Genomic DNA, 72,089 nt, shown 5'->3' with positions numbered 1-72,089 from the left:
TAAGCCTCCTTATAACTATGCTTAAGAATCATACCCCAGATAAAAGCAGCACAGCAGGGCAAGATGGTGGATTGGTGAGGTGTATGTTTTAGTTATTCCTCCAGGGAAGTAGGTAGAAAGCCAGGAACTGCATGGACTGGACACCGCAGAGCAATCTGACTTTGGGCATACTTCATACAACACTCATGAAAACGTGGAACTGCTGAGATCAGCAAAATCTGTAAGTTTTTGTGGCCAGGGGACCCACGCCCCTCCCTGCCAGGCTCAGTCCCGTGGGAGGAGGGGCTGTCAGCTCCGGGAAGGAGAAGGGAGAACTGCAGTGGCAGCTCTTATTGGAAACTCATTCTACTGATCCAAATTCCAACCATAGACAGACTGAGACCAGACACCAGAGAATCTGAGAGCAGCCAGCCCAGCAGAGAGGAGATAGGCATAGCAAAAAAAGAGCAAGACAAACTCAGAAATAAAAGCGGATGCTTTTTGGAGTTCTGGTGAACATAGAAAGGGGAAGGGCAGAGCTCAGGCCCTGCAGGCTCATTTGCAAAACCCAAAGAAAAACTGATCTCTCTGCCCCCTGGATCTTTCCTTAATAGCCCTAATTGCTTTGTCTCTTAGCATTTCAATAACACATTAGATCTGCCAGGAGGGCCCTTTATTTTTTTTCCTTTTTTTTTTTTTTTAATCTTTTTTTCATTTTCTAAAACAATAACTCTAAGAAGCCCAATACAGAAAGCCTCAAAGACTTGCAATTTGGGCAAGTCAAGACAAGAGCAGAACTGAGAGCTCTGAGACAAAAGGCAACAATCCAGGGGCTGAGAAAATTCACTAAACACCACAACTTCCCAAGAAAAAGGGGGCATCCTCTCACAGCCATCATCCTGGTGGAAGGAAACAGTCCTGCCTGTCACCTGCCCCATAGCCCAGAGCTGCCCCAGACAACCCAGTGTGATGGAAGTGCTTCAAATAACACGCATACACCACAAAATTGGGTGTGGACATTAGCCTTCCCTGCACCCTCAGCTGGTTGTCCCAGACTTGGGAAGGTGGAGCAGTGGGAATTAACAAGCCCCATTCAGACATCATTTCAGCAGACTGGGAGTCTCCCTACACAGACCGGCAGCCAAGAACCACCCTGGGGGGATGGCACTCACCTGGGACATAGCACAGTCATCCCTCAACAGAGGACCAGGGGGTGCAAGGCCTGGAAGAGGGACCCACCTGCAAGTCTCAGGGGCCACATGCCAATACCAAGGACTTGTGGGTCAGTGGCAGAGACAAACTGTGGCAGGACTGCACTGAAGGGTTAGACTATCACAGAAGCTTTAAAACTCCAGGAACACCAGGGAGATTTGGTTGTTACAGCCACCCCCCTCCCTGACTGCCCAGACACACGCCCCTTATACAGGGCGGGCAACACCAACTACACACGCAAGCTTGGTACACCAACTGGACCCCACAAGACTTACTCTCCCACTCACCACAGAAGCAAAGTGGGGGAGAACTGGCTTGAGGGGAACAGGTGGCTCGCGGACGCCACCTGCTGGTTAGTCACAGAAAGTGTACTCCACGAAGCTGTAGACCTGACAAATTAGAGATAAGGATTTCAATTGGTCTACAAATCCTAAAAGAACCCTATCAAGTTAAGCAAATGCCAAGAGGCCAAAAACAACAGAAAATTTTAAAGCATATGAAAAAAACAGAAGATATGGATAACCCAAGCCCAAGCACCCAAATCAAAAGGTCAGAACAAATACAGTACTTAGAGCAACTAATTAAAGAACTAAAGATGAACGATGAGACCATGGCATGGGATATAAAGGACATCAAGAAGACCATGGAACAGGATATAAAGGACATCAAGAAGACCCTAGAAGAGCATAAAGAAGACACTGCAAGACTAAATAAAAAAATAGATGATCTTATGGAAATTAAAGAAACTGTTGACCAAATTAAAAAGATTATGGATACTCATAGTACAAGACTAGAGGAAGTTGAACAATAAATCAGTGACCTGGAAGATGACAGAATGGAAAATGAAAGCATAAAAGAAAGAATGGGGAAAAAAATCGAAAAAATAAAAATGGACCTCAGGGATTTCATAAATAATATAAAACGTCCAAATATGACTCATTGGTGTTCCAGAAGGAGAAGAAAAGGGTAACGGTCTAGGAAGAGTATTCAAAGAAATTGTTGGGGAAAACTTTCCAAATCTTCTAAACACCATAAATACACAAATCATAAATGCCCAGCAAACTCCAAATAGAATAAATCCAAATAAACCCACTCGGAGACATATTCTGATCACACTGTCAAATACAGAAGAGAAGGAGCAAGTTTTGAAAGCAGCAAGAGAAAAGCAATTCACCACATACAAAGGAAACAGCATAAGACTAAGTAGTGACTACTCAGCAGCCACCATGGAGGTGGAAGGCAGTGGCACAACATATTTAAAATTCTAAGTGAGAACAATTTCCAACCAAGAATACTTTATCCAGCAAAGCTCTCCTTCAAATTTGAGGGAGAGCTTAAATTTTTCACAGACAAACAAATGCTGAGAGAATTTGCTAACAAGAGACCTGCCCTACTGGAGATACTAAAGGGAGCCCTACAGACAGAGAAAGAAAGAAGGGAGAGATTGACATGGAGAAAAGTTCGGTACTAAAGAGATTTGGTATGGGTACATTAAAGGATATTAATAGAGAGAGGGAAAAATACATACGACAAACATAAACCAAAGGATAAGATGGCTGACTCAAGAAATGCCTTCACAGTTATAGTGTTGAATGTAAATGGATTAAACTCCCCAATTAAAAGATATAGATTTGCAGAATGGATCAAAAAAAATGAACCATCAATATGTTGCATACAAGAGACTCATCTTAGACACAGGGACACAAAGAAATTGAAAGTAAAAGGATGGAAAAAATATTTCATGCCAGCTACAGCCAAAAGAAAGCAGGTGTAGCAATATTAATCTCAGATAAAATAAACTTTAAATGCAGGGATGTTTTGAGAGACAAAGAAGGCCACTACATACTAATCAAAGGGGCAATTCAACAAGAAGAAATAACAATCATAAATGTTTATGCACCCAATCAAGGTGCCACAAAATACATGAGAGAAACACTGGCAAAAGTAAAGGAAGCAATTGATGTTTCCACAATAATTGTGGGAGATTTCAACACATCACTCTCTCCTACAGATAGATCAACCAGACAGAAGACCAGTAAGGAAATTGAAAACCTAAACAATCTGATAAATGAATTGGATTTAACAGACATATATAGAACATTACATCCCAAATCACCAGGATACACATACTTCTCCAGTGCTCATGGGACTTTCTCCAGAATAGATCATATGCTGGGACATAAAACAAGCCTCAATAAATTTAAAAAGTTTGTAATTATTCAAAGCACATTCTCTGACCACAATGGAATACAATTAGAAGTCAATAACCCTAAGAGACTTAGAAAATTCACAAATACCTGGATGTTAAACAACACACTGCTAAACAATCAGTGGGTTAAAGAAGAAATAGCAAGAGAAATTGCTAAATATATAGAGACGAATGAAAATGAGAACACAACATACCAAAACCTATGGGATGCAGCAAAAGCAGTACTGTGGGGGAAATTTATAGCACTAAATGCATATATTAAAAAGGAAGAAAGAGCCAAAATCAAAGAACGAATGGATCAACTGAAAAAGCTAGAAAATGAACAGCAAACCAATCCTAAACCAAGTAGAAGAAAAGAAATAACAAGGATGAAAGCCAAAATAAATGACATAGAGAACAAAAAAACAATAGAGAGGATAAATAACACCAAAAGTTGATTCTTTGAGATCAACAAAATTGACAAACCCCTAGCTAGACTGACAAAATCAAAAAGAGAGAAGACCAATATAAACAAAATAATGAATGAGAAAGGTGACATTACTGCAGATCCCGAGGAAATTAAAAAAATTATAAAAGGGTACTATGAACAACTGTATGGCAACAAACTGGATAATGTAGAGGAAATGGATAAATTCCTGGAAACATATGAACAACCTAGACTGACCAGAGAAGAAACAGAAGGCCTCAACCAACCAATCACAATCAAAGAGATCCAATCAGTCATCAAAAATCTTCCCACAAATAAATGCCCAGGGCCAGATGGCTTCACAGGAGAATTCTACCAAACTTTCCAGAAAGAACTGACACCAATCTTACTTAAACTCTTTCAAAACATTGAAGAAAATGGAACACTACCTAACTCATTTTATGAAGCTAACATCAATCTAATACCAAAACCAGGCAAAGATGCTACAAAAAAGGAAAACTACCAGCCAATCTCCCTAATGAATATAGATGCAAAAATCCTCAACAAAATACTTGCAAATTGAATCCAAAGACACATTAAAAAAATCATACACCATGACCAAGTGGGATTCATTCCAGGCATGCAAGGATGGTTCAACATAAGAAAATCAATCAATGTATTACAACACATTAAAAACTCGAAAGGGAAAAATCAAATGAAAATCTCAATAGATGCTGAAAAAGCATTTGACAAAATCCAACATCCCCTTTTGATAAAAACACTTCAAAAGGTAGGAATTGAAGGAAACTTCCTCAATATGATAAAGAGCATTTATGAAAAACCCACAGCCAGCATAGTACTCAATGGTGAGAGACTCAAAGCCTTCCCGCTAAAATCAGGAACAAGACAAGGATGCCCGCTATCACCACTGTTATTTAACATTGTGCTAAAAGTGCTAGCCAGGGCAATGCAGCAAGACAAAGAAATAAAGGGCATCCAAATTGGAAAGGAAGAATTAAAACTGTCATTGTTTTCAGATGATATGATCTTATATCTGGAAAACCCCAAGAAATCAATGATACAGCTACTAGAGCTAATAAACAAATTTAGCAAAGTAGCGGGATACAAGATTAATGCACACAAGTCAGTAATGTTTCTATATGCTAGAAATGAACAAACTGAAGAGACACTCAAGAAAAAGATACCATTTTCAATAGCAACCAAAAAAAATCAAGTACCTAGGAATAAACTTAACCAAAGATGTAAAAGACCTATACAAAGAAAACTACATAACTCTATTAAAAGAAATAGAAGGGGACCTTAAAAGATGGAAAAATATTCCATGTTCATGGATTGGAAGGCTAAATGTCATTAAGAAGTCAATTCTACCCAAACTCATCTACAGATTCAATGCAATCCCAATCAAAATTCCATCAACCTACTTTGCAGACTTGGAAAAGCTAGTTATCAAATTTATTTGGAAAGGGAAGATGCCTCGAATTGCTAAAGACACTCTAAAAAAAAAAAACAAAGTGGGAGGACTTACACTTCCTGACTTTGTAGCTTATTATAAAGCCACAGTTGTCAAAACAGCATGGTACTGGCACAAAGATAGACATATAGATCAATGGAATCAAATTGAGAATTTGGAGATAGACCCCCAGATCTATGGCCGACTGATCTTTGATAAGGCCCCCAAAGTCACTGAACTGGGTTATAAAGTTCTTTTCAACAAATGGGGCTGGGAGAGTTGGATATGCATATCCAAAAGAATGAAAGAGGACCCCTACCTCACACCCTACACAAAAATTAACTCAAAATGGACCAAAGATCTCAATATAAAAGAAAGCACCATAAAACTCCTAGAAGATAATGCAGGAAAACATCTTCAAGACCTTGTATTAGGCAGCCACTTCCTAGACTTTACACCCAAAGCACAAGCAACAAAAGAAAAAATAGATAAATGGGAACTCCTCAAGCTTAGAAGTTTCTGTACCTCAAAGGAATTCTCAAAAAGGGAAAGAGGCAGCCAACTCAATGGGAAAAAATTTTTGGAAACCATGTATCTGACAAAAGACTGATATCTTGCATATATAAAGAAATCCTACAATTCAATGACGATAGTACAGACAGGCCAATTATAAAATGGGCAAAAGATATGAAAAGACAGTTCTCTGAAGAGGAAATACAAATGGCCAAGAAACACATGAAAAAATGTTCCACTTCACTAGCTATTAGAGAGATGCAAATTAAGACCACAATGAGATACCATTTGACGCCGATTAGAATGGCTGCCATTAAACAAACAGGAAACTACAAATGCTGGAGGGGATGTGGAGAAATTGGAACTCTTATTCATTGTTGGTGGGACTGTATAATGGTTCAGCCACTCTGGAAGTCAGTCTGGCAGTTCCTTAGAAAACTAGATATAGAGATACCCTTTGATCCAGCGATTGCACTTCTCGGTATATACCCAGAAGATCAGAGAGCAGTGACACGAACAGATATCTGCACACCAATGTTCATAGCAGCATTATTCACAATTGCCAAGAGATGGAAACAACCCAAATGTCCTTCAACAGATGAGTGGATAAATAAAATGTGGTATATACACACGATGGATTACTAGAGAGCAGTAAGAAGGAACGATGTTGTGAAACATATGACAACATGGATGAACCTTGAAGACATAATGCTGAGCGAAATAATCCAGGCACAAAAAGACAAATATTATATGCTACCACTAATGTGAACTTTGAAAAATGTAAAACGAATGGCTTATAATGTAGGGGAACTAGCGATAGAGAGCAATTAAGGGAGGGGGAACAATAATCCAAGAAGAACAGATAAGCTATCATGGGTAAATGTAATGTTCTGGAAATGCCCAGGAATGACTATGGTCTGTTAATTTTTGATGGGTATAGTAAGACCAAGTTCACAGAAATGTTGCTATATTAGGTTACTTTCTTGGGGTAGAGTAAAAAAACATTGGAAGTAAAGTAGTTATCTTAGATTAGTTGTCTTTTTCTTACTGCCTTGTTATGGTCTCTTTGAAATGTTCTTTTATTGTATTTTTTTATTTTTTTTATTTTTCATACACTTGATTTAGAAAAAAATAAAGTTTTTATAAAAAAAAACAAGGAAAAAAATATGCAGAGCCCCCTTGAGGAGCCTGTGGAGAATGCAGGGGTATTGGCCTACCCCACCTCGATGGTTGCTAACATGACCACAGACATAGGGGACTGGTGGTTTGATGGGTTGAGCCCTCTACCACAGGATTTACCTTTGGGAAGACTCTTGCTGCAAAGGAGAGGCTAGACCTCCCTATAATTGTGCCTAAGAGCCTCCTCCCGAATGCCTCTTTGTTGCTCAGATGTGGCCCTCTCTCTCTAGCGAAGCCAACTTGAAAGCTGAAATCACTGCCCTCCCCCTACGTGGGATCAGACACCCAGGGGAGTGAATCTCCCTGGCAACGTGGAATATGACTCCCGGGGAGGAATGTAGACCTGGCATTGTGGGACGGAGAACATCTTCTTGACCAAAAGGGGGATGTGAAAGGAAATGAAATAAGCTTCAGTGGCAGAGAGATTCCAAAAGGAGCCGAGAGGTCACTCTGGTGGGCACTCTTATGCACAATATAGACAACCCTTTTTAGGTTCTAATGAATTGGGGTAGCTGGTGGTGGATACCTGAAAGTATCAAACTACAACTTAGAACCCATGAATCTTGAAGACAATTGTATAAAAATGTGGCTTATGAGAGGGGACAGTGGATTTGGGGGGAGCATAGGGATCACACTCCCGTTTGTCTAGTTTGTGGATGGATGAGTGGAAAGGTGGGGGAAGGAAACAAACAGACAAGGGTGCCCAGTGTTCTTTTTTACTTTAGTTGCTCCTTTTCACTTTAATTATTATTCTGGTTATTTTTGTTTGTGTGGTAGTGAGGGTGTCGGAGACTGATTTTGGTAATGAATGTACAACTACATAATGGTACTGTGAACAATCAAATGTACGATTTGTGTTGTATGACTGTGTGGTATGTGAATATATCTCAATAAAATGAATAATAAAAAAAAAAAGAATCATACCCAAGACAACCTCTTTTGTTGCTCAGATGTGGCCTGTATGTCTAAGCCAACTCTGCAAATTAACTCATTACCCTTCCCCTTACATGTGGAACATGACTTCCAGAGATGAGCCTGGCCCTGGCATTGTGAGATTGAGAATGCCTTCCTGGTCAAAAGGGGAAAAGGAAAGGAAACAAAATAAAGCTTTGGTGGCTGAGAGCTCTCAAATAGAGTTGAGAGGTCATCTTGGAGGTCATTCTTATGCATTATATAGATATTCCTCTTTAGTTTCTAGTGTATTAGAATAGTCAGAGGGAAATGCATGAGACTGTTGAACTGTAATCCAGTAGCCTTGATTCTCAACGATGATTGCATAGCTATATAGCTTTTACTGTGTGACTGTGGGATTGTGAAAACCTTGTCATAACCTTATGGGTAGATGAATAATAAAATAAAAACAAAAAGTACATAAATGATAAGAGGGAATAAGGGGTATGGGATGCTTTGGGTGTTCTTTTTTATTTTTTTTTGAATTTTTATTTTCTTTGGGTGGGGAGTAAAGAGGATCTTCTTAGATCGATTGTGGTGTGAAGGTACAACTATGTGATGACACCGTTAGCCATTGATTGTATACTTTGGATGGATTATATGGTGTGTGAAGGTATCTCAATAAAATTGCATTTAAATAAAAAAAGAATAAAAAAAGTTTTTTAAAAAGTGTTGTCTTTCAGAGGGGATTTTAGGCATGCCTTGGAAATGAGCAATTACAGTAAATGCCCAGGACTGAAGTCTTGTCAAGGGGGAATGAAGCTGGCAGAGGCAGGATGAGCCTGGCAAGAGCTGTAGCCCAGCAGTCTCTGAAGGCAAAGCTGAGGCTAATACCCCTGGGCTGCACTTAGGAGGTCTCTCTTATTGTGATATATCAAAATTATTCTCATTAATGCTGGAACTTTGAGGAAGCAAACCACAGTCTCTGGCTTCTCAGAGATTCATCCTGGAAAAAAAAGAATGACCACATGGGAATTGGATGAAAGCTGAAAATTTGCCTCACACACCTGGCACTGCCTTTCTACCAAGGAAAAAAAAAAGTGAAATTAGAAGCTCCAAAAACCTTTCAAAGATTCTCTTTGTAGTAATTCAGATGAATATTTTAAGACACACAGTGTCATAGAAAACTTTAGAATTCTGTGATCATTTAATAAGTGTGCAATTGTTCAAATAACAGTAACACACTCAGAAACTTAATCATTTTTTAAAAAAACCCAATAGGATTTTGTGTGAGTATAGAAAGATGAAGGTAGCCAGAAGAAAATAACATGAATATTTTGTAGCTAAAATAAATTTTATTAGAACCTCTAATAGCCAAAATTCAGTTTTAATGAGAACATGGTACTGTTTATGAACAGGAACTCAGCATATTAGATGCCAAAACACTGAGGGAATGAGGTAATGTTAAGCTTGGCTAAGACTCTGGCTTTTTTTCACTTCCAAGCAGTTTAATCATTGTGCTTAAACTGGTTAAATAAGTCAGATATATTGTTTGTTTCTTCATTGTCCTGATTGGTTGTTTGATGAGACAATTCAGTGGTAGTTACTGAATTATAACTGGACTGATGGTGTCCACAAATGTAGAATAGAGAGGACAATGTGCTTTTCAGATTAGAAGACATATTATAGATGTTTTAGTCCAAGGACAAATACTATGGAACCAAATTTGCTTTAGTACGGCTAATCTATGCAACCCCATGCTGGAGGGAATTTGGAAGAACTATTGACACTTTTAGGCAAAATTTGACATCTGTTTCTTACACGGTACTGGAAAGAGCTTGGGCTTTGGAAGCAGTAGATTTGAGTCAAGTATAGTGGAGCATGTCACAATCTCTTGGTGCCTACTTCCTTATCTGTAAAATGGGGCAATAATACCTACCATGGAAGTGTGTGGAGGAGCTATGCAGTTGTTTGTGATGCTGTGTTTATTGGTGATAATCATGTGTAGCTTATGTAACTGGGTCAAACTGGGTCTTGGGGATAGGGATGAATTTCAGTTGAACCCTCAATTTCAGCATGTAAATGAATGAAGATATAAATAAATAAAGCATATATTGCCTCTCAACTCCTGGAAAAGCCCTCTTTCTGTTTCCAACTATCCAAATCCTTTCTGTTTCAAGACTTATTTAAGTCTCACCTCTTCCACTAAGGCTTTGGTGATTGCTCTCCCCACTCAGGATCTGCAGTGGTTAGCTTCTGGTATTTTTTAATGGACTTTTATTGCCCTTGGGTCCTTTTTGTCCTACCCAAATAAATTGTGAGCTGCTTGAAGACAAGAAATATTTTATTTCATTATTTCCCACTGCAACCAGCATGGTGTTATCTCCTCAAGAAGTGTTTGATAAATACGTTGTTGGAAAATTGACTGAAAACTAGCCTGACGATGGGTGCATGGCGTGGAGTCTGACAGTGAGAGAGAATATGTAAAGGAATGCAATTAGCTGCTGTGTATAATACTAATAAATGCAATAATGTTAATATTATGCATAATTAGTTTTAAAAATGCATATTAAAAACTTCTTGTTTTATGAAATTAGTTGCATGTCATTAAGATTATTTCCATTCTGATTTTCTAGTTATTTTTTCATGATATTATCAGATTTTGATCTCTACCAAATGTATTCACGAAATATTTTTTGCAGTTGAAAAACCTTTGATGAGAAATGTAAATCCCCCTAACATTGTGGGATATATTGAGTTTAAAGCCTGCTGGAAGGCCTGATCTTCGTTCAAAGTTTATTTCCTTTGCAACACTTTGCATATTTTTCCTGCTGGCTCACTACTAAGTAATCTATTGTTAGATACTATTAATTCAACACCCATTATTGAGCACTTTCCATGGGTCAGAAACTATGCTAGCTATCTGGGATTTGGAGATAAATAAGACACAAGTCCTTGAGGAATTTACTCTCTGGTGATGGGAACATAATTTTAAACAGCTATCATAAAACACTGTGGCAAAGTAGTGATGGTGCTGTGCACAATGCATTATAGGATCACCCAGGAAAGCCCCCCACCCCAGCCTGGGAGTGCTCAACAAAGACAGGGGATGGGGGGGCAAGAGGCAGAGGACATTACTCCATGGAGGACATTGCTACCTTGTTAAGAAGTTTAATCTACACCCATGCCCTGTGAGGAGCATGGAAAGTACAAGCTGTAGAGTTAAAGATTTCTGTGTTAGAATGACCACTCTGGGTAGTTCTTTGTAAGTGGGATTTGAGGGAGGCAGGCAAAAACGGGAACAGTGAGATGACTTAGAAAGCTGTTGCAAAGAGCGCTACTTGTAGTTAATTTTTATGGAGCTAAAGACTCTCAGGTGTTTAGCAGTCCCTGCTTTCATCCTTTAAATATGTAAATAGTTAATAGCTAATGAATGCCAACTGTATGCTGGGCACTCAGCACAAGGGGCAAAGGGAACATTTAGTCTTTCAAAACTGGAAAAAGTGTGACAAGTGCTACGATGCAGGTGTAAGCAGGTGTTATGGCAGCGACAGGAAGGAACTTTAACCCATCCTGGGAACCAGGGAATTCAGTCCTAGGAGTTAGAGAAAGAAGTGCAGACACAGAGGCATCGGGCATGGATATAGAAAGTGGAAAGGCACATAAAGGGATGCAGCCTACTCAGGGAAATGTAACTGATTTCACATGGTTGGAGGGAGCATGGGCCCCGTGGAGACAGTGTGAAGAGTACTGTATCACTCAAAGGAGTGTGTGTTTTGCTTGGAAGGTGGGTAGGAATCACAAAAGTGTCTTGAGCAGAGAAGCAGCATAATTGGATATGTGTTTTGGAAAATTCTTCCCCCAGCAGATGGATGGGTTTCTTCAGGAAAAGCCTGGAACCAAGGAAATTGGGAAGCAAGAATAAGGATCTGAATAAGGAATAGATAAAAGAGTCCAAGGTCAAGAATTATTTAGGAGGTGAAAATTACAGCCATTGATTCCACAGTACTCAGAACACATGTTAATGCATAGCCCTCATTCAAGAGGATAGCCAGAGCTCAGTTAAGGTGAGTAGGTGAGACATGTGTCTATGAAAAGACAGAAGATGTATGGTTACTTTTCTTTCCTCATTTTTTTTTTTTTTTTTTTGAACCATGGAATAGAAGTTCTAAAAGCACAGTATAAATGTTTGGGGACAAAAGGATGAGAGCAGCAGTGAAAAAATATTGAAAGAATATGAATGAAGATTCTGGGAGAGATAAACAAAGGGTTTGCCACTTAGAACATTAGCCAAGAATAATCAACCAAGTTAAGTCATTCATTCACTCAACAAATATTTATTGAGCACCAACAATGTATAAGGTACTCCACTAGCTTTTGCGGATAGATGTGTACCAGAGAAGCATTAGCTGGTCTCAAGGTTTCAAATGAGCTTTGACATGAGGTTTATTTGATGCTGGTGCTGGATGAGGCATCAGATGGTGAGATAGCAAATGACATTAGCAGTGCAAGCTAATTGCAGTGTAGCACCGTCTACACTGGAACACTCAGGCTCTGGGCTCAGTCAGGTCTGAGTTTGAATTCTGCTCTAATGTGTAGTGAGTGTGGTCTTGAGAAAGTAGCAGCCTCTTTGAGCCTCAGTTTTCTCATCTGTAAAACGAGGATAGTAATAGCCATCTTGTAAGGCTCCCGTAAGTATTCAAATAAGGTCCAAATGTAGAGCTGGCTAAAGTGCTTGGCTTGGAGTATACACAAAAATAATTTTCATTATCATCATCATCATTATTTGGTACACACATTTCAGGCTACTGTTTAAACAAAGACATGGCCACTTTAGGTGATGGAGACCTTCTCTGTATTCACTGAGGCCATTGTGGGCTGACAACGCACATGATGTTGGAAGATTCTTACCTTCATAACCATAGAAATTGACTTCACGTGGAATGATCTCATGGCTTGCAATTACTGTAACCATCCTACTTTTAATAATTGGGAATTTTACAATGTCTAAGAGAAAGTTGAACTGCCTTCTACTTCCTTGGATTGTGTCCAAACTCCTTTACTGGGAATTAAAGCTGATGGAAAATAATGAATGTGTCTATTATAGCTGTTATAAATTGCAAATTCCAGTGACCAATTTGGTTTATGATGCAGGTAATCTGCACGCTCTGAGATAACATTGGAAAATGGCCTCATGAGATGGGGTGGGCCAGCGCTTTGATATCAGCCTAACATTTCTGCTAATGGACCAAGTATCCTGGGGTTTAATCAACTGAGAACAGTTGTGTTTATTGAACTTGCTCATTCACTAGACAAAAAGATTCCCGGAGCACACACAGAAGAGATAAACAGAGCTAGGAGTCTGTATGGAGAGCTGAAACAATTATGGAGACTGAAGGACCAAGCAAAGGCAGTTACTGTCCCAGTTGTCAGATAATTCTGCTTGCTTGGGTTAGATCGAGTTTATGGAATTGAAAGTTTGTTATTTAGCAATCATTTTAGAAGACAGACAAGGAGAGTTATTGTAACTGCAGGAAAAGTTGGAACTGTGCCTGATTTATGATGATGGGTGAGGTCTAAGTTATTACGAAAAAGTAGAGTAGCAACATTATCATTTCCGGACCACTCAACTGGCTTTTAAGGCCTCCTGCAAATTCTTCAGCTTATCTTACAGTGTAATCTCTTTCTCCAAGGGCAATATTTAAAAGATTGGAAGAAATCTGAGAATCATTTCTTCATATTGTATGATACTGAGATATGGAACTATAAAAGCAGGGTGTGGAAATGTTCTCTCTCGTTACTCCCAATGGTAGCACTTGACTCTAGCAGTAGCAGAGAGAACCTGGGCTTCCCAGGCTTGGGTCCAAATATCACCTTCTCTAGCTGCATGACATTGGGCAGGTTACTTACCTTTCAGAAACTTTTGAACTCAACTCTAAAAGGGCAGTAAGTATGCCTATTTGGAGCAGTTGCAAGTATTAAATGGAAAGGCCTGTTGACACAGAGTGCAAGGGTCCACAATACATGGACTCTTCCTCTTACTTTACCTCACTAAATCCCTGGATGGTGTCCTGGCAGACTGTAGGACCAGCTCAGATCCTTGAGTCTTGACTTCTAGGTCTGGTTCTGCTGCTTACAGGGTGTCCTTGAGCATGTCATTTACATGTGGGCTCCAGCCTCCTTGCCATTGGTGAGATGTGAAAATTGGACCCATGAGCTCCAAGATTTCCCTTGGCTCCCTGGGGCATCCTCACCTCCATATGTTTTGCTCATGCAGTCTCCGTTACTGGCATGAATTTTCTCCTCCCTTCTACCTGTGCTAATCTCTTCTATTTTGCCAGCCCACAATGATCCTCTCACCTCTGCAACAGCAGCAAATTTACTGTGTGTATCACTCACTGTGTGCTTAATTGCAAGCAGCCTTCTTTTATTCATTCACCTTTCAGGTTTTTAGTTTTTGTCTCCTTCCCTAAATCAAAAATCTCCCCAGGGAAAGGAGTGTATTTTCTGCTTCTTGGCCTCATTTGATTTGTGCCAGGATCAAAGTGGTTACTTAATAATACCTTGTTGAAGGAGTAGTCAACATTAATGTGAGATCCGTGTGAGATCATGGATTTAGAATGAGTGATGCTGCTACTCTGGGAGGAGCTGGTCTCCCTGCCCTACACCATCCATATGACCACCTCTTTCCATTCTTTCTACCCCTCTCCAGAGATCCGCAAATTTTCTTGAGGCTTATATAGAACTTATACATGGAGACTACTAAAAACCAGGCTTTACTCAGTGTGAATTTTGGCGAAATGAGCTGAGCTGTCCTCATGCTTTGAGAGATTTTCAATTCCTTTCTCCTGGAAGCTTATGGGCAGAACCAATCTGCATGACATTGTACTGTCATGGCAGGGCCGGCAGCTGTGACTCAGAGCATGTTGGATTTCCCAGAGCATCTTTCCACAAGGTAGTGGCTAATGACTTTACCTTTGAGTCTGCCAAAAAGAGAGGCCCATGGAGACACCCAGGTCAGCTGAAATCCACCAGCCAGAGAGGGGGGATGCTGGACACCTGTGAATGCCTGCCAGCCAACCATACAAACAGCTTCAGTCCAGCTAGTCAGCAAGAAAAAATACACTCTCAGTGGAAGTAGCAAGAAAAGCCAGGGTTACAAAGACTGTCTTCATGAAACCACAATCTCTGTTAGCATTTGTCTTGGACTCTACTTTTATTTATTCATCAAATATTTATCGGACACCTACTAGGTGCCCTAGGTGCAAGGGGTATATCAGCCAAAGAGCCCTGCCTACTGGAACTCATATGGCAGTCTAAGGTATATAAATAGTATCTGAATTTGTACAAGTTTACACCCTTTTTATCAACCTGAGTCCCTTTGCCTCTTAGCAGTTAGTCAACAAGGGTTTATCTCCTGCCCACCAAAGGCCTAATTTTGTGCTAGCTGCTCAGATATTGATTTCAATACAGATTAATAGATATCAACACCAAAATTGGCATTCAGTAACCTAGCATGGTGGCATACACTTTCTTAACATGCAAGTGACAGTTGGCTGAATGTTGTTGGCTTTCCAACTCACCCATCATTGGGTGAGTGGCTCTTAAAAGGCTGGAGTCAATGATTAACTAATGATACTGGAAAAAGAGAGCAAGAGATGGCATGAAACCCCATCAAAGCTACAGCAGCATCAGAATACCATGACTCTTAATAGAAGTCCATAATTTCCAGAGCTTTTACGCATATTTACACAAAAATATTTACACATAATTTCAATTATTGATTGCTTAGAGTGTCAATGAGGCTTCCCAATAAAAAGTGAAAACCAAACAAAGGACCAGATTAATTTAAAAGCACATGTCTTAGATGCCCAATCTGTAAAACACCTTGCTAGGCACTGGGAATCTACCAAGGAGCAAGAGAGATAGGCTCCCTGCTCTCAGGGGAATAAAAATGCAGACAGAGCTTTGAAGGAGAAAGAGGAGGACCCCGAACCAGCTTTGGGAGGCTCAGGAAAGTTCTCCAGTGAAACCGAGTTTATTCTTGGACCTGAAACGCAAGTAGGACTTCTCCGGTGAGTGGCGGAGGTGGGGAGGTAGATTTCCATTGACCGTGTTAAATGTTAGTTTCTCATTGGCCATATGACAGTCTGAACATCTGTTCCATTGTCTCTGGGGATGGTGAGAGACATTGAAAAGAGCAGGTAATTCTACATATTAAATTATAACCCATCAGGTGGCCATTTAGATGAAAGGGTCTGGCTTTCCAATCTCTTTCTCCCCATGAAGTTGCCATATGCTCACCCTTCAGCTGGAGCATGGTACCAGGGCTGAGCTGCTTTGCAGCCAGTGACTATTTTGTTCCATATGATTAAAATTACTTTTTTAAAAAAAAAATTATAAACATAATTGATGGTAATTATTGCTGAAAGTTGGGGAAGGCAAAAAAAGTGTAGAGAATAAAGACATAATTAGTAATGCTACAAGGCAGAGTGAACCATATTTGCATTTTAGAACATTTCTATTCAGCATTTTCTACTAATATATGCACATATACATTCACATTGATAATGGGGCTCCTTCTGGGTGCAGAGTACTGCATTAAGACGAGGAGATGAAAGAGGTCATATACTGGTAGATTTCCAGTACCTAGTAAAGTGGTTTATACCAACTTTACTAGTGTCTAATAAACATGCTTGAAAATTAATATGCAGTTTTGGTTGTTTTTTAGTTTTTATGCAATAATGGGTGTTAAGTTCTGTGAAAAGCTGTAGGCCCCATGAAAATTGGAGCTATGTGTGAACATGTTATTATCCCTTACAACACCTTTTGCAGTATGTGTGTTTTCTTATCCTTGCTTTACAGAGGAATAAACTGAGTAAAAGAGATCCAACGTGTTCATGGGTAAGAGGTAACACACCCATATAGGTCCAGGCACCATTTCTTAAAGGGTCCTTCTCATCTGTTGTGCTGGTTTGGAAATATTATATTATGCCCCCCACAAAAGTCGTGATCTTTTAACCCAATCTTGTTGGGTGGAACCTCTTGATTGAGTGTTTCCATGGAGGTATGACCCACCCAATTGTGGGTGATACCTTTGAATAAATTATTTCCATAAAGGTGTGGACCCCGCCCACAAAGGGTGGGTCTTGATTGGGTCACTGTGTTACTTAAGAGAAACTAAGAGCCCATACAGATGTTTCCTGATACTTGGAGACTCTAGGAGATGCAGACAGAAGGATGTTTGGAGATGCTAAGCTAAGCTATGAAGCCCAGAGTTTGCCCTGGAGAAGCTAAGAGAGGACTCCCAGATGCTTAGAGAGAAATGCCCAGGAGAACCAAGTAGAGAGCTGAGAGAGACAGAAGGCCAGAGACATTTTTGAGAAAGCCATTTTGAAACAGAACCAGGGAACAAAGGACCAGCAGGTGCCAGCCACATGCCTTCCCAGCTGACAGAGGTGTTCTGGATGCCATTGGCCTTTTCAGTGAAGGTATCCTCTTGTTGATGGCTTAGTTGGGACATTTTCATGGCCTTCTAACTGTAAATTTGTAATCTAATAAACCCCCATCATAAAAACCAATCCATTTCTGGTATTTTGCATAATGGCAGCTCTAGCAAACCGGAACATCTGTCCTCACCAACTCTGGATGTGGGATGGTAACCTGGTTCAGGTGTCATTCCTTAGTAGCCCCAGGAGTGGTTTAGTTAAAACTGATCACGGCTTTATAAGGAAAGTGGATGTTGTTCATTATAGGCCTGATTTATTGGCCACCCTGAGGTACATGAAAGTTTGAGAGTGATCTCCATTGAGCTGCCTTGTCCATCATTAATAGGAGAAGAAAAACCTGGGAGAGATTGAAGAGAGCCAAGGAGGCTGGGCCACATGGGGAACAGCCAGAGAGAGGGAAACCCCTTATTACAAGGGGCCCCAGAAAATCTTGGAAGAATGGAAATGTCTACTATAGAGTTTTCAGTTTTTTTTTTTCTGAGTCTGTGCATTCACTAATGATTGCATGAGAATGGATTCTTCTGAAGGAACTCAAAAAAGTGTTGGATTTCGTGTCTAAGACAAAGCAGTTGAACAAAAAGGCTATATGTGTGAATAAAGAGCCAGGGTGGAGAGAGGGTTTCCCAAGGCCACGGAATGAATGGTGGGTGGGGGAATTGATGCCTTCCTCCCTGGATTTCTAGGGCCAGAAGCCCCAGTTGAAATCTGATTTCCATATAGATACAATAAATCAATAGGTAACAATATGCACAAATGGTGGGTTGTCCTCTGGTGCCAGCATGAACTACCGATCCATACGCAGGGTCTTATGACTGCACGCCAGGCCTCTCAGATCCCTTGGTGAGGCCAGTGTTCCCTGGGAATCTTCTCTAAGCCCATACATCCTTTTATGCCCTTTTATGCACATTGTTTTCATTGTCTGGAATGCCAGTATCCCCTTCCCCACCCTAACCCCTCACCATATTCTATTGACACACCACTGGTCCTTTATTTATCCAGCAGTACTGGATAAATGGGTTGTTGGTTTGCTTGACTAACTCCCTTACTTTATTATCTCTTGGAATGAAGTAACTATGCCTAATGCAGTGGTTGGCATATAATAAGAACTTAAATTTTTGATTGTCACATAATAAGCACTTAATAACTTATCGATTTAATGACTGATCAAATGACTTCCTGAATTAGTGAGAGTCAAACTTAAGTTCTACCTCTTTCCCCTGTTATTGACCTGTGTTATAATATCCATTTTAGCTAATGAACTTCATTTCTAAAATATACTAATGATACTTCCATTCCCCTTATTACGTGCAAGTCAGCATGCAATGCTCATTTGATCCTCACCACAACCCCATGATGTGGGTACTATTATTATCTTTATAGGTGAAGAAATGGGATATCAGGGAAGGTAGGAAACTTGGCCAAGGTCATGCAGCTAAGTGGCAGAGGCAGGATTTGTGCCCAGGCAGTCTGAATCCACAGCCCACGGTCTTTTCCACTTACTGGAAAAGTCCTACTTATACTGCAGGGCAAAGCCTGGGATCAGCTCCCTCAGGAAACTTTCCTGCACCTCCCAAGACAGGTTCAGAGCCCTCCCCTGCTCCTGGAGCATGTCCCTCGGTGCTCTATTTATTGATTATCTATTTTCTCATCTCTCCCCATTAGACTGTAGGGTCTGTGAGGCATGACAAGTCCTGTTTCCCATCTTCCCATCACCTCATTTTACGTGGCTACTATCTTTGAAGTTGGGAAAGGCATCCCTGTCTGTACTGGGCAAATAAGGAAACGGTGGCTTGGGGATTTGCCTACTATTTCACAGCCACTCCCCATCAGAGCCAGGGGTGAGAACAAGGCCTTCAAATCCAGCCCCAGGCTTTATCCCCTGGAACATACTGCCTTTAGCAAAGCTCTTTACAAGTAATTAGGGGCAGATGTTAGTGTTCATAGAATTCTAGAATTACAAGAAACCACAATGATGACTCAGATCAATGTTCTTATTTTAGGGATTAGGCCCAGAAAGGGGCTTCTAGGTTGTGGAAGAAGTTAGTAGGAAGACAGATGGAAGTAATGAAGTCACAGAAGAGTGCAAGCAAGCAGTTAGAAGACCTGGGGTTTAATCCCCACTCTGACACTTAGTTCTAATTGATTGACCTATAAAATAAACTATTCTGATTCAAGCCAAGTTGATAATGTCCTTATTGTCATTGCACTTGGCCTATATGCAAGGAATAACTTTTATTATTATTATTATTATTTGGTATAAAGTTCTACATTTATTCCACTTGGCACAGGCTCCTCTTTTTAGATTGCTTTATTTTTTCTCCTGACTTGCATTCGCTTGTGATCTCCTCTTCTGCTCCTCACAGCTGCAAGCCTCTCCATCCCCAACCACCCTTCCCCTTTCCCCACTCTTGCGTTCCCACACCCTGTCAGCTACCTTTAGTTTTCCTCACAGCTGCCAGGGCAGCCAATCAGCACTGCTTGTCTCCATTCCAGCTGTGCCACACACAACCAACCAAGGGCATTTCCTGGCTGCCATTGTGAAATACCACTTCAATTGATGAAATATTAATGGCTCCCTTGGTGAAGAAAGACAAAAACAAAGCACAGTGAGGCTTCTTTTTGTAAATTAAAATTGCCAGAGAGACAGGAACAGTGAAATGGAGGAAATAAAAGCAAAACCATATTTTGAAAACATGTTTCAGAGGTAAAACAGAGGATACCCTTAGCTTTGCTTTTCTCATCAGCACCTTGGGATCTTGTGGTGGGAAATACGGTCACCACTGGCTGAGATTCACCATCTTGACCACCTAGATGAGGTGGATCACAAGGAGCATGGCTCCCATTGGGAGAGAGGAGGAGGAAAAGGCACCATAGATCAGAAACAAAGGTATACCATATGAACAAAGGACATAGGGGCTTCCTGTGGTTAAAAATGCATATGGCATGCTCGTGGGAGGGGGGTTGAGGGATGTTGAGGAAAAATCAGGGTAGACTCAAATGCAAAGAAATGTTGTCCCATCATTTGCCCAACCCTTACCCTTAATTAAAGCACTTGCAATTTATACTTTAATTATCTTACTCTCCAACCATATTCAGTCATTGTCTCCATTGTACCTCTGGTGCCTGGCATGATGCTTGGCACGGATCACAATGTTCAGCTATATTTTCTGAATGAATGGATTAGTAATTGGAAAGGGGAGGAGTAGAGAACAGAAACTGATGCTTCACATTTGCAGGATAGTGAATGGTAATATTTTATTCCTTTCATGATGATGGGAGTACAAAGGGATGGGGACATCGCAGGAGGAAAGACAGTGCTAGGTTTTTGCCAAAAACACCTTTAAACTACACATGGAAGAGGAATGGATCCCCCAGGGCAGCCTTTTCCACCCAGCAAGTCAGGACCAATCCAGGTGCAGTTTGCCAATCGTTCCCTGTGACTGCAGGGCATGTGCTGGCTTTCCCAGGAATCCTGGAGCATCCTGGCCACTCTCACCCCAAAGTTCCCAAACTAAGCCTCCTTCTCTATGTTCTTTCTTTTCCTTTTTATTTTGGCTCTTGAACTCATTTTCACTACCCAGTAATGCTAAGATTCTTCTTCCAATTCAGGGAACTTTTCTGATCCTGAGTCTTTCAGCTCTGCCTCCTTCTACTGGCCCTTTTCACTTTCCAATCCCCTCACTCCTGGTACACAGAGCTGTCTGTACCTGCACTTTTGAGCATGCTTTGCTCATTTGGAAATGGGGCAAGGGTGGGGGGTAGATGGGTGTGGGATGGAGCACGTCCCTCACTTTGGTGAGGGCTCTGGGTTTTATTCAATACACGTAGCTGCACAGACTTGCACCCCTGCCCTCCACTCCACTGAACCTCTTCACAGATACTGCTCAGCAGCAGGCCTACTTGCAGCTCATTGTGTAGTAAAAGCGGTGGCAAGGCTGTGATAGGTGCTGCCTGGAGCCTGGCTTTTGTCCTGGCTATGAGCATGCACGCTGTGGCTGTGACGTGCAAGGAAGCCATTGTCAGTCATACAAAACGGTTGCTATGGAATGTGTTGAAAGTGAAAAACATAGTTTAATTGTGGATTTTATTGTAAGTGTGATACTAGTCAGAAAGGCCCAGGAAGCTGACATTACAGCTACCAGCTCAGGGAGAGGAAAGGAGAGCAGCAGAAGCAGTTCTTGGCATTTCATAGGTGGACACCTTCAGGTCTCCTGTCCCCCCTTTCCCTTCACTCAGGTTCGTTACGTGGCAAATCTAAACATTTGCGAATTCACAGTCATAGTCAGTCATCCGGCACATTATGAATTTCCACTGCCGATCCCTGTGAGGAGAGAGTCAGAAAGCCAGTATCAGTGAGAAAAGTTGCCATGGGAGGAACCACTTTGATTGTCTCCATGTCACTGCAATGAGTCCTCTTTAAAACAGGCCATCCATCTGTGCACTGATTTTTTCTTGTACTTAGTACTTACCATGTGCTAGGCTCTGTGCTATGCCCTGCATGCTTCCTTTCAGAAAACACTATTACAGACAAATGGAATGAGGGGAAACAACTCTAAACCCCTAAAGGCAAAAGAAAATATCTGACATCCTCACAAAGAAATTAAATTGCATATTTGGTTTAATTGTCAAGGATGGGAGAGTATACAGGATTGTTCAAATTTTAAAAAATATGGTGAGCCTGCATTTCAAGCAAGGTTCTTTGCTAAGGTCAAGCCTGGGTTCCTCTTTTATCCATTTAACAACGACTGATTGTCTTCTCTGCATGGCACTCCTCTCGTCTGATATTGTTTAACAATGATAATAGCTACTATTTAGTGAGCAACTCCAATATATCCTGCATTGCACTAGATGCCTTACATATTTGCATATTGAATCTTCAAAATGAATCATTGTTTCAGTGAAGAAACAGGCTTAGAGAGGTTAAGTGACTTGCTTTAAAGTAACACAAATAATAGGTAATGATTTGAGATTCTTGCCCGATTTTGTCAAACTCAAATCTTGCTCTTTTTCCTACATCACACTGCCTCCCTAACTAGGAACCCATGGCCCCATCAGAAGACAAGGCTGTCACACCCTTTGATCCATCATGATGAACAAAATGTAAGTTATTCCATATTTGATAACACAAATCCTTCCAAAGCACAGTGGGATTGTTTCAACTTAGAATTATCCTTCTCCCTTTTAAATCTGCAAGGCCTCTTCCTAGTTCAGTCTATCCAGAGCACCAAGACTAAAAAGGCTTCCACCAGCTTCTGAATTGGAAAGTGGGATTGACCGCTCTCAGTTCTGGGAGGTAGCTCTTCCCGAACCTATGGAACACATTGCTCAAGCAACCTAAGGCAAGCTTTATAATTCTGGTCCAGGCTTTCTGTTTGGGACAATTGCAAATAGGGTCCCCTAGTAGGAGTCTTTGAGGGCCTGGGTGGCCAATACTTATTGGTGTTTGCCCCTGTGATTTTTGTCAACAGAGCACACAGCCTGTTTTATATGGATATTAGCAAGTTGATGGCCTGTGTGTTTATCAATTGAATTTCATTACTGCAAGTAGGTCTGTGTGATACCAAGACACATAGATAAATAAAATCATATGGCTAGACATTCACACTATTTTTTCAGATATTGAACAAAATTCAGACTTGGTCCAAAGACGCTTTGCAGGGACTCAACCAGGAAGTCTCTGATTTCCCTCCAGGACAGTGATTCTCAACCAGGGGAAATTATGCCCCCACAGAGACACTTGTCAATGTCTGGAGACATTTTTCATTGGCACAATTGGGGTGGTGCTGCTGGCATGTAGTGGATAGAAGCCAGGGATGCAGCTAAACATCTACAAAACACAGGACAGACCGCATGACAAAGAATTATTTGCCCCCAAATGTCAATCGTGCCAAGGTTGAGAAACTCCATTTCAGGAGGAAACCACTCTGCATACGGAGGGAAAGCCCCTGCCACTATGTCCTGCACTGACAATATTTCTCAAGGCAGTGGCCTTGGTTTAGCATCTTGCAGCACAGCTAAAGAAACTCGAGTTATGTATCTTTAAGCCACTGATTGTTAGTGACAGCAGAAAAATTGCATGGGTATAATTCACTTCAACAAACTCAGTGACATACCTCAATTTTCTAGAATTCTGGGTAAATCATATAACTAAAAATTTCCAAGTCAACTGGAATTGGACATTTTAACTTTCCCAATATTTTTTATTTTGTCATTATTTGAGATGGTATTCTTTCTTTACTATATTCTTGCCTTCCTTCTTAAACAAGGAATATTGAACTAATTTTCTTATACACTTGGAGACATCAATAAGAATATTGAGTGCCCTTCTATACTGTTTTCCAGTGTTGCTCTCTGGGGCCAAATGATACCAGGCTTCTATGTCTTTTGAGTCCTCAAGTCTTTAATTTTCTTTCTTTTTGTAAAATGTATTTTTTGGTATGTCATATGTCATTTAGCTATTTGTTCTCATTGATGACGAGAGTTTCATTCTAAATACCACCTTCCCTGTTCCTTTGCTAATTTGCTGCTTCTAAAAATAGATAACCAAGCTAGTTAAAAATGTACCTAAAATAAATATAAGTGATATGTGATACCTGAGGGATACTCCTATGTGTAAACATAAGGGATTTTAGTTCATGGAACTTGAAACATATATTTTGTCTTTCCAGAGCTACTTAATATCTTATTAAAAAACTTTCAGGCCCATGTTAAATAAGTTAAGTGAGATACCAATCCATTTGAAAACATAAATATACACAAAAGATAAGTGGCACTGAAATTCATCATATTCATTATCTATTGTGTTAATGTAAATTTTATTGGGTTTGCAAATCATTTATCTATAACTTTTCAGTAATTCATTTGCTGTGTAAAGTGATTACCATCTAATAAAGTAGGTTAAACTAGTCTTTTAACACCTAAATTTATCCACACTTCTCTCTATACTACTAAGGAGAATTCTTGTGTTCTTTTTATTGTTTTGTTTTATTTTGATGTACTTGAGATAGGGTTGGGGGATTGATTGTGAGGATAAGGGAATGCTATCTCTTTGTGCTATTTAAATTATCCTCTTTCACTCTAAATATCATTAGTAAGTTTTGTGTGTTCCTTCTCTCCAGTCTGCTCCCCTGTTTCCTCTCTCCCTTCCCAAACCCAAAGGGGAGGTTTTATCAGGGGCAGGTTTGGAGGGGGCGAGTTTGACAGTGGGTACGTCTTCAACCATGTTTTCCCACTCCTCCCTGATATTTGATGAGAAAAGTGCTCTTCAGAAGAGAGTGAAGGAAAGAGCTTAGAACATCATGGCAGACCAAGTTTAGGATTCTCTGCTCTGGAGCAGGCCTGAAGACCATCTTTATCTCCACAGGTGAGCTGCTCCACAAGGTAAGTTCATGAGAACAGCTCACTTTCCATTGTCTTCCATTGTCCAGCCAGTACAGCTATCCCCAGCTAATCTGGGAAAATCCCAGACCAAAATTCCTGCAGTTGTGATCTATGCATGGAGGTAGTTACTGGTTCCTCTAAGCCCTAGCCCATAGGAAAGGCTCACCTTTCCACTGCAGAGAAAGTGGTCGCTGCGCCTCGCATATAGTGGTCATAATTGTAGGAAATCATGTCCATATCCTCACCATAGTGACCTGGATACTCTGTTGTCAGCCTAGTGGATAGAAGAAAAGGTTAGAGAAAAATGATAAAACACAGCAATTGTGCTGGGAGTAAGCAGAAGAGACGGAGTGTGAACATCTTAGGGGACCCAAACTGGGGTTGGGTGGCCTCCACCGAAACACGCCAAGCTGAAAAAAGACAGATGGCTCTCCTCCAACGTCTCATCTTCTCCTTTCTTGCCAATCAACCATACACTGGAAAAGACAGGAAACTCCCTAGGCCTTGAGGAAAGATCAACTAATGTCAATATTAGTCCCCCTTCCATTCATGTCAACTTGAACAATGTTTTCAAACACTGTGAACCATTAGTGGATCATGAAGTCAATTTAATTGGTTATGACCAGTTTCAAAAAAGAAGAAGAGATGAAATAGAATAAAAAATATCAGTGAACATGCAATAAGGACAAGTTCTTATGGGTGGGTATCTGTGTATGTAAAAACTTTGTTTCAAATATATAGATATGTATTTATATGATGTTTGTATTGTGTGATAGTTTAATAGATATTTCTTTACCACAAGTCATTATCAAAAAAGTGTTTGAAAATATTTAACTAAAATGTAAACTCTGAAATGGGAGGGTCTTTTCCTTCCCCACCATTATTTCTCAGGTACCTAAAGAGCTTGTGGTACATAGTAAGTGTTGAATAAAGACAGGGCTTTGGGAGAATGAATTGATCTCAGTTTCCTGATCTATGGAAGAATGAAAGCTGCGTTACAGGATTGTTATTGGAACAAATAAGAATATGTGTGATATGCTGGTACATGGTAAGTGATGAATCATTAGAAGCTATTTTGTTTCTTCTTCCTCCTCCTTTTCCTCCTTCCCACACCCCCAGGGTTAAGTCAATATCGGGCCTTCCTATGATTAGGTTCAATATGGTCCAGCCTGAAATAAATCTAGTTCTTTCCAAAATCACATGGTTCTAATAAGGGCTTCAGCTCTGGAGATCCTCAGGATCAAATTAGTCTTTCATGTATACAAGGGCCCCCAAAGTTTTTCTCTTCACCTCCAAAGCTACTCAGGAACAACTAGTTAGTGATGTCGGTACTTTCTTCTGATCTGGGTCACCAGATCATTGAATACTGACAATGGAAAGAACTTCCTCTATGCAGACTGAACAACCTTTCTTTTATTGTAAGGATTGTCATGAAATCTTGGAAAGATAGATGTTTAAACAGGAATTCCAGGCCCCTAGGAGGATCTGAGTGCTTAGATGCAGCAAGATCAACGGTAGCCCAAGATAGCCTTGGGTCAGCCAGAGCCGGAAATAAAACCTCACCGTCCTGATTCATCTTTCCTTTTTCCTTGTCACATAGTCCCTTTTATTCTCTGCTTTTTTCTCTTCTTAAGACATAATTATGGTCTATTAGGGTGCCAAGCCAAACCCAGATGGGTTGCACGTGCTTTTGCTTAATGAAGTCATGAAGGGAAATAAGGCCCTGCTAATTCATAAACCCATTTTGTGCTACATAAAAGACCCAGAACCAGGTCTTCCTCTTTCTAATGCAAAAAAGTCAGGTAAATGTCTTATAAATGGACCTAACAGGGCCTCTCCTGGATCCCACTGGTTTGTGATCCATGAGGATTCTAACAAAGGCTGGACTAAAGTTTATCCAGAGAAGAAAGAGGGATTTGTTGAGAACATAAATTACACAAATTAGGATTAAGAAATCAGGAGAAGGGCTGTTTTCCTTATTTCAGAAAACACAGAACATTTTCCAGAACTTTTAAAGCACTCTTTGGAGACTGTAAAAAACAGCTGTCACAAACATTTCTATTTCTGCTAAGGCAGAATCGACACATGGCATTAATGCATTAGGCTAAATCTAATCACCAAAACTATTTGAAAATCATCAGGCTAGATTTTTAAGTTTCCACTGACTACTCTGATAGTCCTTCTGATTACTTGGAATAAAGTGGGAAAGACTTTCATTTCTTCAAAACATTAGGAAATTCTAAGCTTCAAAGGGAGAAAAAGTTATCCAGCACTCTCTTTAACTAGCATTGCCTAATGCTTCATTTTTGGTGGAAACGGTGTGACGTGTGCTCATTGGTGCATTTCCATCTTGGTCCCAGCCAGATTTTTGTTTTTTTGTTTGTTTCCCTGTTTTGTTTATTTGGTTTTTGTTGTTATTGATGGAAATCCCCCTTGTGTTGTGAAACTAAAAATACAGAGGGAGACATGGCCCCATTTATTGGTAGAAAGCAAATCCCCCAAACACCATCCATAGCAGGAGCTGCTGCTTCACTACGGCCCAGGAAGCTGTATCTGAGACGTGATTCCATTCAGGCCTCCACGACATCACAAAAAAATTTCTCATAAATAAAAGCCTCCAGTAATAGCTCCTCAGAGAGAAAAGAGAATTTAAGCTTTGAGAACTAGACACTGAGACAAGTGTATGAGGACTTGCCAGGAAACTAAAAGAAGCTGCAAAGAAGCAGAATGATCATGAATTCATAACTTCGGCATGGGGCTTTGGGACGGCGGGTAGTGGAAGAATTCAGCGTGGTTCTTGCCTCCTTGCAAGTTACAAGGTCACTTCAGGCAGCTTTTTGGCAAAGCCTACTTTATACTGGGCATTGCTATGCATTCCTATACCAGTTAAAACAATCAAACAAGTCTTTGGTTTGGCAAGTTGAAGGGCAGGGCAGGTCAGGAAGGCGCCTTTATTCAACTTACTGAAATGAGTCTATTATTCAAGTGCTTCTATCCTGAGCTTTCTTTATCCCTTTTCAAAAAACTGCTTGTGTGTGTGTGTGTGTGTGTGTGTGTGTGTGTGTGTTCCTCCTTCCAATTTTGGATGAGGGACTATTAGAATACAATTTCTACAATACTTTTTCTGCTTTCTACAGGCAAGATAGATAAGTAGATAGAGAGTTGCTCCAAAGGTGAAAACTTGAAAATTATACCATTTCTTGTGCCAAATGAGGTTGAATGAGATGGAAAGAATTTAAATAATATCTTAATTATGAGCTAAAGAAAATCCATTCAAACTGAAAGAATTTTTAAGATTGATACAGGATTTTCTCATTTAATATTTTTAAAGTGCAGAAATCACTAACAGATCCAAATAGACTCTCAATAAATGTTTGCTGACCAATATATTAACACAGACTGAGCTTCTGACAGAGGTCAAAGAGCTGAGCCAAGATATGTGCTATCACACACATTTTAAAAAGGGGACTAGATATGCATTTTAGTTACATAGGAGGCCAATTTTATTCATTGTCAGAAGTTTGCTTGAGGACTGATTTGGTTTTTAATTGTTAAATGTAAGGGATTTGAACCTATTCCTTGACAGAAAGTGAATCAGGATAAGATTTTGTGAAAACCTATCCCTTTTAGACCCTATGATCACTAAGTGTTTGAACTTAAAGGCAAATTTCACAGTGTTGGGATCTGTTTGTTCCATTTGTCTGATGTGCCAGCAATTAGGAAAATTGTATTATTTGGAATCATCCTGGGGGCTCCAAATTGCAGGGCAAGTCTCCTGCTTTTGCACATGAACCACTGGAGACTTGTCTCCAGGCAGGAGGTCTCATTGCTCCAAATCAGCCAGTGTCACGGCCTCAATCTTATGGAAATATCAAAGAAGCACATGCCACAGACTCCCTACCATAAAAGCTGCAAGAATAAGCCAGCACGGGTGCTAACAAACCATAATGGGGACCTAAGGGAGCCATACTTCAGGTTTTTGAAAAAACAAGAATGAAACTAGAATAGTTTCTAACACATTCCTTAGAAGTCAGCTCAAGTTGAAACAACATTTTAGAGGAGCTGTTTCTGTGGATCCAGTCTCTAATTCTGCTTGGTTCCTGTTGTCTTTGCTACCCAATTATTATCTCATCTTAAACCTCCTATTTTAATGTCCTATTATTTTTCCATGCTGCATATTTACAGTCTTATTAAAAAATAGATTACTACATGTGTAGCATCATTGTTTCATGATGATGACTAATGTGTTGAGCTCTTTAAGAAATCATTTGTTGTATGGCATTATATATATTATATTTAATATACAAGGTATGCATCTTTTATGATCTAGTTCAGCAGTGGGCATAGTGGAGAAACTCAACATTTGTTGAATAAAGGCCTATATTCTCTATCCAGCTGAACAGAGGATGTCCCTTTCTGACAGTCAGATCATTGAAAAGTTTATTAAATAAACATTAATATTACCACTCTTACATGATGACTGTCTAGGTATTATGAGACTATTTCGGGTGAGATGACTTTGTCAAAGGCCCGGATTGTTCAATAGGTATTGCATCAGATCCTGTTCAAATTAGCTTTACAAAGACAGGAAGAATCAAACCCAACTACAGTTATGCATAAAAGCAGCACAAAGGAATAGCAAACCTGGCTTCTTCCCCAAAGAGCTGGAGAAATTGGCCAAATGGCACTAAATGACAAGAATCTCTGCTCACACCAAACTGCCCTTCTCTGCGGAGAAAAGCCAAACACTGGGAGTGTGAGGAAAAGTGTGGGATGTTCACATTTGTCCTCTTGTGGCTTTTGGGGGTTTATATTTCAAGCAGTTCAAATATGCATCACAACACGGGGCAACACAGTATCAAGGATATTTGTGGCTTAAATTAGAAAAGGAAAGTCCCTGAACATTTTCCAAATGGCTCACTTGGAACTGAGTTTCTAGTGCACAGTCTAAACCCAGAGCTGGTAAGTAAGGACATTCATTTTGACTCATGTTGTCTTTCATCAGTCAGATTGCATCATGTTGCATGGGGATGCACATTGATCAAGACAATGCCACCTCCAACATCTCCCCTCCAACTACACTAACTTCTCTGTTTTTTGCTAGATACCTACTGTACTGTTATTTAGTGCTTCACCTGTATAGGTCTTATTTTCTTGCCTAGATTGGGAAATGGCTCCACACTGTGAGAAAAGTGTGGGATTTGGAGGCAGATAGACCTGTTTGAATCAAGCTGGTAACTCTGAATAAATCACAACTTCTGAGAATCCATTCTCTCATCTGTGTAATAAGATCATAATTTCTGTGTATGAAGAGTAAATGAGCTAACACAGGAAAAGCAAAAAGCACAGGACCTGGCACATGGTGGGTGACCCTAAGATAAATATATATGTGTGTGTGTGTGTGTGTGTGTATTATTGCTATCAGCGTCATCATCATTATCAGAAACTCAACAAAAGGCCATGAATTGACTGACGGACTGATTAAAAGAATTGATGAATTGAGGAATGAATGATTACTGCTAGAACCCAATACAGGGGAGAAGACTAGATGGAATATAGCAGCAAATCTGATCTGTAATGGAGAGGCTTACTCTGTTCTAAGTTGCTAGTAGGGCCTAGTCTTGAATTAGCCAATGCTTACCCGCCACATCTCTGAAATTTCTGCTTTCAAAATTTCTGCCTCCCATAGGCAGGCAGCAAATATATGACTACATCATAAATTTTGCACAGTCAATGTGACAGCTACTCAAGCTGATAAAAGGGGTGATTGATTTTGCTCAAGCTCAGAGGGGCTGTTGTCTGCCAGGATGAGTACTTTATGCATCGTGAAATGCAAGGACATGCTTGTTAGTCAGGCACAGAAACATCTAAAGCCAATGCACTGGCTTTAAAATGTAACATCTCCAGAGAACCTCTTTGTTGCTCAGATGTGGCCTCTCTCTCTAAGCCCATTAGGCAGGTGAACTCGCTGCCCTCCCCCTATGTGAGACATGACTCCCAGGGATGTAACTCTCCCTGGCAACATGGGACATGACTCCTGGGGATGAGTCTGGACCCACCATCATAGGATTGAGAACATCTTCTTGACCAAAAGAGGAAAGAGAAATGAAACAAAATAAAGTTTCAGTGGCTGAGAGAATTCATATGGAGTCAAGAGTTCACTCTGGAGGGCATTCTTATGCACTACATAGATATCCCTTTTTAGGTTTTCATGTATTGGAATAGCTGGAAGGACATACCTGAAACTGTTGAACTGCAGCCCAGTAGCCTTGATTCTTGAAGACAATTGTATAAATATATAGCTTACACCATGTGGCCGTGTGATTGTGAAAATCTTGTGGCTCACACTCCCTTTAGTGTATGGACAGATGAATAGAAAAAATGGAGACAAAAACTAAACGAAAAATAGGGTTGGATTGGGTGGGGGGATGGAATGCTTTTGGTGTTCTTTTTTACTTTTACTTTTCTTTGTTTTTTTTTGGAGTAAGGAAAATGTTCAAAAATTGATTGTGGTGATGAATGCACAAATATATGATGGCACTGTGAACAACTGATTGTACACTTTGGATGATTGTATGGTATGTGACTATATCTCAATAAAACCGAATTTAAAAAAATGTACCATCAAGACCTGTATTCTCAAAGTGCAGGTGTCCCCAGGAATCTGGGAACAGCAGGCAGTTGGTCAGGGGTGGGGGTGATGGACACCCCACGAGAGGGATAAGCAAGGTCATCCTGTCCCTGCCAGGACTTCCCAGGGAGCTGCCACTCAATCCCTCCCCGTCTTATCTTAAAATCTGAACAATGTGGGTAGGAGATCAAGATTAGCTTTAGACTGAGTACTTTGGGCTGAGGGAGAAGAGAAGGATGTGCTGATAAACTGATTTTACTGTTGTTAACTAGAACTGTCTAGGAACTCAGAAAAAAACATTCTCTGCCTTATGCACTGAGCACAAAGGAGGGGGCATTAGGCCCTGGAGAATGCAAAGTCAGACAGTCAAAGAATCTCAGGGTTAAAGGAAAACTTAAAGGTCATCTAAGTTGATTCTGCAGAACGACATTAAGTTTTTGTTCAAAAAGTAATATCGGATGAACCTCATGAAAGGCCATGGATCTGGAGAAGAAGTGTTTAGAAAAGAAAATAGGTGCTCGATTCAAAACCATCAATTCCTGGGACACATAGCCTCTCTCTGGACAGTCTCAGCACACTGATGGGAAACAGTCTCGCACAAGGCATGCAGCAGCTGGAGCTGTTTAGAGAGCGGGGAATTATTACAAGCAGTCTTGGAGGGGTTGTGGCTACTCCAGTGACATGTGTTTGTGGTTCATAGACCACCAGACTGAGAATTCATATTCTCTCTAAGTAAATAAATAAGTGTAAGACTTACATATTTATCCGATCCATGAGAACCGTTTCGTTAACAGCATGTCTGCATCTATCAGGAATTCTCTTTCTTGCCAGAGTTCAGCGATTCTAGAATATTTAACAAAAAACTGCCCAAACTGAAATGACACCAGCACCATGGTCCCCACCAAACAAACAAATCCTTCACTCACTTGGGAGGTGGTTGGATGATTTGTTTTTTCCTGCATGGAGTGGTGACATTTCTGAATCCCTAAATGTTTGCAAGCTCAGAGGCTAGCAGCTCACTTAGCTATTTCAAAACAGCATCGAGCTTAGTGCTGCAGAATGTCCTTCAGAGTGGGAAGGAGAAGATGCTGTCCCCATCCACATGTATCCTGTTCCCTGGAAGGTAATTCAGACTAGTTAAAGTGGCATAGGGGAAGGTTTCAAATAGGAAGATAATCAGCAGGTTACACTGTGGGAAGGTGTAGGAAAATAATCCCCGCTCTGTAGGGCTGTTAAAAGGATCAGATAAATTGATGCCTATGAAAGAAGTCTTTATCAACCCTAAAGCATCATCAAATCAATGTCAGGCTTCACCACTGTTACTGTTCTTAAGGGCCTGCAACATTCAGTTATTCGTTCGACAAATTTATTGAGGGCCTACTTTGTGCCAGGCATTATGCTGAGATGCTGAAGAAAGGAGACCTGATTTATGCCCTAGGGGCTTCCTTCGGTTTAGAAAGACATATAACATAATGTCATGACTCAGACAATTTAAAGATGCCAGTAAAATGTCTAGACATACTGGTGGGAGAGTGAGTCACACGCTGCGCACCATGGTGCAAACTGCAAGCTCATTTTGCTGCTTCTCAAAGTTTTCCCTTGACAATGTTCCGTTTCCTTTGGTAGCTTTTGGCTCTGCCACCACACAATTGGAAACAGAAGCCATCCACAGTGAAACCTACAGTAGAAGGACTTGCTTCAAAGTCTACTTGTCTCCTCTTTCTGAGTAATGGTCATACTGACCATTCATGGGACAACCCTATGAGTGAGGAGTGTGGAAGGCTGGGGCTGGGGTGGGGCTGGAAATGTCACTGCAGACCGAGGCTGGGGGCAGATTTTGCCACTGCTCACCAGAGACCTGAATTCTCAGGCCACTTGGGAAAAGCTGCTAATCTCTATTTGTCTATTGGTCAGGTCTTTGTTGCTGCATATATATAGCTTCATGTTCATTAAATTCGTAACCTCTTTTTTTGGTGGGCTGTGCCAAAGGGAACTCGAGAAGTCATTTCTCGAGTGCATAAGAGGAAGGACTTGCAGCGTTTGCGAGGACCAGCCCTCAGGTGGCAACTCTAAGTGTGGGCATCATTAGAATAGAGTTTTAAGAAAAGAAGGCAGTGAGTGACCTTGGGTCTTTCAGGTCTCAGCATCCAAATAAACAGGCTAAGCTTCAAGCAGCAACGTTCAGATTGTAACGCAGGTCACAGAAATGCTTAGAATATGGGGCGTTGGGAAAGATTTAGGTGTTTCCCCCTTTATCTAACCATCCACCCATCCAACCCCCATCTCTGCTCTTTGATGACTTTTCTCAAACTTGTGAGCCTGGAATTCTTACCTGCCTTATCAGTGAAAGCCTCGGGCCCTAAGTCCACTCCCTGCAGCGGTTCTGCCAGGCCAGGAGCCAGGCAGCCAGCCAGTCATGGTACGGCCAGCAGACACGGTGGCCTCTCCCATTCATCTTGGCAAAGCCTCGTGGTGATGAGGAGCACAGCTGCCCCAGCCTATTCTTCCTCTCCCCGGGGAGGCCTGAGTCACCTCCTGACACACACTGTCTGAGTGGGCACGTTTCTTGTTCCTCTGTATAACCAACTCCAGTCACAGGTTCTGCTTCCTGCGAGGCAATCTGACCCCCGACTGGGCTGAGCCTGGGCAGTCTGCCTTTGAAAGGCACATTAGTCAGTGAGAAGACTGGGTGTCTGCTGCAGCTGGGAGGGTGAGGGGGTGCTGCCTGCAGACGGGCCAGCTCTGCGTGATCACAGCCAGCATGTGGCGAGGTTTAAATGTCAGGTGTATTTTACCTCACGTAGTGCTCACGACAATACTACGAAGTCGGCTGAAGTTATTCACTCATTCAACAGATGTTCCTAAGTACCTGCTATGTGTCTGGCATTATTTAGAGGGTGTGGGATATATTAATACAAAGATCTCTGCTTGGCAAAGCTTACAATCTAGGGCAGAGGTGGGATTGTGGGTGGGGGATCAGAGAACTTTATAGGTGAGTCAGTTACATTTTCTGGGCCACTTCCCCTTATTCTGGACCCCATCCATAATAGTTAATCTAATGGTTCATTCATTAGTTACCAAGCATCCACATGTTCCAAACACTATGCTTGGCACTGGATGCAAATAGCAATGAGGCCCTGTCCTCCGAAGAGCAGGATCCACACACAAGCAGTTCAGATGCAGTATTTTAAGTGCTGTGGCAGAGGCATCGATGAAGGGGGCAGGGGAACAGGGCCCTTCACACCTAGTCCTCCAGCTGCCCCTGTGCTGCCCGTCCTTCCCACTGGAGCCTGCTCTGGACAGCCTTCCTTCTTTCACTCCCTCTCCTGCTCCTGACACATCTCTCTTGGCCACTGAGGGTGCCCCAATCCTGATGCACTCCGGAGTCTAGAGCATAGTTCTGCTATTGTGATAAATGGATTATCTAATAGGGTACTAGTTTGTGGATTATTCTTACAGATAATTTATTTACATTTTAGCCTGCTTTTAATGCTTTGCAACAAAGGAAGGCAGTTGCACTGTGGGAAGGGCCATTCTGTAGCAGACTGGTGAAGGGTGGGAGAGGCTAAGTTTCTCAGGGCACCATCAAGGCTCCTACCTACTCTCCCCTCACATTGGGGCGGGACGATGCATCCCAGGAACCTTCGCTCTCTCTTTGAAAACACTTCTGGGCATCCAGATTGCTCTTTGAAAAAGTATTTCTGGAGTAAAGAACTTTTTAGGTCTCAAGAGGGCACCAACAAAGACCTGCGAGTCCTGGGGTTTTTAACTTGTGATCCAAGGTATCCTGGCAGGGTGTTCATGAAAGATGACTCTTGAAATTCTCCGCAAAATTTTGTGTGAATATGCTCATGTATTTTTTTTCTACAGACAAGGCTGAGAGTTTTTATCAGATTCTTAAAAATCTTCAAAATCCCGGTGACCCAGGCTAAATTAATCTTGATCTAATGTGTTCTTAGTCTTAATCCATTCCTGTGGGAATGGACCCATGGCAAATAGGACCTTTTGAAGATGTTATTTGTAGCTACAGTGCGACCAACTGAATCATCTGAGCTTTAATCTGGATTATTGGAGTCCTTTACAAAATGAAATTCAGATATAGAGTGAAAAAAACCACAGGAAGCAAGACGATGGAAGTCAGTGGAACCCAGGAGAGAAAGGAGAAGATGCTGTCATGTGCATTTCCACAAGAGAGGAAAGCCGAGGACCAAGGGTTGCTGGCAGCCTGCCGCAGAGCACCACAGTCTTTGGAGAGAAAGCAGCGCCTTGCTGGCACCTTGATTTTGGACTTCTCCTAGCCTCAAAACCATGAGTCAATAAATTCCTGTTGTTTGAGCCAACCTATTACAGATTGCTTGTTTTGGCAGCCAGGGAACTAAAACACCCAGAAAAGGTGGTCATTCTTTCAAGTGATGGGCCTGAGATTCCTTAGAGAAGTAAAGTGACTAGCTAGAGACAGCATATTTCTAATGGGAAGGAGGAGTGCAAAAGGGTGAAGGCCAAGTCTTGGACTCAAGTGTTGTTGCCCAAATCACACTCCTTCCCTGATGCTCCACCACGTAAAATCTTTAGATCTCCTTTGATCCAGGAGCTATCACAATTCTATCATTCACCCTAGCCATGCCTGCTCATATGCTGTGGTCAAGTAAGGACTGCTTTATGGAGGCATCTTTGGAGAGCTGGAGGAGGTCCCTGCTCCACCCCACAGCTATTCATATCAGTTTACTTTGAACTTGGAGTTTACCCTTGGTTACTACTTTAAAAAAAAAAAAGTTAAGGTTTTAGAGCTGCCTGTCCCTAGAAACATTGTGCCCCACTTTGGTATCTGTGGAGTAATGCTACCTGATTGCAGAGAATAAGCATAAGCCACAAGACAGCTCTTCCAAGCATCACACTGCAGAAGGATAAATCACTTGAGTATGTCAGACTTGGAATGTTGACACTTTTGGGTTCCTTTGTCCAAGGCAGAAATGTCTGGCTTGTTTGCAGACAGAAGGACTAAGGACAAGTTGTGTTGTCAATACTCATGTAAGTTACCAGGGTAAATAAATATATCCATACTCTCTTGGTCAGTTAGAATGCTAAGTGAGGGGATATATGGCATCAGCCTGGGGAGGGGAAAAGGAACACAAATTCTGAGCATGGAATTACAAATTGATCTAGCAAACAGCAGCCTCGTTTTTTTTTTTCTCTCTCTATAATTATATACTATGGTTGACACTCTGAACTTTGACAGGTTTGTTTTCACCCAAAGAAGGTCTGTCAGGAAAAAATGCATTCCCAAGCATGTCCCACAACCTTAGATTTGAGGAGAAGTTAGCATGGTAGTGGGGAAAGAGCGCTGGAAGAGCAATCAGTAGATCTCAGTTCCAGACTTGACCTTCCATGAAATGGCTGGGAGACTCTGGGCAAGCCACTTCTTTGCTTCATTTTTCTGTTTCCTCTTCCATCAAAAGAGATGTAGTAGCATTGGGTTGGGTAGCCTGTAAAGACCCTCTCAGTGTGAACATTTTTCTAGCCTTTTCTTCCTTTGTTCCTTCGTTCCTTTCTTCCATTCATTCACTCAATCATTCACCCACTCATTCACCCCTCCTATATGCTTGTTTGCTGCATTCCGAGCTGGTTTGTGACAGCCCAGGTCTCCCTGAAGGAAGATACATGGACCAGAACCCCCCACAGGCCCCCTCCAGCCCTGGGAGTTGAGAGAGGTTGGAGGTGGCTGCCAGACTCACCAGCAAGAATACGGGCACCTCTTGCTGTAGCGACAGCAGTAGAATTGCCACTCCCGATCCAGCACTGACTCAAAGTAGCGGCTCTGGAACCCTGCCACCAGTCCATTGTTGGAGCATGTCTGGTACCTGAAGACAGAATGACAACCCCAAGGAACATAAGATATTGATACCCAAATGGACCCCTTCCTAAGACCCAGCTTCTCACATAGTGAATCATGCCACTATGTCAGTGGCTCTAGATTTATCTCATTTTTATGTAACTAATAAAGATTTTATTATATTTGTAGAAATGATACATGATCACCATTAAAATTCAAGTGATTCAGAATCTTTCAAATGTAGATAATTTGGGAAACACCGTCCCTGATGTATTGCTATGAATATATAATTAGATGGAAGAATGCATAAATGGATGGATATAGAGACATCTAAAAGTTTACAAGTACAGGATTATATCAAGTAGTGTTTATACACAGATAGTGCTCTTTGAAAATAAAAGAGAGTGGAATTCATTTTACTTGAATTTAACATAAAAAGAAACCAAAGAGAAACAGAATGAATTGATGAACTTCAAATAAATGTTTCTTCTGCTCGAGATCAGAGCCCCCAGGAAATCTGGCACAAGATGCTCATTCAGTCTCCCTCTTACTGAAGTCCAGGTGGGTGCTGCAGTTTGTCCAAGGCAACCTGGCAGCCCTGCTGGGAAGACAGGACACAACCACAGCCACTACCTATCCAGGAATCACTCTACCACCCACTCAGTCATATGTTCTGCACGGTCAGGGTCTGTTTTGCTCAGAATGCACTAGGGGTCCTGGCCTATGGACTCAGTCCTTACAAAGCTGTGAGGGGACAGTTGAACTCCTCAGACTCCCTGTGAGGGTTCCTTTACCTGCCCTACCTAATTCTCCACCGACCCCTCTCTGGAGCCACGTGAATTTTTATACTTTCATTCTACCTGCGCTGCTGTTCTAAGAATCAGCCGCTTTATCTTTGCAGAAACTTCCTAACTAGACAGACCTCTCTCTCTGACCTCCCAGCATTTCTGAGAATGGTAGAATCTTTTCTTCCTGTGTTTGGTCTCCAGCACTATTTTCTCCCATTCCTATTCCTAAACCCCAGCAGTGCCTTAAGTCTTGCCACTTTTTGCTGTGATGATGGGGATGCTGTTCATCTGGCTATGTACTTGCCCACCTTACTTGGAATGAGGTCTTTCACAAGCCCTTCCAAAACAGGGCTTTGGCTACCTCGGTTTCTTTGCATTTCCTACCCATGCCTGCCATTGACCATGCCCCCTCTTACGAGTGGTCAGGGGAAGATGCTAAGTGGCACTACCTGAGCACTGCTGGAAATATGCCCCTGCTTTGCAAGTAAAGCTAAGTTTCCAGAAAACAAAATGGATAAGGAAAGAATAAGTACCCTGTGCTGCCCTGTGACAGAGACTTTGCTGTTGCAAAACTGGGAGTAACATCATCAGCAACTGGATTTCATTTTATTCTTTTTAATTGCTGGAACTGAGCTTATGAACGAAACTAAATATTAAATATTTTGCTGTCTCTGTAGGAAAGCAGCCATCCTTTGCTGTGCCACTGCTCGCATCTCATCAGAAGGATTACCATTTCCGAAGCCTGGCACATTTCAGGAAGCCATGTGATTGGAATGGACTGCTAGAGTCATGGTACAGTGGAAGGGTGCATCTGGGGACACTAATCTATCCTAATTCCTAGCAATGTGGGTAAGTGGTGACTTCAGTATATCCCTCTAGGAGTCCTAAACAAAGCCCATATATATGCAAAGAAAGAAAGGGCAGCAAACTGGTGTTCCCTATGACCTTCCCTCTCGGTGTCACTAAAATGCTGCCGCCTTCTGAAATGGAGCCCTCTCAGAAGCGAGCTCAGCTGAGCAGTGGTTTCCCTGGAGCTGTTGTTCCACTGTTTTGGTTTGTCCACCGCAGGGGACAGGGTTCCTATGGTGGTACGTTCCCTGAAGTAAAAATAAATGGAGATAAGTTGACCTATTCCATGGGGTACCAGCTCTGAAGGCTATCCGAGTTCCACGAATTCCCCGCCGGCTGTCAGCCAGGCAGCCAGCCCCGTGGCCTGTGTGGGAAGTGTGTGTGTCACCTGCTCACACACCACCTCAGATAAGGCTGTCCTGTGGAGAGTATTTGGACACCTACAGGCCCAGAGCCTAGGAACCTGCGGTGAAAGTTAGATAACCCCACACAATCTCCTTTTCCCGGTTTTGGTCCCATTGCCTTCACAGTTTGGTAGAGTGAGCCTGCTTAGGGTGTTTGTTAGTACACGTACCCAACTGCAGTGAAACCGTTCCTTCTGGAGTCTTTTCACACCCATGTGGGGAACAGTGTAGCAGAGTGGTTAAGAGCATGGGCTCTGCAGCCAAAACGCAACACGCTTCAGGCTCCACTACTGTGCCATCTTGGGCAGGCTTCTTAACCTCTACTGACCTCACTTGCCTCATCTGTAGCATGGGCCTAATAATAGCATATACTATTAGTTATTGTGAAGACCATATAAAATGCCCAGAATAGGGTCTTTTAATGCTTAATAAATTATTTACTATCATCTTCATACTTTCATTTAGTCCATGTGGCAACTGTGAATATAATCTGTGAAAGCCTCTTTCGGCTCCCCAGTCTCCAGTTAGTGAACAACCCGGGTGACTTATCTGTATTCCTTGAACTGCTCTTTCCCTGAAACAAAGCTCATTGAGGCTGACTGTCTTAGCTGCTGATACCCACCGGCTTTGCAGCACAGTTAATTTGTATGTCTTATCACCCCAATACATGGTGAAGTCCTAGAGAGAAAAGATCATTAATCCTCATTTTTGTGTTCCCCAAGTGCTCAGCCAATGTTTAAAGAAAGAGTGAATGAACCAATGACCATCTTCTGTTGTCAGAGGCAGAATTCACTCAAACTGTGAAGGGTCCTGAAACTCCCTCCAAGTAGTTTCTGTGGAACTTGGGTGAGTGATACATCTTCCCACTTCCACCTTCCTCCCTCAGACACAAAGTCTACCCCAGAATGGGGGGACAGAATGAAAGCTTTGGGCATGCCTCTCCTCCATTCCTCTCACTTTGAATCACTTTAAAAAGCCCCTGTGTAACAAGTCTCACCTGAACATGCGCCGCAAAAATATAAACACAAGGGCTTTCAGGAGCCAGAGAGGTGTGAGGATAGCCAGGGGGTGGGAGGGAGCCCAGGGAGCCGGAGAGGGCTTGCCTCACTCAAGTTGTTCAAATACAATTTAAAGAAAAAGGTGGTGGTCAAAAGACATGCCTGAGGCTCTGATTCACTTCACAGTCTTGGTTTTTGCTCCCAAATAGTCCACTGAAAAGCAGGTTTTCTGGGAATTGTGAACTGGCAGAGACCCCTTGGAACACACTCTGGGAGCATGAGGACACTGGGACTCTGATTCTGAGCCTCTCTCGTCTCTATTTGAGAAGACACACTTCCTTTCTCACCATCCCTTCAAAGGCTGGGGACTCAATGTCAGTTTCACAAACTGAAATCATTAGCCCTGCCCCACATGACACCAGGCACCTTCTAGAAGGAAAATCATAAGGCAGTTAGTCCTCCTCTGATAACAACATTCATGGATCTGTTCTGAGAGAGTGGACTTTCTGAAAATGCTTTATCTCAGAGTCATCACCCTGAAAGCAGAGACAGAAATCCTTTTCCTGTATTTGCAATTGTAAAACATAAAAGCAGTGGAACGCAGGGGGAAGAGCCCCTGTTGGGCTATCAGTGGCCCTGATCTTAACATGCTTTGTGATCCTGGACATAAGTCAAGGTCAAGGTCTTAATCTTGTGAGGATTAAAGGAACTAACTCTGAGAGGATGTGGAGGAATTGGAACCCTCGGGTGATGTTGGTGGGAAGGTAAAATGGTGCAGGCACTGTAGAAAGCAGTATGGTAGTTCCTCAAAAAGTTAAATATAGAATTACCATATGACCCAGCAATTCCTCTCCTAGGTGTATACCCAAAGAATTTGAAAACAGGGAATTGAATAGATACTTTTTCACCGATGTTCATAGCAGCATTGCTCACAAAAGCCCCAAAGTAGAAGGAACCCAAACGTCCATCAACTGATGACTGGATTAACAAAACATGGTATATACATACAAAGAAAGATTATTCCACCATAAGGAAGAATGAAGTTCTGAGACATGCTGCAACGTGAATGGAGCTTGAAAACATAATGCTGAGTGAAACAAGCAAAGCACATGACAAGAACTGTAAGATATCACTTCCATGAAATATCTAGAAATAGCAAATTCATAGAGACAAAGTAGATTAGAGGTTGTCAGAAGCTGGAAGGAAGGGAGAGTTGTTGCTTGGTGGATAGGGAGTGTTTGTAAATTGTGGAAATTTGAAAAGAGAGGGAGAGAGAAGGAGGGAGGGAGGGAAAGAGAGAGAGAAACTAATGACTGCAAAACTCTTGGCCAAGACAATAACCAAAGAGTCATGATTCAAACTCAGATTTATATGAGGCTAAAGTTCACATTCATGAGCTCTCAGGAAGCACAAAAATAGTTTCAGGATTATTCTTTGGCCTCAGGGCAGGGCTCTGGGCTGCTTTCTCCCTATCTTCTGTACTATTCCCAGGGCTTTGGACGGACAGAATGACATGGGCCAGAACTAGAAGATGTGAGTGTCTGGTTTTGTTTGTGAACTCCTCCATGGACTTTAAGTCTCTCCTTCTGGTCCCTGCTAGTCTCTGTCCAAACTTACAGGAAGTCCAAATTCTTAGCAAGTTGGGGGTGGTGTAGGGTTGGGTATAGGGCAGAATAAAGGAAAGCAGAACCATCTTGGCCAGGAACTTTCAAAACCTCATAAAATGGATGGGGCTGGTTGTGCTGGTCTATTTCCTCCGACGTCTACAAATAACCAGATGTGTTTCCAGGGCTGCAGGCCAGCGTCTCTAATTCCACTGCAGAAATGGACCAAAAAACGTTTTTGCACGTAGTTGAAACATATGACTAAGCCCCTGGGTTGGGGAGACCATGTGCCATAGCCTCCTCAACTCCCCCAAAGTTCTTCCCCACAGCAGGATGATGGCTTAAATTCCACCAAAAGAATTTCATTCTTTTAGATTAAGGCTTTGACTCCCATTGATTCTATTTTTTTCCCAGAACAATCCATTGAGCTGCAATCAGACATGTAAAGATAGTCCACAGAATTTTAGATTGTTCATCGAATATTCTGGAGCTATGCCTGGTGCTGTACTTGGTCTGGGATCCTTTTTCGAGGACTGGTACTGGTAAGCAGACACTATGACAATGAGGATATTTGGGAGAGGAAGTAGATTGGTGCCAAAGAGAGAAGAGCAGAGAAATAGGAGTAAGGTTGGGGATGGTGGGGCAACAAAGTGGCAAGGGGCAAAGACAAACACATGCTGGGGTTAGTTTACTGGTCAAAGGAATTTTTCGAGTTCTGGATTTCTCTCTGAAGCTCCAACAGAATGACTCCATGCCACCTCTTGCCCTTTCTGCTGGCGTTTATGACTACTTCTGCCAGATGGGGATGTCAACTCTTAATCTGGTAGGATTATGTAACAATTAAAGAGATGCTGTGTGTCAAGTGCCTTGTACAGTGCCTGGCACAAAGTATGGAAGCAAGAGAGGTAATAGCTGTTATTACTATTATTATAAATATTTGTTATTCAATAGAAAAAGAGAAACCACATCCTAGTCTCCAAAGACCACTTTCTGTAAATGTTGGGGCCTTCCTTAGGAATTGTCAGGGTTGAGTTCCTGCAGGGGGATGATGAGATGAGCCACAGAAAGTAAACACCAGAGAATAAATGATAATTTCAAGCCTTATCCCCTCTAAGAAGTCTTCCTTCCTTGATAATTCCCACTCATATTGAGTTTTCTTCCTTGTGACATGCTGATGTCACCATCACACATTTCATCTACCTCATACTATCGAGTCATCTCATAACTTCACAGTGCAAGATTTTTGAAGGCAAATGTTGCACCGCGTACTACCTGTCCTCCCACCGCAGTGCTGGGGATATGAATAGTTTCTATAAATAGTTATTCTAGAAATAATGCTGAGTGGTACTCAGTCTGCTCTTTTCCTGCTCTCATCTGGGGAAGAGTTCTGCTGTCTTCTACATGTCCAACTGCAAGTCTGCTAGTCTCTATATCAGATTTTAAGATGGCGAAGCAGAAATGACTGATCAGCTTCTCTGAATAGAAAGACATAGCAGATGACAGAGTGAGAATACCTCCCCCAAATACAAATTTCTGCCCCATTCTGGAAAAACAGAAGTAGTAGAGGCTACCCCAGAGGACTCTAGATGATCCAGATTATCTTGTGATATATTTACGTCCTGAGAGCAATTATGGCCTAAGAGGAATTCCAGGCCGTGCAGGAACTGCAGGCTTAAAGACGGAAGCTTCACAATCAGCAAGTAGTATAACGTCTGTCAACCAAGAGATTTAATGCTACCTCATCGTCTCTCTTAAAATGTGACAAGTATTCAAGACACTCATAATACACATTTAATATTTATAGATTGTAATTGAATTATATATTCCCCAAAGCAAATGGTACAAATCAGGGGATCTATAATCTAGCAATGTGGATATTAATTCCAGCTTTGTAATTTACCAACAGTATGATATTTACAAGTTATTAACCTCTCTGAATCTCAGTCTCTTCAGAGTAAGCAGAGCAGTAATAAATAACCTTTATCAAGCACTTAGCATGTGCCAGACATTGTGCTCCCTCTGCATTAATTATTTTAATCATCAAAATAATCCTATGAAATTGGCTTAAGTAATCAGTTCCTCATCATCACCACCACATCTTACACAAAAGGAAATGCAAGTTCAGAGACGGTAAGTAACTTCTCCTAAGGACATACAACCAGAAATGTACATATATTACCTCATTTAATTCTCACAACAGTTCTCGGGTGTTATTTTTGTGGAAGGAGAAACTGAGGCTTAGAGAGTTGACACGACTTGCTGAAGGTAGTAGTGGGGCTGCATTTTGAGAATTGTTCTGTCTGACTGCAAAGTTCATAATCTTTCCATTACTTCAAGATTCCTCAACACACATGCATTTTGTCTCCCTCTCTTTCTCCCTTTTCCTGTATCTCTCCTTCTCTCCCTCTCCCTTACCAGGAGTGGAAAACCTAGGCAAGGTGCCTAACTCTTTGGAAAACTCTTATTTATTGGAAAGATTTTGTCTGGTAGGTACCAAGACAGAAGCTGATCACTCCCGGGAGAAATGAGCCTTTGCTATCCTTACGAGATCAGTCAAGAGCTGTTTTTGCAGCTCACGTTCCCCTGGACAATTGATTCCTAGTACTTAGGAGAGTGATCTAGATGGAAAGTTGGCAAGTCTCCTAGATCTGCCATAATCCTATTCTCTCACACCCAGCCTTCTTGCCCTCAGAAGTCATTCTTACAAGGATTTGATACCTTCTTTAACCCAGCACTCACTAGGGCTTTATCCAGGAATAAAAATAATGTAAATGTTTCATATCCACTGGCTGCAATGCAGTATCAGACTGACTGGCTTGGGTTCCTGCTCTACCACTCACTAGCTGCGAGACAGTGAGGTGCATCTCCTAATTCTTGTGTGTAAAACGGGGATATTACTAATGTCCCCACCTCTCTCCTAGTATCGTTGTGAAGATCAAATAAGATTAGACTATGAGTTACTCAAGGACAGAGACTGTATATTATTCAGCAAATGAATGAATGAATGAGAAACTCCTCATCAACTGTAAATCACCACACAAATTAGGGTTAGGGTCATAGCATATGTAATCAATGTAACTATTACATTGATTTTTCAGTGATTTTAATCACTTCATTATCTTGGCCTTAATTCCTAATCTATGAAGTAAGGAGGCTGCTCTAGATTATACCCAAGATTCCTTCCAGTGCTGGTAGCTTTTCATTCTGTTATACTCTGTTTGTTCTTTAAACTTCCAATATGCACTCGACCACTCTGCATCCTTACTTTTTTTAACTTTTGGTTTTAAAATATTTTAGATTTACAGAAACATTGTAAAGACAAAAGATAGGATTCCTGTACACCTTTCATCCAACTTCCCCAAATGCCATTTTACATAACTAATGTGCGTTTATCAAAACTAAGAAATTAACATTGGTACAACACTAAACTCCAGATTTTCTTTGGATTTCACCAGTTCTTCCACTTAATGTCTTTTTTTCTGTTCCAGGATCCAAACCAGGACACCAATGTTGCATGCAGTCCTTACGGCTTTTGAAATAGTATTCTATTTCATAAGCTTTTGTGGACATTAGGGAAGATGGAAACCTAATAAAGAATTTGTCCTAAAGTAACAAAGTGTGTCAGCTATCCTCTGCACTATGTCTGAGAGATGCTATGGAAATCTAAAAAGATTATCCTACAGCTTGATAAATCCAACAAACCCAAAGGAGATGTGAACAGTAAGATCGAACCCCATGTTTCAGGCAAGAAAATCAGCAGGCTTCTTTGATGAGGTCTCTGGGTATACTGGCTGGGATTTGGGCCAACTCAAGCCCCAGTTAGCCTAATTTACTCCTTCATTAAATATTTACTAGAGGCCTACTATGTGCCAAGCACTGTTCCAGGGACTGGAGATACAGTGGTAAATGAGAAAAAGTCCTTACCTTCATGAAGCTTACATGTTGGTGAGGAAGACAACCAATAAACAAATAAATGACAAATCAGGCAGGGACAAGCAGAGTGAAGAAGGCAGGCTAAGGTCATTGGGAGGTGGCGCTGGTTTGGAGACAGTGGTCTGGGAAAGCCTTCCTGAGCAGGCAGGCACTGTGCATAATGAATCCTTGGGGCTATGAATCAGCTCTGCACCATACACAGCCTTGGACTTAATTATAGTCAGCTTATGGAAAACTCTGAGTTCCTGCCCAACATATCCAGCCTCAAATTGGCCTTAATGCTAACATAGCTTGGTGGGATACTTTTCCTTTCTTTTCTCAGTCTCATGGCCTGTCTTTGGTGAATTCACAAATTCAAAGAGTCAGCTCTGATCAGTGCTGCCATTTTAAAATGTCTTCTTGGGAGCCTTGAAGCCCATGGGGAAAAAAACAAAAAAACAGATGCCAATAGACAAAACATTCTTTCTCTGTATTTGGTTTCCATTTAAAGCTTCCTCGCCCCAAACGGCCTTAACAAACCCTAGATTCACTACACCTTTATTGACTGCCCAATGTTTTCACCTATACCCTCTTTTTTTTTATCTAATCAAAGATTTTTATTAATTCTTCTGCCAAATACAACATTGATTTCCATCTACAATTATCTTTTTAAGATAAAAAACAATAATTCAATTGAAAAAAAGTGGCTTGAGCTATGAAACATTATACTTTTAACACACTGATTGACTAAAAAACCTGGAACATCACTGTTAAGATGCTAATCATTGTTGGCCTTCAGCAATGAATGGATGCAGCTTTACTGCGACTTCTCCAAAAATGCTTTGCAGCACCTAACACAGTGCTGGTACACAGCCTCAAAGTTGGAGTCATTCCCATAATAGGGATCTTCAACAATAAGTTGTTTTTGCGGATGGTAGCTCCCAAGTAGTTCAATTTTCACTTGGCAGTTTTTAACTTCACTACCTTTTCTATTCAAATCTCTCAGATTGCTTTCATCCATTCATAGTATGTAATCAAATACCTACATTCTTTTAAGCAGCACAGTAATGCCCACTAACAGTTTGTGAGGTGGGTATCATTATTTCCCTTTGTCCAAATGAGGAACCGGATACCCAAGATCAGAGCTAAGACCTGCTGGAAGCAGGAGGTGTGAACCCAGGCTCCCTGACTGTGGTTCAGCCTTTCTAGAAAACACCAGCGCTGTCTCGTTCCCCCAGGGCCCACATGCAGTTGTTGTCAGTTCTTGGGCAGCCTTGCCCTGCTATAAAGAAGCTGTTTTCTGTGCACGTGAGCTTTACATTATGATTAGTGAAGAGGGAGGAGGATGCAGCTGCGGACGGAAGAGGAGAAAGAAAAATCACTTGACACTGCACACTCCAATATGCCACCTGCTGGCTTTTCGCTTGTTTCCCACTGGCCAAATGAAATTGTGTTATTTCATCCACTTCTTTTGCTTTACTTCAAATAGTATTGGGAGTTAATGACAGGCCAGTTGGCAAGTTGAAAGCTAAACTTCATTTAGCTTCTCTCACAAGCCGGGAAGCAAAAAAGCATCAGCAGGAAAAATCTAAGTGCACTTTCAGGGGTAAGCAGTGGCACAAGGTCCTGAAGATGTGGCGCCTTCAGAGACGGTGCAGTCTGACCGCTCATTTTCGAAATGAGGTACTAGGGCCTAGCAAGCTGAGCTTCTTGTCCAAGGTCACACCACAAGTAACCATAGGAGCCAGGATTTAAATGCAGGCCTCCTGACTCACAACCCTGGGCTCTTCCTCTGTGGTCTGAGGACTCGGCTCTGAGTGCTGTTTTACTGTGGCTCGGAAAAGGGGCCTCCTCCACCTACTGGGCCCCGAGATGGGAGAAGTAGAGGGAAACTGTAACTAGGTCATTTCCATGCTCCATGCCAGGCAAGAGGCCTAGCAGCAGGGAGTTGCTGGAGACTGTCCGTCACAGCCGAGCTCCCGACTCTGAGTCAGACGGCCATCTGTCAGAAGGGGTTTCAGATAATTAAATCTGCTTCCCTGAGGCAGTGGGGGTGGAAGAGGATGACCCAGTAAAGGTTGTCCTAGCAGAGCCCACCCAGTCACCAGCCTTAGCTGTTGCAGACTGTGTGACCCCTGTCCCCATCCCTTCCACAGGCTGGCTTGATCCCTCCAGGAGCCCATCACTATAGCTAAGCACAGACACTTTGGAGTTAAGACTCAGTGTATTCAAATCCAGGCTCAGGAAACACCTGATCTCTGGGCTGCAGTTTGTCCACCCATAAAATGACTAATGGAATTTTGGGACATTAAATGAGATAATCCACATAAAGCTCTTAGCGAAGTGCCTGCTCAGGGTAAGCACTCAATAAACGGCAGCTGTTTTCATTCCTCAGAGGCCTCTGTCTGGCCTCCCCCCACCCTTTGGTGTCTCTTTCTCTTAGATTTCCCATTCTTGAACTCTTTGCTACTTGAGCAACCCTCAGAGTTTTAGGCTTGACCATGCATCATCTCCCTACTACCTCAAGAGACTGTTAGAACTGCACAGAGAGTCTTCTGAATTGTTTTCCAGATACCACACGCAGCCTGCCGGCTGGGGCTTCCTCCTCCCTGGGCCTTCTCCCTCCTCCTCCCTTCTACCTCTACAGTGACCCTGGCTCCAGCCGACTGCTGTGACGAGAGACAGACCATGGTGTCCTGTCCAAGGATATGACAGCTCCCAGCAAGATACAGCAATGCCTGCTCCTCCACCTCCTTCGTAGCAGATTAATGAAAGTCACGAAATATAAGGCCCAGTAGCCGAGCAGCCAATAGTTAGTTGCTGGGATGGACTCTTGACAGAGTAGTGGGGCTGAGACCTGGTGGGGACATTGACACCCCACAGTGGAGAGCAAGCTCTGACCAATTCCGTGTCAGCAGTGCAGGCAGAGCAGGCCGGTGAGCATAGTAAATAGAAAACAGTAGACTATCTTCTAGCATTGGAACGCATTTTAAATTCGGACAGAGATAAGGAGTGGTAGAGAGCCCATTTAATAGGGGCAAGAGAAAGCCATTTAAATTCATTTCCCTTTGCCTAATTTTCTTTGTCTCCTCTCCCCTATTCACTTGCTCTAAAGCAGATTTCCCAAACTATGTATGGTGAGGTTCCAGTTGTTTCCCCCAAACTGTTGCAGCACCATGCAACAGTAAAAATAAATGACTAAAAAACCTAAATGGCCATTCGGATGTCACAACAATATTAAATTGCCATAAAAGTTCGTAAACACTTTCAGTTTCTGTACTCTTCTTTTATGCAGCCTGGTAACAAACAGTTCACAGACCTACACCTGTCCCTGCACCAAACGTAGAGTGGAGCTGCTTCCAGAAGGAACAGAACCACGAAGGAGTCCATGTCCAGGAACACTCCTCATCCTGGGTTATGTCTGCTCAGCTGCAGCCCTGCCCCCACCCACCCTGAGCAGGGCTGGTTAGTTTCCCAGTACTATTTGCCCAAACTTCAGGCTCTGCTATTCCGTGAGGGTCAAGCAGCCCCCGGGGTTTGGGATATGCAGAGATGTCCCCAGCAAGCCCAGAGAGCTGCCCCTTACCATTGCATTCCAGCCCTGTTGATCTCCTCCCACCAGCACTCGGTGGGCTCTCCGAGGCTCTGGGGTGTGGGCATGCAGGCGTAATTCCATTGTCTGTCAGAACCCTCCTTCTTGCTGAAGATACTCCTCACGGCCACCACCACCTGCCCCTGGGGACACTGGTAGCTGAAGCCCTGCCGGTTCAGGTTCACCCACCCATCGTCGGCATAGTCAGGATACTGCTGATAGGGGTACTCATAGTCGCCATACTGGGCCCAGGCCACGGTGGCCAGTGGCAGAAGCGCCCACAGAAGAGTGAGGTCCATGCTGCCTGGACTTCTGGCAAGAAATGTCACCCTAGGTTTGCTGGGCTGGCTGTTTTATACAGCGGCCGCTGACATGTGGCTTCCAGATGTGGGTGAGCAGGATCCAACTGCAGCGTGTCATCATTTAAGCAAAACTTTTCAGCATGGAGATGTTGGCCACAAATGCAGTCAGTTTGTTTTAAGGTGGAATTCTAGGAACATGAAAGGAACATGCAAGTTGAAGTTCTCCAGAGAGAGATCAACTTTGCACATAGGTTATAAAAGCAAACAGCTTCACACCTCTTGGAAACATTCACTTGGGAAAAAAACTGATTAGCAGCCTATTTGTCCCCCATCTCTCAGCACCTCACTCCTCAGTGCCCCTTCCCCACCGGCAAACCCCTTTATTTATTCTCCAACCAGCCTCCAAGCAGGACTGCACAAAGATCCAGAGTGATTTTAAAACCAAAATTACAGAATGAAGGGCTAGAGTCATGCAGATCTCTGCTAGAACAGATTCCTAGATTTCTTTTAAGTTCTCAGCCCAACATTTTTTAACCCTTAAGTGTAGGCATGTGTGTACCTGTTTGCAGGGCTTCTCTGGGAATTCTTAAGGGATAACATTGAAGCACTGTGGGCCCATGGGAGAAAGAAGTTGGGCATTATCACTGCACTCAAGTATCCTTCTAGCTACTGAAAATGGACCCAGTCACACCTACAAACTGCTGTCTTCTCTCACTATGCAATGAAGTTTAATCTCAATAATTACACGTTTTACCCTTCAGTGCTTTTCCTTCTTGTTGAATTTTCCTTTTGTTGGGGTGTCAGTTACATAAGAAAGTCGACCTGTTTTAATATTTAGCATGTAAACATGTAACCACCATCACAAACAAAACATAGAATAGTTCCATCAACCCCCCAAAATCCCCTTAAGCTCCTTTGTAGTCAGCCCCTGCCTCCACACCCAGCTTCAGGCAAAACTTATCTACTATTGATTCTGATAGTTTTGCCCTTTTCAGAATATCCAATAAATGGAATTATATAGCATGTAGCCATTTGTGACCTTCTTTCACTTAGTATAATGCTTTTGAGGTTCATCCATACTATGTGTATCAGTAGTTTATTCCTTTTTATGGCTGAGTAGTATTCCATGGTATAGATATGCCACAGTTTGTTTATCCAGTCTCCAGCTGAAGGACATTAGGGTTGTTTCCAGAGTGATTTTAATTCATAATTACTATGGTAATTATGAATAAAGTTGCTATAAACATCTGCCTATAGATTTTTGTGTGAAGAAGGCTTTATTTCACTTGTGAAAATACCTAGGAAAGGGATTGCCTGGTCATACAGTAAGTTCATGTCTAACTTTACAAGAAACTGCCAAACTGATTTCCAAAGTGACTGTACCATTGTGTATGCCTATTAGCATATATCCATTAAAAATATTTTTGTAGCCATAGGCTTGTAGTGGTATTTCGGTATGGTTTAGATGTATATTTTCCTAATAAATAATGATTTTGAACATCTCTTCATGTGATTGTTTGTCTACATATGTCTTCTTTAGTGATGTGGCTGTTCAAATCCTTTGAACTCTCTTAGCATCCCTTAAGCACATGGCATTTCCCAGTTTTCATTAGGATTGTCCTTAAAGAAGTTTCTTCAAATTGTGGTTGTAGATCAGTTATATCAGAAACCCCCAAGATTTTTGTTCCCGGACTTACCAGAATATAATCTCAGAAGGGGTGCCCAGGAAGTTATATTTTAGAAAAGGTTTTCCAGGCAATTCTTTTTCACACCAAAGTTTAAGAACCACCTTTCTAAAGGGATGTGGAGCAAAGGAAAAATCACACTGTAAATACTGTCCCCTGCCCAACAACATTTCACGTTTACCAGATGCCATTCAGACTAGATTAAACATCAAGGTAATCTTGAAGGAGAAAGAAAGTCAAACAATGGGGATAAAGCAACAGTGTCTGTGCATGCATATGTTCTGAGGGGAGGGCAATTTCTTCTGATGATGTTTACTGAAGGCTTTGGGCTGAACAGATACACGAGTCCCAGTTGTGTTTTTAGCACTACCTTCACCTACCACTTCTATTGCAAAATGTCTTAGTTTTTCAGGGCTGCTATGTCAAATACCAGCCGGTGGGCTGGCTTAAACAATAAGCATTTATTGTCTCATGGTCTGGAAGGCTGGAAGTCCAAAATCAGATATCAGCAAGGCCATGCTTTCTCCAGGGTTTGGTGGTGATGTCAGTCCTCCATCTCATGGCAATCTCTCTCTCCTCTTTGCCTTCTTCTGACTTCTGGCTTCTACTGACTGCATCTGAATTTCCTCTGCATTTTAAGGGCTCCAGTGATGTGGATTAAAGCCCATCCTGATTCAATTTGGCCTCACCTAAATAGGGTCTTATAAGATCCTATTCACAAATGAGTCCACACCTTAACTAATATAGCACCTTCAAAGGTCCTATCTACCAATGGGTTCACTACCACAGGAACATGTATTAAGACTTGAACATATCTTTTGTGGGAAACATGATTCAACTGCCAACAGTACGTACCTGCACAGTACCAGTAGCTAGAGTCCTCCAAGCTTAGGGCAGCCACTCGGATTTATAATGTGCTGAACTCACCTCCGTTAGCAATCAAGTATTACCTGGGAGCTGTTAAAAAGCACCTTGCCTGAGCTTCGCCCCAGACTAACAGGATCAGAATCTTCTGAGTGGGGTCCAGTCAATAGAGACATTTTAAACCTCCTTTATGATTCTTTTGTAAAGCCAGGGTTGAGAACCACTACTCTAGAGGACTTCTATTTATCACCCTAATGCTCATGAGTTGTAGCCTGCGTTCTAGGGGTGACTTAAGAGTAATTTTAAACCTGAAGAGCCGCAAGAGACAATGCAACTTTATTATACATATATTTTACAACAATTTCCAGACCTTGTGCAGTTCACATTCTCTGCAGACCTCTCATATTACAGCTAGAGTTACCACCACTGGACTCCCTGGTAAACATCTTTATAGCTTAGGCCCATTTGGGTGCAGATCCCTCTTACTCAGAGCTGAAAGCATCCTAACACTGCTTTGACGGGATCTCAATGGGGAGCCCCTGGAATGTCCAAAGAATCAATTCATCTCTCTAAGCTACTCTTGCACTTTAAAGGACAGATCTTCCTGCACGTTGGCAGGGAACAATGCAGACCCAGGGTCACCCTCCAGCAGACTTGAATTCATCTGGGGTATTTCAGGTATGATCTTGTTGGCTCTGTGGACAAACTACTGGGACGGCCAAGGGCATGGCTCATCATTATGCCTGGATGTAGCTGGTAGCCCCAGATGAGAAAATAGGTAGCTTTAAATATTGGCTGGGAATTATTGGAGGAGTCTATCTTTGCATGCTGTCTTTTTTCCCCTTTAACTCCTTGTGTATAATCAGGATTTGGCACAGTTCCATGTGGCCAAAGTACAGGACCTTTATATAACAGTGTCAGAAACGCGTCTACTGAACAATCTGCATTATTCAAAATAAATGTTTGCCAGGTCTCCAGTTTAGCTGAGGAAGGCCTTGAGCAGCCTAGGCCTGCCCAGCTGTCCTCCCCTTCTTCAAGCTTGCTGCCTTTTGCACAATCCATTGCTTTCATCAGATCTGTGAAACTCACCATTATGCCATTGGGCTTAGCCCTGGGGCTACCAGTGAGATTAAAAATGCTCATATTGGAGGAAGGAGGAGAAATAGTGAGATGAGCTCCAGAGTTGAAGAAAGAGAGGCGAGAAGGTTGGGCTGTACCTACCAGCTGCCAGACACTCTACTACATGTTCTCCATGTACAGCTTATGTAATCTTCCAGCGGTCCTCGGATAACCATTTTATAGTTGAGGAAAACAAGTTTCAGAAATGATGGTTAATGCAACTGAATTTTCACAGCCAGTCCATCTCACAAAAGAGACCTGGGTTCATCTGTTTGATGCTCTTAGTGAGGAGACTGCATTCCTTGGACGCCAGATAGTCATGTCAGAGCTTCCGAGCAGTAGTAAATGGTCCTGAGAAGAGCAGGGGCTTTTGAAATCCAAACATCTGGATTAGAATCCTGCTTCTGCAAGTAAGCTACACGACCTTAGACCAGGGTTTCTCAATCTCAGCACTAATGATCGTTTGTGCTAGATGATTCTTTATGGGGGGGGGGGCTGCCCTGTATCCTGTACATTGTTGACTGTTTAGCATTGTCCATTGTCCCTGGCCTTTACCTACCATATGTCAGTGCACTCCCCCCACCTCAAGTTGTGACAAAGAAAAACGTCTCCAGACTGACAAAAATGTTCCCAGGAAGGCAAAAATCACCCCTCACTGAGAACCACTGAGTTAGACTAAATCTGTAATCTCTGTTTTTATCATCTATAAAATGGGAGATAATTACCGTACTTGCCACAGTTACCACTACAAGATTGTTGTGAGCAGAAAACCAAATGATGGCCATGTAAAGCCTTTGTAAATTGTAAAGCTTGGTATAAATATAGGTTGTCATTATTACCTCTGAGGGAAACACTAGAAACCAGATTTGAGTTTGCATCATCATTGGCATCCAGGGCTCTGCACAGTAGAGAACATTCTTGTGCAGATGAGTGAATGGAGGAGCTTGGGAATGAGAGAAGCTGGGAGGGTGTTGTTTTACCACCTACAGGGGCTCCATTAATCCGCGACAGGAGAGCTGACGGCAGAGGTCATTGAGAGGCAGCTTGCAGGAAGAAGTGTGTCAGGAGAGGAAGGGAGGAAATACGAGGAGCCTCCAGAGCAGCAGGCAGATGGAGGAGGCATCACGGTGGAGGAGAAGGCTTTTTTAAGCCCTGGCACCAGGACTCCCCTGGGCACAGAGAGGGGAGCTCATCCAGGTTAACTCTGACACATGCAGGAAGGAAATTCACAAATTCAAGTGCCTAATTAGTGTTCTGGGATCTGTGAGGATGAATGAGGCCCAGAGAAGTGCAGGCTGCTGGAAACATTACTTAGGTCACCAGATTATGTGCTTTTAAGTGGAGCAACAGAAATCAGAATATAACTATTACAACCCGGAGCTCATGACCTGCCAGAGAACATGTGAAAGATACGTCCCTCTGAGAAGAAAACAATCCAATCAGAAAGCACTTAAGTGAGGACATTCCAAGCTAAATGTCCTCATTTGAAAGCAGCTTTATAAGTGCTTATAACCTGAAGTTTATGAAATAACAGTACCTTTCATTTGCAATGCGTTTTGCATAATGTGGATAAACCATCTGATCTGACAGATAGTAGGCATTCAATAACTATTTTCTTCCATTTGTAAGGCTTTAATCTGATCTCAGCTCATCTTTGCACTGATGGAGATAGTAAAGCTGGCTTTATTATTTCCATTTTACCAATTTGGAAACTAAGGCTTTGAGAGTTAGAGTCACGCCCAAAGTTACAGAAATATTGCAAGATGGTCTGGACACAAACCCACATTTCCTAGTTCCAAATTGAGGATCTTGAAGCATACTGCATTACTCTGACAGTCAATCCCAGGGAGCCCTGCCAGGTTTCTCTGGGATCTGGAGAAGTTAGCATCCAGAGACTCTGTTATGGATTGAATTGTGTCCCACAGAAAGATTCGTTGAAGTCCTAACCCCAGTACCTGTGAATCTGACCTTATTTGGAAATAGAGTCTTTGGAGATGTAACCAGGTTAAGATGAAGTCATACTGAGTTAGGGTAGGCCCTAATCCAGCACAACTGACATTTTATTAGAAGAGAAGAAGAGACAGAGAGACACAAAGGAAGAAGATGACCATGTATGTGAAGATGGAGGCAGAGATTGGCGTTATGCCACCACAAGCTAAGGAATGCCTGGGGCCAGCAGAAGCTAGAGAAGCAAGGAAGGATTCTCCCTTAGAGCCCTTGGAGAGACCATGGCCCTCCTGACACCCTTGATTTCTACTTCTGGCTTCCAGAATTGTTGATTTAAATCATCCAGTTTGTGAAAATTTGTTACAGCAGTCCTTGGAAACTAATACACTTGGTGCACATGTCTTTAGGGAAGCAAGGTGGCCCAGCCTAGAGTGCTTTGGAAGAGCCAGTTCATACACTTTCACCAGCCCCTTCCCTCTGAGCATCCCGCAGGCAAGGAAGTGGGGACCCCATTTTAGCTAGAGAAGTGACCTCTCGGAATGTGACTTTAGCCACTGCCCCTCCAGAGGAGCCAATATTTCCATTGTCATTGTCAGTTGGTTCCTCCAGCACTGTTACTATTTGCTGCTTCCTCTGATCACACCTGGCTTACTATTTAAGATTCACATTCTTCCTCCCATCCCTGTGGCTCATTATTTGCACTTCCTTCTGGCATTGCGCAATCAGTTAACATCAATGGGTTTCAGATGTTGGACATGGTACCTAAGAAGCCTATTGTCTCCCCCAGCTCTAAAGGCGCATGCCCACTCCAAATAAGTATATCTCAAAGTGAGCATGCTAACTGGCAGATAGATTCCTGGTTCTCCACCAGTCCTACTGAAGTGGAATCTCTAGAGGTGGGGCCTTGGGATCTGCATTTTTAACAAGCTTTCCCGGGTGACTTTTATACATTCCACAGTCTAGAACCATGAACATATTTATTTCCTGAGGATATTTCTGATTTTGTATTCTTCCCCAATTATGAGGCAGAACCAAGCAGGCTTCTCTGCCAACTCACCGGGTGTTGGTCAAAGTACAGGCGTGCTCCTGGCTCCAGGGCACGTGGGCTGTGCTGAGGGCTTTGCACTATAATCTGGCTTTCATGGAGTTGACTGCCTGCCTTCTGTGCACACACTACCCACGCCGACAGTGACAGAGCAGAACTGAGAACTGCAGCAAAGGCAGCAGCTCAGCCTCCCTCCGTTCTCTGTCAACAGCCTGGAGCTGAGCACACTGCACGCTAATTAGTACTATTTTCTACCCCAGCTTTTGAAAATGCTGCACTATTAACATCTACCAAAATAATTCAGCTCTCTTCAGCAATGGCCTGCCTTCCTCTATGCAGTCTCTAATAAAGACTGCAATATTTCTGCTGTGGTGTCAAAGCCCTGTAGGGGGTGTGTGTGTGTGTGTGTGTGTGTGTGTGTGTGTGTGTGTGTGTGTGTGTGTGTGTGTACGCACATGCACTTACTTTACTTTTAATCTATCATGAAACTTAAATGAAACAATCTACATGAAGTGCGTAGAACAGAGCCTGGAGCTCAACAGATATGCATTGTTATTTTGCAAAGTGATGTGCTGGGCATTCTCCATCTCACTTTCCAGATCTCTTCTCTCTCCTGCACTGTGCACTGGGCTTTATGTATTGCCTTAAGTGCTTTCTTGCCCTCTGGTTCCTTGTTGGGCTCAGCCAATAGGCAGCACATGCAGAAGGACAAGGGGAAAGAGGGTCAAAATCCGGATTCCCCTGGCTCCCTCCCTGCCAGGCTGTGGTTGGAAGTGGCTGGGTTTCTCTGGGTGCAGCCACGGCTTCTGTTGGCTGGCCCCTCTTCCAAGGCTAAAGCCTCTGCTGGGTTCCAGGAACAGCACAACCTCACCTTGCTGCTTCAGGCCTAAGGGAGGTGATTTGGTGGTTTCCAATTAGCCAGCCCTGGGGTGTTCACCCTTAATCCTGCTCAGGCTTTTGTAAATAGTTCTTTTATTAATTCTCTTCAGTCACCTCTTCTGAGTATGCACCTATTTCCTGCTAGGGCCTGACTAGCCTATTTATCAAGCTGGCTGGATTTAGTGCAGTGAAGACCCTGAAACACTGGGACTGTCCCTAGGTCTGGACACCTGTCTCCTGCTGCTTATAGTCTTAAGATACTCATGTTTCTCCCCTGTTGTGTGATGTTGGGAAGCATCAACATGGTTCCTTTTCAAGGTGAAGCCAGGCCTACTTCTACCTGCTACTCTACCACCCTCAACCTGCATTATCTTTCTATCCAAATGCCAATCTTTTCAACCTTTCCTCTTCAGGAAGTAAACAGTAAATCTTTCCTGAAATGCATTAGGAATCCCTCTGATTTGTCCTTACATGCATGAGTCATTCTTCCCCACTAGGCCACTGGAGATCTCTGTCCCTGGAGCTCCTCACCGACCTGCATGCTTACATTGGTGTGTTTAAGTGTGGCACACACTTTTATATTCATTATATCTAATGCCATATCTTATGCTCTTTGAGGGACACATTATCTTACTTTTACAAATGAGGTGACTGATGATTAGAGAGAAACTTGCCCAAGGTCACCCAGCTGGTAGAGATGGTCTGTTTTGAAGTCTGTTGGAAAACAAAGCCTGTGTTCTCCAAATGAGGGATGTCTCAGGATTGCATCAGAATCACCTAGAGAGCTAGCAAAAAATAAAAACAAAAACCACTATATATATATGTATATTCCTGATACCCTGCCTTTCACAGACTGGTACAGGAGGTCTGGAGTGGGGACCTGGAATGGGAACCCACAATTAATTTGCCTGTGCTCTTTGTGGCCTGGAATGCTCTTTCTACCTCCTCGCTCCTGAAAAACTTCTTGTTTAGATCTCAACTTAATTCTCAGTTCCTGGGGAAGCCTTCCTGACCTCCCTGATTCAGACAAATCCCCCATCTCACTCTCTCCTGGAACTGCATACAGCCCCTTCATAGCTCTCATCACAATTGCAATCTTACCATTATTTGTATCATATGTGATAATGCCAAACTTCCCCTACCCAGCCTGTAAGTTCCACGAGGGCTGGTTCCAGATCTGTTTTTACTCACCGTTGTTTCTTCAGTGTAAGAGTGTCGTGCCTGGTACACTGTTGACATTTTTTTTTTTTTTACACTGTTGACATTTAATAAATGTCTTAGATGCTCGTTGGCTGAAACTGGGAGCCTGAGGTCCCTTTACGCAGACCTACCTCCAGGAACAGGGAATTAATTCTTTTTGTCTGACATCAAATTCTTATTAAGCAGCAGCTCAGAAAGAATGCTTTACTGACTTATTTTTTGACAGATGATCCTGGGATACCCTACAAACAGCTACTGTCTGGAGACCTAGAGGATAAACCCTCTGAACGCAGCGAGCCCGTCTATTGCATTCACCACTGGTCCCCACAGCCCCACTCAGGGCCTACAGAGGGTGAATCAAAATTTCATTGGATGGACGAGTTGACATAGGCCAACTGCAATGAGGTAAAAGTACGCTTTGCTCCTTAGTTCTCAATTCACACCCAAGTCCCCTCAAAAAAGTTTCCAGGAGTCTCTGAAGCAAGATTTGAAATAATGTGACCTTCTGGCTAGTGACATACAGAGAAAATGATGAACAATAAACAGCACAGCATACGATAATATCCAAAATGAGATGGCTATAAGAAAAAAGTTCAATTTATAGAGTGAAGAGACAAAACTGAAAAAACTGTCATACTTTGTAAATCAAAGTAACTAATAGCTGAGTCTGAAAGAAAAGCCTCTGACTGCCCCCCAAAAAGCAAAAACTTCTGGTCTTTTGTCATTTAGCCATATACGTATAATGATATCTTCTCCACCCCCCCCATCTCATTGTCTATACAAAGGAGCCTTGGAGGTGTGTGTGTACAGAGGTGTCTATAATAGCTTCCAAGAGAAATTTATCTATTTTGTGACAGAAAGGCTAGACAAGAGCTCATTTTAGTTGGACCTCTCAAAAATAAAACAATACACTTTACCCCAAAGCCATTAGTAGCTATCAAGTGACTTTTGGATTCTGATAAGCTCAGTAAGCCAAATTATCAACACATTTGGAGGCATTTCGATTTTAAGGAATTTGACCTGATGCCTTACAGAAGCACCAGGTGGCTCTCGCTCTCTCTCAGGCAGAGGAGGACCTACTCTGTTTATTTCAGTGCGGCCATTAGCACTAATGGTTTCCGGAGGCCTGGGTTCTAGGGTTTCTACCACTGGGGAGAGACAATCTTTGCTCCATTTACACCTGAGTGTATCTGACACACTTTTTGCCAGCCTCCTCAGTTTCCCTCAACCACCGCCTTTGTTCTTTCTCTCTCAGAGAAGACTGCCCCACTTCCCCGCCCCCTACATCAATTTGCCCTCCAATTTTAACCTTGGAGGGACCACAGCGTGAGTGTGTTATCTGGTTTCCTGAGCGGCCACGGTGCGGGTGGGGGTGGGGGTGGGGGCTGCATAACAAACCCCGGAAGTGCCGGGTGAGCGCTCCCGGGGTGGGGTGGGTGGGGGCACCTCGATCAAAGGGGAATGAGAAATGGAGGGAAATGAGTGAAATGAATATCTCTCCTTTCTCTTTCCCAGGGATGTCTCCCAGGTACAGTTTCTCCTTGCAAACTCCAGACTCCCAGGGAACATGCCTGCTGCATGTCGCTTCACACTTCAGGCTCTTTTTTTACCTCGACTTCCCCGGTTTCCACTCAGCCCAGGCATCCTGGGTTTGCAACTCCCAAAGAGATTCTTAATGTTTAGCCCTTGCTTCTGGCTCTGATTTTAACAGGGTGGTGAAACTTGGGCAAGGTAATAATCTCTCTGTGTCTGTTTCCTCCTCTGTGAAATGGGGAAGTTAACAGTTCCCATGGCATATGATTATTGTGAGAAAATTAAATGAGTCAATATATACAAAATACTTGAAAGGTACCAGGCACATAATGAATGGTAAATAATGTTAGCTCTTATATAGTATAAGGAGATTTTGGTTTTGCTAATGAGAATCCTTCATTAAACCCTAATTCTTTAGGGACAATCTGATAATTACATAAATACCTTGTTTTAAAGAAGTCAGCCAAAAACAAAACAAAACAAAAGCCATACCAAAACAAAACCAAAAAAATCAGCATGTGGGGAAATAGTTATTAGTGAAAAAGGGCCTGAGAAAGTAAATACTGTTTTTGCCAGACCTCAGTTCATAAATCTTTAAAAAAAAATCCTGATTGTGATAAAATGAAAAAAAAAAAAAAGTCCTGGTCCTTTTTACAAAGGCAAAATGGTATTTGGCTTAACTCTATGAGCAAGTATATCATGGCAAGGACTTTATGGATGTAACATAAGTTGCCACCTGTAAGAAAGGGATAAGTTTAGCTTTCACATAGAGACAGCATGGAATAAGGGAAATGGAGGCAAAACCAGTTTAAACAAGCCCCGTGATAAAGAAAAGAAAGAGAGAATCTGCCAGCTCCTTATATGGAAAAGTAACCATGGTTACTGGAATGTAAAGAGATATGAGGTAAAATCAGAGGCGGGAATTCACAGCAAAAAAAAAATTTTTTTAAACTAAATGAATTCTCTGAGATAAGCTGATCAGTTCAAAATCTCAATAATGAGCTAGTTGGCACTCTTGGATAGGCTGTACAAATTAAAATCTCAAAAGATGAATTAGTTAGTGTTCTTGGATAGGCTGTAACCTCTGTAATACCCAGTCAATGGGGAAATGGAAGGGACTTGCGAATTAGGAGTAGGAGATTTAAACATTGCCGTTCTCTTCCTCTGGCGCACCAGCCTACCACGTGTTTGGCTGGACGCCCTATCTTGCAAGATCGTAAATAAATTCTTTTCTCCTCCAGAACCGAGTGAGCATTTATTCCCTTACAGGTACCGCTTTATTTCCGAGACCACCTGCATGGTTATATGCTAGACACCTTGCTAAGCTCTTTATATTTATTATCACATTTAATTCTCACAACAACCCTTTGAGATGGGATTGTACACATTTTAGAAATGAGAAAATTATTTCACAGAAAGAGATTATTAATTGCCCAAAGCCACATAGGTTATAGGGCTCCTGGGATTTGAACCCATGAATTTTGACTCCAAAATTCATGGGCTCAACTTTTCCTACATTGGCAGGTAGCCTGAGTTTAGCCCATAAACCAGTCATTTATTACAATGATGGTAAAGGACCACTAGTACTGAAGGAGTAGAGTATAAAATGCTTGTCTATTTCATATTGGTAATCTATTTTCTTTAACTACTTGTGCACTTTACAAGTGAGATTGTGTAGCTTTGAAAGATAGTGCCCCATATACTGCAACCCTGATCCACTGGTTTGTCCTGGAGCTACACACATATAGGCACATAAATACACATGCAAAGACACACAAATATAAACACAAACAGATACATACACACAAATACACACATGCACACAAACATACACATAAAGGCATGCAAATATGTACAAACACACAAACACCACCCTGCAAATCTGAAATAGACCTTCAAAACATTAAAAGGTGGCTTACAAGAAGCCCATGATTTCAAACTATAATACTTAAAGTACCCCACAGTAAACCAGGGAAGCATTCTGCAGGGTGAGCCTCCTTGAACATGCAGAACTTCCACCACACTGCATGCACCAGGGAGTCAGAGCCCTCTGTACACACTGCCATCTCAGCAAAGAGTGTCCTAAGTCCCTGAAGAAGTCCCTCCTTTGTCTGGTCTCAGTTTGTTGCAAGCAACAGTTGTAGCAGGCACCCCTGTCTCCTGGCCTCAGAATGATGAATTAGGCTGTGTGTGGTGCTTTGAATTGGAAAGAGCATAATTTTCTTGAGTGACAAAAATGGACATTTTCCCATGGCTAACTAGAAAAGAACCAACACTGGAATCTTAGTAAATCTTTTAGAGTTCCTGGGATAATAGACATTGTGTAAGCATTAATTATTACTGCAGTTTAAGGAAGAAAAGCTAATACAGTATGCGGGACACTGTTATCGAGTTCCAACTTGGCGGGCCTGGGCCAGGGGAACTGATCAGCCCCTAGGAAAGGTAGTGGGGCATGGGTGGTAGCGCCCTCCACGGCCCCCCGGGCCTGAGAAAGTGGAGCCGAATGCAGGCCCCATTTCCTCACCCCAAAGTAAAACCGTCAGGGGAAGCTTGCCGGAAAAAACCGCCCCCTTTACCTTGCCCGCCCACTCCCCGTTACCGGAGCAACTCCCGCCCCTTTTCAAACAACCTCCGCGCCCTCTCAGAACCAATCCAAGCCTTTAACCTCTACAGCTACCCCGCCCTCTAAACCGCCCGAGATAAGCTTGTACTCTCCCCTAATAAACTCTCTTGGCTTCTTCACCCTAAAAGAAACGTGTCCCGCCTGTTCCTTTTTCGCCGCCCTCCATACTTTGCACGCCACCGCCGGGGACCTGGCCAAGTCCCCCGCCTCGCCCTCGCCTCCGGGAAAGAGCCCCCGCCGCCGGTACCCTCCGAGCAGTCCTGAGAGCCTAGGATTTAGCAACCGGCCGCCACCCCCACCCCAGACGAGTCAACTGCGACTGCAACAGTAAGTATTTTTAGGGGCTTGAATGGAAGGCTTTGCTCAGTGATATCTTGCCATGCCTTTGCCGGTTTCTTTTCATTATGAGCATCATCACGTGGCTTATGTCTAAATCAGCTTGCTGGCCCCCAGTCAGACTAATGAACAGTATTAGGATAAGAGCATTTCCCCTGGAAAGTTTGGGCTTAAAATGTACTCATACTCATTAAAAGTGGGATATGGCATATGGAAGTGCTGTTTGTGTTAAGGAGAAGAGGTCTATATCTCTTCTATTCTACCTTTCTGTCTAGAATGTACTATGAGAAGACAATTAGTCCAAATAACTCAAATACTTAAGTGTCACCAATTTTTGGAATGATTTGGTGGGATTGATTATAAATAACTCTTTTGCCATTTTAATTGAAGTTATATGAATGCTATACCTTGATCTGAAAAATACGCTTGCTTTGACAATATGTTTCTTCCCATCCAGGAGTGTAATACACCTGCACATTCATTAAAGCAAAATCATTAAAGCTTGCTGGGACATGGTTCCAGAAAGAGCCAGCATGGGTGCCAGGGGCTGGTGGTCCCAGAAGAAAGGCTCTAGATGGACACAAAGGTCACATGACCCCAGGCCACAGAAAAGCATCCAAACTAGGCAGGACATGGGACAAAGCCAAAGAAAAACATGGTGTCACCAACAAAGAATCATAACTGGCTTCACAAACCACTGGTCAAATCATCAGCCTCCCTAGAAATCAAAGTAATACACAAGAAGTCATCATTCTTCACCCACCAAAAGCGAAATTTTAAAAAGTGAAAGCACCCCATGCTGGGGAGGGTGTGTTGAAACTAGCACTTGGTTCACTGCTGGTGGGAATTATATTGTGAAATGCTTTTGAAATGCAATGTGGTGGCATATACCAATCACTTTAAGATACTCATATCCTTTCCATTCTATTTCTAGAAATCTACTTTAAGAAAAATCAACTTAAAGTGCTTTTTTATCAAAAATAAAACAAAAACAGAATAAAAAAAGCATGCTGGGAGACCTTGGGTAAGTCTCCAAGCCTCTCTGAGCCTTTCTTTTCTCATTTGTTAAACAAGGGGACTGGATTAGATGATCTGAGACACTTTCCAACTCTAATATTTAGTGATTCTATATTTAAAATATATTCTGGGAAAGAGTCAATTATTGAGAAAGATTAGGATCTGTCCTCTTATGGTCTGCCTGCTGCTTCTCCCCCAAAACTGTAGGATTTAGCAGTATGAATTACCTTCAGGTACCTAAAAATACCAAGATGGGTCTTACTTCCTGGCCTTGGCACAATCTTCTGACAGCACAAAACAGTCTCCATGCCCCCTGCCTCATTCTCCTGACCAACTCCAGTTCATCTGCAGATTCCCTCTGGGAAGCCTTCCCTGACCCTCCCATCTAGGTAGTGCCCTCCTGTGCTTTCCTGTTTCAGGTTCCCCTATAGCAGTACTTCCTATACTGTTCTGGGGTTGCCTGTTTATTTTTTAGAGACTTCCCCTAGACTTTAGGACATGTGAATGTAGAAATTTTATGTTATTCACCCTAAATCCCTATTTCTAGCAAAGTGACTGGCCCATAACAGCTGCTCGACAAAAATGTATTGTTGTAATTATAGAATTTTAAACCCTCAGCAGTTTTAAATGGTCAACTCTGTTTAGTGACAGCACCTGGCTGCAGAGTTGCAGAGTAACCGCCTCACACAACCCATGGCTATCCATGGGTTGTTCTCAGTGCCCCTGGTTGGGCAGAGTTGCTCAGTCACCAACAGGGTCAGGCTACCCAAGAGGCATTTGGGCATTTACCTGGTGGCCAGCTGATAAATATGCTGCTTTCACTTTCCTGGGATGGAGAAAGCAGTACGTTTGGCAGAGTCTCCCCTGCGCCCTGGAATCATGGGAATCTGCACTGCCTCCTTTGTGGAGATGATCCAGATCTGTGAAAGCAGCTTCCAATGGGTCTGCCCCAAGAAGACCTCATGAGACAATGAAATGAATATTTGTTACCATTTATGGCAAGTCCAATGCAAAGCTCCAAAATCTCAGCAAGGAATGGAAAACCCCAAATCCAAACTCCAGGAAGGAAACCCATCTACAGATTTTGACTTTGGTTCCTTTAAAAGAACTGTCAGAGAAGGCCAGTTTTAGTATTTGAATACAAAGTATCTTACATATTGGTAAGCTCCGTAAATAGTAACCAATGATCCATTTATCCCTTCTGCCACTTAATTGCTATCTGGTTTTGGCCAAGGTTCTTAAAAAAGTGGGAAAGTACTACTCACCTTGGCAGGTAGTGGTGAAAATTATTTTACTCACATTTCTTTCTCATTGCCAGTTTACAATACAACTGCAAATACTTCAATTGATAACAGAGAGGCAGATTCGATGGATAGGATCTAGGAATTTTTTTTCTTCTGCTTATCTATTTTTATTTTAAATTTGCCTTCGGGTTCTGGACTGGAGAACAGAGGAGGTGAACACCTAGTCATGGCTAAAAGCCTAGAAAGTCTTTGATCTGGTCTGTGAAGTCCCCTATCTAATGGATTATAGAGGCTGGGAAGGAATCACTGGGACTTTAGATAAAATCCCTGCTCTTCAATTTTCTGTGCGGCCTCTACAAGTTAACTCCTCTTGTAACCAATGTTCTGCTGGCAACAGTGCCAGGCAGAACCCTTTCCAGGTTTGGGACTCTCACCACAGAAAGAATTCAGAGATGAGAAGGACCAGAAGGAATATGTAGTAAAGTTTATTAAAGAAAAAGAGAGAGAATACACATTAAAGAGATAAGGTGGACATGTTCAAGGGAGAAGTTTGCACCATGTGGCAGTGGGTTAGCTTGTTATATAGGGAAATTTTACAGTGATTTTCTTATCTCAATTTTTGAATACCAGGTGATTTCTTTGTCTTAGTAGGAGATAGTTATCTGCCATCACTTATCTAAAATTTGTCTTTGGGCAGATGTTTAACAACTTTTATAACCCCTTGCTTTCTGTTGTTAACTGAGAATTTACTTTGGGCCCATGATTTTACAAGCTTTTATCTTTTGGGGAGGTTTCAAAGCTTTAGGAGAAATTTTTGTCCCATGAGGTTTGCAGCTGAAGTTTGCAGCTCTGCATTAACTCTTTCGAAGTTGAATAGAAAACCAGGGACCACAGCCTTGATGTTCTCTTTTATCCTGCTTCACTTTGAGTCTCTTCAAGTGTAAAAATTGGGATAATAATGTCCAGTCCTCAAGATTTTTATGAGAATTAAAGAAGTCTTGTCTGTGGAGTGCTTAGGCAATGCCTGGCATATGGCAAGTTCTCAATAATTGAGAAACTTTCCTACACTATTTTTTCTAGGCCACCACAGTCCTGCCCTCTGAGACTCCTTTCCCCCTGCTTTTTCTGTGAGGAAATGCATCCTGGAATGCATTCTGATCTAGTTTGCTAATGCTGCCGGAATACAAAACACCAGAGATGGATTGGCTTTTATAAAAGGGGGTTTATTTGGTTACACAGTTACAGTCTTAAGGCCATAAAGTGTCCAAGGTAACACATCAGCAATTGGGTAACTTCACTGGAGGATGGCCAATGGTGTCCGGAAAACCTCTGTTAGCTGGGAAGGCACGTGGCTGGCGTCTGCCCCAAAGTTCTGGTTTCAAAATGGCTTTCTCCCAGGACATTCCTCTCTAGTTTGCAGTTCCTCAAACATGTCACTCTTAGTTGCTCTTGGGACGTTTGTCCTCTCTTAGCTTCTCTGGAGCAAGAGTCTGCTTTCAATGGCAGTTTTCAAACTGTCTCTCATCTACAGCTCTGTGCTTTCTACAAAGTGTCCATCTTGGCTGCAGCAAGCTCACTCCTTCTGTCTGATCTTATATAATGTGCCAGTGATTTAATTCAGACCCACCCAATGGGCGGGCCAACACCTCCATGGAAATTATCCAATCAGAGTCATCACCCACAGTTGGGTGGGGTGCATCTCCATGGAAACACTCAAAGAATTTCAATCTAATTAACACTGATAGGTCTACCCACACAAGATTACATCAAAAACAATGGCATTTGGGGGGATGTAATACATTCAAGCTGGCACACCTTCCATCTTCTGCCTGTTAGAAAGCCTACTCAAATAAACAGCTATGTGATGCAGGGTGAAGACAGGGGTTCTGGAATCAGCAAGAACTGCCTTTGGCAATTAGAGTTATTTGAACTCAACACCTGTGTTTGCCTGGTTGTAAAGTCAGGATTGTTGTGAGTATGAAATGAGAAAATGCATGTGAAAGTATGGAGTTCAATGCTTGGTAGTACATACTCAATGAATGGTATGTATTTCCTATTTTTGGGATTAAGAACTCAGCTCAAGTGCATTCTGAAGATTTTCCTGATCATCCAACTAAGATGTAATTGCTCTCTGTACTTCCGTAACACATTGCCTTTCCTTCTTTTCAACATGAAATTGTCAGTGTTGCCTTGTTCGTAATTGGTAGCTTGTATGAAATTTCCCATACCAAACCTATGCTCCTTGATAACAAAGACTACTTGTTCTAGTGATGTGTTCCACACAATCAGTGGGGATACATAGCATTGGCTCAAAAGTCATCTCTGAATTGAAGTAAACAATGAATTAAAAAAGAAAACTTCTGTCAAACATAATAACTAGGACAGACAACAACTAAAACAGCAAGAAGTTACCCTGAAATTGTCAGGAAATTGGTTGAGAAGAAGAGATAGAATCATGCAAATAGAAATTCCATTCATAAGGGGAATCATTGAAAAAAATACTTACCTGTTGGAATCAAGGGACTTAACAGTATTAAACAAGCTACTTGGAAAGCACTGAAGTGGATGAATTGAGCAATTCCCCCTAGGTTTGCAAAAAAAAAAAAAAAAAGGGAATCTAGGTCACTTAATTGTTAACAGTTTAACCTTTTTTTTTTTTTTATTTTTAATCTTCATTTTCTTGAGATATATTCACATACCACGCAGTCATACAAAATAAATCGTACATTCGATTGTTCACAGTACCATTACATAGTTGTACATTCATCACCTAAATCAATCCCTGACACCTTCATTAGCACCCACACAAAAATAACAAGAATAATAATCAAAGTGAAAAAGAGCAATTGAAGTAAAAAAGAACACTGGGTACCTTTGTCTGTTTGTTTGTTTCCTTCCCCTATTTTTCTACTCATCCATTCATAAACTAGACAAAGTGGAGTGTGGTCCTTATGGCTTTCCCAATCCCATTGTCACCCCTCATAAGCTACATTTTTATACAATTGTCTTCGAGATTCATGGGTTCTGGATTGTAGTTTGATAGTTTCAGGTATCCACCACCAGCTACCCCAATTCTTTAGAACCTAAAAAGGGTTGTCTAAATTGTGTGTAAGAGTGCCCACCAGAGTGACCGCTCAGCTCCTTTTGGAATCTCTCTGCCACTGAAGCTTATTTCATTTCCTTTCACATCCCCCTTTTGGTCAAGAAGATGTTCTCTGTCCCACGATGCCATTTCAGTTTAACCTTTCCAAATCCAACCTTACTTTTACCCAGCTGAAGACAAAGTGGTTTTACACATTGTATATGTAGAATATCTATTAATTGGTGGATCATTCACAACTAATATTTATGGACTGCCTAAACTGTGCAAATAAGATTTCATTACCAGAGAGAAGCAGGGATGAGAATTGGATGTGGTGAGAAGAGGGTGGAAATTAAACCTCTGAAGGTTTCCACTCATAACTGCTTCCTCCTTGTCTATGAAATTTAATATTCTCTGTTATTGTCCAAAAGATGGTTATGTAATCACCTCACACCCAAAAGACCTGCTGGATGAGAGCTGTGGTATGAGGTTTCAGATGTCAAGGTTAGATATGGGAGTACTTTTCCATGAAGCAAAAGCAGACAGCACCTCCCCAACCTGATGGCTTCATCAAAGGAAACCAAACGCTTGCCTTAAGCACCAGACCTGCAAGCTGGATGCAATGGAGGAGAAAGTTAAGGAGGGAGTATTTATTCAAGCATATATGTAGCCCCCGTCCCAAGTCAGAGCCATATCCTGTGATGGTAAACCCGATGTAATACATTTTTTTCCTGATATGGTTGTAGCTCCCCCTCAGTGTTAGAGGTCATGGCAAAAAAAAATGATTTTTTAATCACATTTTTTATTGTAGACTATAACATATATACATAGAAGTGATAACTTTCAAAGTGAAATTTAATAAGCAGTTAGAGAACAAATTTCAAAGAATATTATAGGTTATAGTTCCATAGTTTCAGTTATTTCCTTATCATGAAATATAACATATATACAAAAAGGTAATATCTTTCAAAGCATGTTTAACAAGTAGTTATATAGGAAATTTCCAAAGTTGTTATGAGTTATAGTACCATAGTTTCAGTTATTTTCTTATCATGCAATATAACATATATACAAAAATGTGATAATGTCCAAATTACAATTTAACAAGTAGCCACAGAACAAGTTTCAAAGGATGCTGTGGGTTACAGTTCCACCATTTCAATTATTTCCCTTTAACTATTCTAATACCCCAGCAATTAAGAAAAAGCAAATTATATAAAGATTCAGTATTCATAATCCTTTGTTAAATTCCATCTTTTCTTCCTGTAGTTTAATCACTTCCACGATCTTCAGGAATATCTAGGTACCACCCTAACCTGTTCATGTTGAAAAGGGGTGTCAACATTATGGGAAAATGGGACACATCTGGTTGATGTTCTTGAAGAGGCTATTGCCTCTGGGTTTTGGGACTTAGCTGTCATAGGAATTCTTTGAAAAGTATTTAAGTTTCTGAAGAATAAACGTAGTGAGTGAAACTTTTATAGAGTCTCAGATAGGGATCCAGGTATTCTTTAAGGTTTTCAGGACTACTGCTGACTTGGTCTTATCAGATTGTGGTCATCTGGCATATGTAGGTGAAGTTAGCATAGGAGTAACCTTCAGGACAGCCTCTTGACTCTATTTGAATTCTCTTAGCCACTGAAACTTTATTTTGTTGGCTTTCTTTTCCCTCTTTTGGTCAAAAAGGCATTCTCAATCCCTCAATGCCAGGGGTCAGGCTTATTTGTGGAATCTGTGTCCCATGTCAAAGGAAGACTTATTCATCTTGGGTGTCCTGTCCCACATCGGGGGGAGGGCATTGAATTTATTTGCAGAGTTAGGCTTAGAGAGAAAGTCCACATTTGAGCAAAAAAAGAGGTTCTCTGGAGGTGACTCCTAGGCATAATTATAGGTGGGCTTAGTTTCACAAGAGCAAGCCTCAGGATCGAGGGCTTGACTTACAAAGTAGGGGGTTCCTAAGTTCCCATAGCAAACGTTATGTCCATGATAATCCATCCATATGTCACATTATCATTACTTATTTATCATTACTTAGTTACAATCCTTATCACTTTCCATTTTAAACAATTCTCATGACCCCAAAAAACTCATAGCTCTTGTCAGCCCTTAATTATTAGTATTTGTGTAATATTAGTATGATATTCCTATTAAATATATTCCCTAGTATGCAATATGTAGATTTTTCCCACATACCCTCTGTTGTCAACTCTCTGTGCTAGCGTCAAACCTTAGAAGTATATCATGCAAGCCTCTACCTATATTTGTGGTGCTGATCTGTGGGAAACATGCCTTTAAGCAACCCCTTTCAGTTCTATTCACCTTCAATACAGCTCTGATACTTATAATCCCATTAACAAACAATTGTCACTCCTACCCATTACCATACCCTTGAATATTTTTATAAACTACATTTAGTATCCATTGTTGAACTGAAATTTCCCAGGGCTGGGGACATTATTATTGATGTTGATGGGGATGGTTCTAACTCTTAGGCTTCTGGAAGACCACAGACTTGCGTTTGTGCCTGGGCTCTGCTTTACACTCATGGGGAATGTGAGGCAAGTTGCTCAAAGGAAGTGGTCGATGTAGCTGATAAACAAGGCAGTGGTTCTTAACATTTTGAAGATCATAGCAACTCTGAGAATCTGATAACTATAAACCTTCTTTCCAAGACAAAGCACATGTATTCAACATTTAACCCATGTTTTTGGGAAATCTATGGACACCTTGAATCCATCCACAGACCATGGATTAAGAATCCCTGCTCTAAAGGATCCTTTCCTTCCTTTCCTAATATTTTCTGACTTTGAATTAATACCTTGATGAGGGAATGCTCCTACCCTCAAAGACACGAGTTTTAATTTCAACATTCCAGACAGCAAGTATCAGGTTAAAGATGAAAAATTTTATATTTTCTGCATTATGGATTATTAATCCATACAATGTTATAAACTTTTAATCAAATGACCTCAAATTTTAAGCCTTAGGTTCCTTTCTGCATATTTTTTAATTAAATTAAAATATTCCCAATGAATCAAACTTTCTTCTTGAGTTATGATTTCAGAGATACTTCCTCAGGAAAAAAGATCTTTTGAGCCCAGACTGTGAAAATAAACAACAAAAAAGTAATCACATTTTGACAAGAACTAATACTCACCTGTGACACCTCATTGACCTGCTTTGGTTTAAGGAGCCACCCTAAAGAAGCCGTTGTTTCAGAATGTCAGGAAAACAAATTTATGGATTGGCCGTTTAATGCAAGTTATGTATTGATACCATCACAAATTACCCTTTAAAAATCCGCTCAGTGAGCTGGGACATTTTAAGGATTTCTTCTACAGGTCAAACAGTCAGGGGTTCAGTACGAGGTGGAAAGCATAGGAAATTTTCCACAGAGGGGAAAAATGTCACAGTAATGTCACAATTATAACGTGGTTAAAATCTCCATTTGGAGTGAAAAGTATTGGGTATCTTAGCAACCCACTCCCACCCGAATCACATAAAATTTTCCTACTTAAAAACTTGTCCAGATGATCTTATTCACTTAGTATTTCCAAAACCTAAGTCAGCATCCTTCTCATTGTTTCTCCCTCACATTCTTATCCTTCTTCCTCCATCTTTTGGCAAAAGTATCAGAGTAGGAAGTATTACGAGGACACCAGGAATATGCATGCACATCTCCACCTCCTGTTGTAGCGTCTGAAATTCTATTAGATTCAGTTCCTTGGGGCAAGATGCTGAATCTCCATCTTTCACCCTTAACACTGTAAATATTTCTGGAATGGTTAACACTTTCATGGTTTAGCATGGAATATGGTTTTTCAGTTCAGTTCCTTACAGCCAGCGAAGATTGCAG

At 41.9% G+C, this 72,089-nt stretch overlaps 1 protein-coding gene across 1 annotated transcript; it reads right to left on the bottom strand.

The window, feature by feature from the left end:
• Nucleotides 1–20,597: 20,597 nt before the first annotated feature.
• DPT (dermatopontin) lies at nt 20,598–49,669 on the bottom strand. The gene is made up of 4 exons (XM_037813055.1): nt 49,352–49,669; nt 37,113–37,238; nt 24,916–25,023; nt 20,598–21,690 (listed from the first exon to the last, which is right to left on the bottom strand). The coding sequence occupies exons 1-4, from the start codon at nt 49,654–49,656 to the stop codon at nt 21,624–21,626; spliced, it is 606 nt and encodes a 201-aa protein (XP_037668983.1). The 5' UTR covers nt 49,657–49,669; the 3' UTR covers nt 20,598–21,623.
• Nucleotides 49,670–72,089: the final 22,420 nt, after the last annotated feature.

This window comes from Choloepus didactylus, chromosome 2 (assembly GCF_015220235.1).
Source record: "Choloepus didactylus isolate mChoDid1 chromosome 2, mChoDid1.pri, whole genome shotgun sequence".
Taxonomy (NCBI): Eukaryota; Metazoa; Chordata; class Mammalia; order Pilosa; family Megalonychidae; genus Choloepus; species Choloepus didactylus.
The sequence above is the reverse complement of the archived record's forward strand: the minus strand, read 5'-3'. Positions and strand labels throughout refer to the sequence as shown.

What these genes read in the sequence shown, in the direction of transcription:
- DPT (XM_037813055.1), bottom strand. Translation starts at nt 49,656, where the DNA reads ATGGACCTCACTCTTCTGTGGGCGCTTCTGCCACTGGCCACCGTGGCC. An exon ending in AGGTGCCCGTATTCTTGCTG is followed by an intron (nt 25,024 to 37,112) that starts GTGAGTCTGGCA and finishes TCTATCCACTAG; the next exon opens with GCTGACAACAGAGTATCCAG. An exon ending in ACTTTCTCTGCAGTGGAAAG is followed by an intron (nt 21,691 to 24,915) that starts GTGAGCCTTTCC and finishes CTCTCCTCACAG; the next exon opens with GGATCGGCAGTGGAAATTCA.